The 68,001-nt window shown below is 47.6% G+C and overlaps 1 protein-coding gene across 7 annotated transcripts; it reads left to right on the forward strand.

Moving 5' to 3' along the window:
* Positions 1-13,616: 13,616 nt before the first annotated feature.
* LOC103647427 (ATP-dependent 6-phosphofructokinase 5, chloroplastic) lies at positions 13,617-23,101 on the forward strand. 7 transcript variants are annotated; one of them, XM_008671968.4, is made up of 15 exons: positions 13,718-13,947; positions 14,391-14,997; positions 15,137-15,455; positions 15,564-15,645; positions 15,783-15,856; positions 16,225-16,336; positions 16,714-16,809; positions 16,883-16,984; positions 17,064-17,138; positions 18,114-18,254; positions 18,366-18,482; positions 18,563-18,667; positions 18,750-18,857; positions 22,338-22,466; positions 22,557-23,101. In XM_008671968.4, the coding sequence occupies exons 3-15, from the start codon at positions 15,154-15,156 to the stop codon at positions 22,722-22,724; spliced, it is 1,611 nt and encodes a 536-aa protein (XP_008670190.1). In that variant the 5' UTR covers positions 13,718-13,947; positions 14,391-14,997; positions 15,137-15,153; the 3' UTR covers positions 22,725-23,101. The 7 variants fall into 7 exon arrangements, with proteins under 7 accessions (XP_008670192.1, XP_008670187.1, XP_008670190.1 ...); XM_020548501.3 differs by having other exon boundaries at positions 18,777-18,857; XM_008671967.4 differs by having other exon boundaries at positions 13,759-13,947; positions 14,216-14,997.
* The last annotated feature ends 44,900 nt before the right edge of the window (positions 23,102-68,001 follow it).

Below are 68,001 nucleotides of genomic sequence, written 5' to 3' on the forward strand. Positions count from 1 at the left end.
CCTCCCTACACTGACCACTCCCCTACTGCCCTTGCCCCTTTCGGGTAAGGTAGTCCTCCACTAGCTTTCCTAATTAGTCAGCCAAGGGCGTCCCATTAAACCCTTGTGGTGGCACGTGGTTCTCAAGTTAAGCTCTATGTTCCAATTAACATTTAATGATCTTGTCATGAACATAAATAGAATAACAACATAATTGGAACATAGATGTAATGAAATATTAACCCAAAACCATATAAAGCAGTAGCAGAACTACCCAAGTGATCCGGGGGTAAACAAGGTATTCAGGATGAACAAACTAGGGTGACCTATTGGGTCCCATTAAAATTAACCTATGCAGATCATTATGATTAATCCGAACATGAGTAGGTAAAAGAAGTGATCAAGGGCACAACTTGCCTGGGACTTGAGAAGGTACCAACTTGCTCTTCGGATGACACGTGTCCTCACTGCTAAACGTAGGAATACAGACAAACATGGTGCAGGCAAAATTAACATCACATCAAACATAAAAACAACTTGCGTAATAATAATCTATGTGTTGCTACGAGATCGTGGGTTCAAGAATTATTAAGATCGGAGTTACGGTTATAAAGTTATGATTTTCCGAAGATCCATGTGATTAAATATTAAACTATATTATACCTCCTATAGGAAAATATACTCTAAACAATTAATTTACTTTAATCCAGATTATAATTTGTTTTAGAAATCATATTATAGTCAAATTATAATTATAGGCATGTTAATATTGATTAGTAAAGTAAATCTACTACTAAAAAGGTGTAAACAATTACTTAATTATAAAAGTATGTGATATAGTATAAATAAAGTTTCTACTACATAGAAAATATTTTTATGAAGCTAACGCAATTCGAACGGATCAAATCAGAGTTAAGATGAATTAATTATGAATTTCTGAAGTCTATTTCTATTCTAGGGGTGTTTTTGTGAATACTCGGGGACTAATCTGTAATTTCTAGAATTCTAGAGTAAAGCTGTGTATGTGGCCGAGGACGGCGGGTTTATACAAAGAAAAGATAGGGTCTCTTTTGCATAAGTCACTCGGCGAAGGGGTACAAAGAGGTTTCAACCGTTGGATCGGCATTTGAGGGCTCAGATTATATCACCACCTTATGTGAACCGGTAACCCCCCCGATGCCGTTGGATCCTGTGTCAATGCCTCAGATTTAAACAATCGCGATCTCCTCCCATCCCTCCATCTATCGATCAACGGTTGACATTCAACGCTTGAATAGGTAGGCGGGTTTTAACCTCAGCCGTTGGCCCGGCATCCGACGGCCAATCCATCGTCTTCCCAGGAACTTGCTCAGAGGCGGCGCCATGGCCTGACCGGCGGCAAACACGCCGATGCACAGCCATCAAACCCAACCGGCGACTATCCCTAAATCCGAAACGTGCTACACAAAGCGGGGTAAGAGCTGAGTTCACCAGAGGAGCCCTTACCAGCAAGCGTGTAGCCGAGGCCCTGCTCTATTTTCTCCCTGAACGCCGCATGACAGCGCCAAGCCCCCTGGTAGGCGGCGCCCGCCGACGAGCTCGCTGCTGCAGGGCGCACCAGGCTCATACGCGCCCAATCCCTATCTAATAGATGCTACACGGAGAGTATTTCAAGGCTAATCGATCCTGCAAGTTCATACTAAGTTTCTCGGTACAGGGTACCACATCCACACGCAAAGGCGGCATGGTGGCCAGACGTCACGCCGGCGAGCAATCGGGGCAGTGCCCGACCCCAAACAATGCTCGATTCCGCTCTAACTTGAAACAGAGAAAGTCACGAGATAGATAAAGGAGTGCTTACAGGCGGGGGATCGGGACCGAGCACGACGCGCGTGGATTCCTGGCGATGAACCCGAGCTTGGGCGATTGGGCGAGAGCTTCAAGTGTTCTTCTGGTTGCTCGACGGGGAGAGGCCCGGGTCATATAGCCACCCGCGAAGCTGAATCCCAACAACCCCGCGAAAATAGCACTAATCCCCGGCCGATTTCCCCCCGGGATTTGTGGAGCTTCGGTTCAGCGCTCGCAACGGAGGAGAAGATATTGCAGGCGTTTGAGGATAGGAGACATGGCTGACGATCCGGGTCCACCGTCATTGACACATGCGGCAAAAGCGTGCTGGTGGCGCCAGTTGGGCCACGCGGCTTGGGTGGAGCAGGGTGGTGATTGGGCCGGCCAGGGATTCGGCCCAAGCATGGTTAGGAGCTCTTTTTTTTCCTATTTTCTTGTTTTATTTCCAAATTCAATTTGATTCCAACTTCAAATTTAATTTCTGTTCGAACGTAAGCTTCCCAAATATACAATAAAAATCCTAAGATGAAGTTAATGCCTATTATTTATATATATATATATATATATATATATATATATATATATATTCATTCTTATAGTGTATATTCTTTTCCTTTTCTTTTCTTTTCTATTTTCCATTCCTACTTTCCAAATTTAATCTTGCTTTCACAATTTTGAGTACAAATACAGAAATACAAGAACCTCAGCGTTAGATGCCTATTTCCGTATTTATTTATTTGTTATTTGACTACTTTAATTCCTATTAATTGAATATGCACAAAGAAATAAAACCTAATAAATATCCAAAGGTTCCACAACTCCAAAACACTTTTATATGCATTTATATATTTTTTTATTATGCCAATTTTAGGGCTTTACAAATCCTACCCCCCATACAAGAAATCTCGTCCTCGAGATTTGTAAGAAAGAGGATATAGGAAGAGTGGTTTGTAATTTAGCTTTTAGTTTCTAATTAGTTTAAAAATCAAGAGTCTCTCTTTTTTTTCATCAGTGAGTGATTAGGAGAGCATGGGTACATATATGTATGTCCACTTTATTATGTAGGATAGAAGATGTCTTTAGAGCATATATAGGTTTGGTTAAGAAAGAGTAGGGCTAGGAAAGATTCTATTCAAGATTGTGTATCTTGATTACTTTTGAAAATCTAGCTTGAATCTTATCCTTCCTTGATTGGATGAGGTCGATCATCTTCGATCTTCGTTCTTGAAGTCTTTATCTGAATTAGGGACATGTAGTTAGGATAACTTGTAGGTAAGGACAGATGGTTAACAGGTTGGTGGCATAAGATAAGTGTATTATGGCAACATCTAGGATGAGATGGATGGTCACCATGAATATGCTGGTAAGTTATTTGTTCATGGGTGGTTTGGTCTGATGTACTAATTTAAGTTAAAACATGGTCAGCAGGATCTAATCTATTTCACTAGTATTAACTAGTCCGTTAAGTAACTCACTTTAGATTGGATCTTATTAGATTAGATGGTATAACTAGATTAGACTAGATAATATCTAATTACTTTGGATTAGATCATGGTTGTTATTCTAGAGTGGGATAAATATGCTAATTAGGGCAAGATGAATCCATAAGGATAAGGTAGAATCTTTTGAGGTCAGTTAGATCTATTAGGATAAGATAAAATCTTTTCAAGATAAGATGAGTATCTTTTAAGATAAGATGGATCTATGAGTGTAAGATAGAATCTTTCAAGATTAGATGGATATTGTTAGGCTAGATACTTTAATGGGGGATAATCTAGTTTATGTAGTTATTTTTTTATAAGCATTTTTTTCTATATGTATATGCAGATGTAATTGTGGACATTACTCCACAACTCATCACACTCAATCAAAAATCCAAATCAGACATGTATCACAAGAACAAACATCCAAGCATACAAATATTGACAAAAATAGTTTTGATTTTGTTCCTAAGATTAGGTCTCCTATTCCTAAAGGTCACTTTAGGCACGGGATTTCAAAGTGTGAAATCCACTTTTGTCTTTAGAAGGAAAAGGTAAGAATAATCAGAGTAAAGCGGAAATAGATGAGAAAAGAATAAGAAAAGTTTAGAAAAGAATCAGAGTAGCAAAGGTAAGTAAGTATTGGTTGTCCAGTTCTATCTAGGTTTCGTCCTACAGTCAACATTCCTCTGATACCACTTCTGTAACACCCGGATTTTAGGGGTCCAAAACCCGGGCGCTAACATAATCACCAGGTGTGCTGGGACCAGGTCTCACACATATGATGAATCATGGCACAGGATCGAATGTCACATCTTCATATATAACAGGAGTTCTATACAAAATAAATAATTACATTATAAAGAGACAACGGTCCAGCAACCCAAAGTTGACTGGGAGACGACGACCTAGACCTCTCACGAACACATCACAGCATCCTCCAAGCGCCTCATCCTGTGGTACCTGTTCTTGACCTGTGGGGTGTGAGACAGCAAGAGTGAGCTCACATACGTTCATCGCTCAACAAGTTGTGGGGAATAATGTGCATGAACTCGCCAAAGGTGGGAGCTCACATGAAGTGTAAGGCTTACCAAAGAAGATGGTTAGAGCTGAGCATTGCTTTTAAAGTTGGTCAAAATTTTATTAGCAGTTACTAAGTATAAGTAAATACCAACCCAGTTAAATAGTAGAACAAAGGTAACAACTTCACCTGCGATGCAATGCATATGACAAATTGAGTTTAAGTTCCATAATTTAAACATCAGAGAGTCCTGAGCTGCTCATGACCGTGAGCTTGGCTAGTATACCAGTTTTACACTCTGCAGAGGTGGTACCCTTTACCCACAAGTCATGTTACCCATCTGCCAAGGGATCGCGACTTCCCATACACCTCTACCGAGGAGGCGAGGCAGGGTAACACTACGAGGCCTTTACAAAGTTCCACTAGCTTCAGAAAACCCGCTACAGTTTATAGGAAGCTCCAATGCAGGAATCCCTTGCAGGACCGCCATCGCAGCAAAATCCTCCCGAGGGCCTCCCTACACTGACCACTCCCCTACTGCCCTTGCCCCTTTCGGGTAAGGTAGTCCTCCACTAGCTTTCCTAATTAGTCAGCCAAGGGCGTCCCATTAAACCCTTGTGGTGGCACGTGGTTCTCAAGTTAAGCTCTATGTTCCAATTAACATTTAATGATCTTGTCATGAACATAAATAGAATAACAACATAATTGGAACATAGATGTAATGAAATATTAACCCAAAACCATATAAAGCAGTAGCAGAACTACCCAAGTGATCCGGGGGTAAACAAGGTATTCAGGATGAACAAACTAGGGTGACCTATTGGGTCCCATCAAAATTAACCTATGCAGATCATTATGATTAATCCGAACATGAGTAGGTAAAAGAAGTGATCAAGGGCACAACTTGCCTGGGACTTGAGAAGGTACCAACTTGCTCTTCGGATGACACGTGTCCTCACTGCTAAACGTAGGAATACAGACAAACATGGTGCAGGCAAAATTAACATCACATCAAACATAAAAACAACTTGCGTAATAATAATCTATGTGTTGCTACGAGATCGTGGGTTCAAGAATTATTAAGATCGGAGTTACGGTTATAAAGTTATGATTTTCCGAAGATCCATGTGATTAAATATTAAACTATATTATACCTCCTATAGGAAAATATACTCTAAACAATTAATTTACTTTAATCCAGATTATAATTTGTTTTAGAAATCATATTATAGTCAAATTATAATTATAGGCATGTTAATATTGATTAGTAAAGTAAATCTACTACTAAAAAGGTGTAAACAATTACTTAATTATAAAAGTATGTGATATAGTATAAATAAAGTTTCTACTACATAGAAAATATTTTTATGAAGCTAACGCAATTCGAACGGATCAAATCAGAGTTAAGATGAATTAATTATGAATTTCTGAAGTCTATTTCTATTCTAGGGGTGTTTTTGTGAATACTCGGGGACTAATCTGTAATTTCTAGAATTCTAGAGTAAAGCTGTGTATGTGGCCGAGGACGGCGGGTTTATACAAAGAAAAGATAGGGTCTCTTTTGCATAAGTCACTCGGCGAAGGGGTACAAAGAGGTTTCAACCGTTGGATCGGCATTTGAGGGCTCAGATTATATCACCACCTTATGTGAACCGGTAACCCCCCCGATGCCGTTGGATCCTGTGTCAATGCCTCAGATTTAAACAATCGCGATCTCCTCCCATCCCTCCATCTATCGATCAACGGTTGACATTCAACGCTTGAATAGGTAGGCGGGTTTTAACCTCAGCCGTTGGCCCGGCATCCGACGGCCAATCCATCGTCTTCCCAGGAACTTGCTCAGAGGCGGCGCCATGGCCTGACCGGCGGCAAACACGCCGATGCACAGCCATCAAACCCAACCGGCGACTATCCCTAAATCCGAAACGTGCTACACAAAGCGGGGTAAGAGCTGAGTTCACCAGAGGAGCCCTTACCAGCAAGCGTGTAGCCGAGGCCCTGCTCTATTTTCTCCCTGAACGCCGCATGACAGCGCCAAGCCCCCTGGTAGGCGGCGCCCGCCGGCGAGCTCGCTGCTGCAGGGCGCACCAGGCTCATACGCGCCCAATCCCTATCTAATAGATGCTACACGGAGAGTATTTCAAGGCTAATCGATCCTGCAAGTTCATACTAAGTTTCTCGGTACAGGGTACCACATCCACACGCAAAGGCGGCATGGTGGCCAGACGTCACGCCGGCGAGCAATCGGGGCAGTGCCCGACCCCAAACAATGCTCGATTCCGCTCTAACTTGAAACAGAGAAAGTCACGAGATAGATAAAGGAGTGCTTACAGGCGGGGGATCGGGACCGAGCACGACGCGCGTGGATTCCTGGCGATGAACCCGAGCTTGGGCGATTGGGCGAGAGCTTCAAGTGTTCTTCTGGTTGCTCGACGGGGAGAGGCCCGGGTCATATAGCCACCCGCGAAGCTGAATCCCAACAACCCCGCGAAAATAGCACTAATCCCCGGCCGATTTCCCCCCGGGATTTGTGGAGCTTCGGTTCAGCGCTCGCAACGGAGGAGAAGATATTGCAGGCGTTTGAGGATAGGAGACATGGCTGACGATCCGGGTCCACCGTCATTGACACATGCGGCAAAAGCGTGCTGGTGGCGCCAGTTGGGCCGCGCGGCTTGGGTGGAGCAGGGTGGTGATTGGGCCGGCCAGGGATTCGGCCCAAGCATGGTTAGGAGCTCTTTTTTTTCCTATTTTCTTGTTTTATTTCCAAATTCAATTTGATTCCAACTTCAAATTTAATTTCTGTTCGAACGTAAGCTTCCCAAATATACAATAAAAATCCTAAGATGAAGTTAATGCCTATTATTTATATATATATATATATATATATATATTCATTCTTATAGTGTATATTCTTTTCCTTTTCTTTTCTTTTCTATTTTCCATTCCTACTTTCCAAATTTAATCTTGCTTTCACAATTTTGAGTACAAATACAGAAATACAAGAACCTCAGCGTTAGATGCCTATTTCCGTATTTATTTATTTGTTATTTGACTACTTTAATTCCTATTAATTGAATATGCACAAAGAAATAAAACCTAATAAATATCCAAAGGTTCCACAACTCCAAAACACTTTTATATGCATTTATATTTTTTTTATTATGCCAATTTTAGGGCTTTACATGCACTAAGTTAAAAGGAGAATTCATGATACATTTATGCAATTTGTGATCCATTTGATATATGCTAACAATGACTTGGAAAATGATCACTAGTTGTAGAACTCTCTCTTGTGCAAAATATCTCTATACATTGTCTTGAATATAGGTCTTAAGCAACTAAGACTAAGGACAAAGCACAGTGAAGAGAGCATCTCTTTGTGAAGGTACAAAAGGGTAAAACTACTTCCTCTCATTTACACATGTACCTAGATCTTCCTTTTTCACTACTTTCTTTGCATATCTTGTATAAAAGGAAGAGAAAGCATGTCCATGCATTATCCCTGCTTCATACCTAGTTCAACCTCTCAAAAGTTTCATTCCTGCATTAATGCATTCTTTGTTAAAACTAGATGAAGTGATTTTATTATCAAAGAGCTTAAAGCTTAACCTTGTAACGAGGATAAGCTACCTTTGTTTCAAAGGTGGAGGGTCCTTAAGTCTCTTTGAAATCCTTAAGGGTAATTGCTTAAAATGTTTCCAACATGCTTTCATAAGTGCATAATCGGTCATGAGCATCACACTTATATTATGACATAATGCACTTCACATTCTCTATGATATATATATGTTCTCATTAACCTAATTATGTGCAATTGGCATTTAAGGCCAAAATATGTGTTCCTCTCAATGCACATATTTAAGGGGAGCAATCTATATTATATAGAACTATGATTTTGCTTAATTGACATATCCTTTTAATCATGTCTCTTTCCTTTGGTACATTTGCATATTTCCTATCTCTCTTGTGCCAAGGCTAAGACTAATATGCTTCCATGAGTATCTTGTGTATTAAGTCTTAGATTGAAAGGGAAATGGAGTATTCGGCAAAAACATCGCTTCCACTCTACACCATCGGTATTATCTATCCTTTTGCGGGTATTCCACCATCTCTCAAATTGGTATAATCTTTCACTTACATTTACTTGTACCAATGGGGAGAAAGTAAAAAGGGCTTATATTTCACTCACAAGTATCCGTTTTTAGCGATTCATGCCAAAAGGGGAGAAAGTATTAACCCAAAGCAAAAGGACCGCACCACCACCAACGAATTTTAAAAATGAAGTTTTCAAATTGGTATATCTTAATGTATTTTCAAAAGGGGGAGAATGTTCTAGTATCTTCAAAAAATTTTAAAACCCTCTTGAACACTAAGAGGAGAATTTCATTGAGGGGGAGTTTTGTTTAAGTCAAAGGAAAAGCATTTGAAACAGGGGGAGAAAATTTCAAAATCTTGAAAATGCTTCTTTCAATCTTATTCATATACCTTTGACTATTTGCAAAAAGATTTTGAAAAGAATTTTACAAATGATTTGCAAAAACAAAACTTGTGGTGCAAATGTGGTCCAAAATGTTAAATAAGAAGAAAACAATCCATGCATATCTAGTAGAAGTAATTATTGGTTTCACTCCAAGCAACCTTTACACTTACCTTATGCAAACTAGTTCAATTCTGCACTTATATATTTGCTTTGGTTTGTGTTGGCATCAATCACCAAAAAGGGGGAGATTGAAAGGGAAATAGGGTCAAACCTTTTCCTATATGATTTTGGTGGTTGAATTGCCCAATACAAATAATTGGACTAACTAGTTTGCTCTAGATTATATGTTCCACAGGTGCCAAAGGTTCACAACAAACCAATACAAAGTTAAAAGAAAGGGTTCAAAACAAAGGAGCAAAGGAAACCAAAGTGTGCCCTGGTCTGGCGCACCGGCCTGTCCGGTGTGCCACCGGACAGTGTCGGTGCACTAGGGACCGTACACTCCGAACTCTGCAGCTTCAGATTTCTCAGGCGCAACTCCGCTATAATTCATCGTACTGTTCGGTGTGCCAGCGGGGCAACGACTATCTGCGCAACGGTCGACTCTGCAAAAGTGCACAGTGCAACACAGATGTCAGAGCAGAAGGTCAGAGGGGCACCGGACTGTCCGGTGTTGCACCGGACTGTCCGATGTCGTATGAGGACAAAGCCTCTAACGGTCGACCAGCTCCAAGCCCTAACGGGAGGATGACGTGGAGGCACACCGGACGCTGTCCGATGGCGCACCGGACACTGTCCAGTGGCGCATCGGACACTGTCCGGTGGCGCACCGGACTGTCTGGTGCGCCCATCGCCAGTAGCTTTCTCCAACGGCTACAATTTGGTTGGTGGCTATAAATACCAGCCTAACCGGCCGCTTCAAGGTGTGGGAGCCTAAGCAACATTCCAAGTCATATAGTTGATATATCCAAGCCCTCCCAACCACCTCTATTCATTGATCCATCCTATACACAAGATTTAGACCACTACAACCAACACAAGTGCCACAAAAGAGAGAGTAAGCAAGAGAGAGCTACTCGTGTGAGTTTAGCACTAGTGCCTTGTGAGATTCATTGAGAGAAAGTGTGTGCTACATCTTGTGTTCATTTGTGCGTGGAGTTTTGACTCCCATTGAACTTCCTCCAAAGTTTTGGAGGCTTGTAAAGCTAGCAAGAGACACCAAAGAGTGTGGTGATCCTTGCGGGATCTTAAGTGATCCTTGAGAAGAAGAAGAGCTCGCCGGTCTTGGTGATCGGTGGAGAGAGGGAAAGGATTGAAAGAGACCTGTCCTTAGTGGACTCCTCAACAGGGACTAGGCCTTCGAGGGCCGAACCTCGGTAAAACAAATCACCCATGTCTCTTGTGTTCATTACTTGTGATTTGTTTGTTTTCCCTCACTCTAAGTTTTCTTGCACTATTCTTTGCTAACATTACTTGGTGTTGCTTCAAGTTAAATTCTCATTTAGTGAAGCAACACCCTGCAAGAAAGAACTTGTGTTATTGCTCTTCTTATCTAAGCCCTCTTGCTTTATTCTCATAGACCTAATAGTTGTATTGATTTATCAATTCCGCATTATTTGAAAGCAATACTCTTTACAAGCAAATGACTTAGTTTTTGTACTCCGATAATTGTGTATCTTGTTCTAACCACTAATCATGGGATCTAGTTGGGGTGTAAAGTTATAATTTTCAGGTTTCGCCTATCCACCCCCCTCTGGGCAACTTTCAAAAACACTGAGGGGGAGCTCGTTGAAGGCAAGTTGTGCCCTTGACCACTTTTATTTACCCAATAATGTTCTCTATAATCACTTTGGCATGTTTATGCTTAATTTTGATGGGACCCAATAGGTCACCCTAGGTTGGCCATCTTCATACCTTGTTTGCCAATGAACTTTTGGGTAGTCCTGCTATTGCTATATGTGGTTTTGGGTGTTAATATAAATTTGACACATGATTCTTTATTATTACTGTTGATTAATTATTGTTCATGATAAGATTACTATGTTAATTGGAACATGGAGAACCACCCGTAAAAACAGTGCTACCACAAGGGTGGAATGGAACACTCTTAGCCAAGTAATTAGGAAAGCTAGGGAGAGACTACCTTACCTAAAAGGGGCAAGCGGGGAGGCATCGCTGTAGAGTATAGGGAGGTTCTCGGGTCGAACTGTCTGTCTAGCTTTCCGGACAGGGGATTCCTATGCTTCCTTCTTCCCGAATCCGTAGCGGGTTTTCTCGAACTAGTGGAACTTTGGAAAGGCCTCGTAGTGCTATCCTGTCTCGTCTCCTCGGTAGAGATGAATGAGACTTCTAGACCCCTTGGCAAATGGGTAGCATGACTTGTGGGTAAAGATGTACAACCTCTGCATAGTGTAAAACTAGTATATCAGCCATGCTCACGGTCATGAGCGGCTCGGACACTCACATGATTAATTTATGGAAGTAAATTTAATTTGTCATTTGCATCGCATTATGGTTTTATTATTAATTTTGATCTACTATTACTTTGGGCTGGTATACACTTACATTTAGTAACTGCTAAGCAATGCTCAGCTTTAACCATTATTTGTTGATTAGCCTTACACTTCACATGAGCTCCCACCTTTGGCGAGTTCGTGCACATTATTTCCCACAACTTGTTTAGCTATGATCTTTTGTGAGCTCACCCTTGCGATATATAAAATCTCTCCCCACAGGAGAAGAACAGGTAGCCCAGGAGGAGGACTACTACGAGGAGTACGAGGAAGTCTAAGTGGTGTCTCCCAGTCAGCTTGATGACACCAAGGAATAATTATTAGTTCGCTTTATTGTTATCATTTATTTTTGTAAGACTCTTTCGCTATGTAATAATGATTGTGACATTTATCTCTATACATTTGGTCATTATATGTGTTGTTCTTCCATGACGCACATACGAGACGCACCTGACTTTATCCCTTAAATCTAGGTGTGACACTATGTGTAGGAAACATACCTTTTTGTCTTAGTTTCACCAAAGTTTTCAATATGGCTCGTTTCAAGTCCAAGAGGCACTTTTCTTGCAGAAATGAGTTAGTAGCCAAAACAAAGTGTTAGAAACATAGAGTGGGATATGTGCAACTTATTCAAACACTTAAACCTCATGATTATGTTGTTTTACCAAAAGTTGCACTTTTGTCCATCCAGATTAGCTCATTTGGACTTGATCTCTTCAACTTGCATTTAAGTAGACCCGTGCTCATACTCATGTAAAGATAGTTAGTTCAAGATGGTGTGTTGAGCACCTAATCATCAAAACAAGTAGAAATGTCCCTATGACACATCTCTTTCAAGGGTCAAAGTAAGAATCAAGGTAAACATATAGATATTGCAAGGGTTAAAGGCAATAACAGACAAGGGTGTAAGAGAAGAGGTAAAGGTGCTGAAGAACCAAGGTTATGAGTACAACAAAGAATGGAGTTAAGACAAGACTTGCATGTGATAAAGATGAGGTTACGACCAAGGGCGGGATAAGTGAAACACCACTCTCGAATTGATACGGTAGAGAGGAGATTTTAGATAGCAGGCATATGATAAGCATCAAGGTAAGATCAAGGGAAGACAAAACTAAAAGTGATAACACACAAAAGCACAGCAAAGGAAGACAAGGTGCACAAAGTGACAAAGTAAAGGGAACAATAAAAGGGTAAGATAGGTAAGATTCCAACAAAATAGTTGAAGTGAAAATTCATTATCGAGGGAAGTTATAAGGAAAAAAACGGGATCACCAAGGATATGCAAAATAAAATGATCACCCATGGATATCGAGAAACAAGGGCGGACATGTAAATTGAAAGGTTTTAAACGGACATTGGGGGTCTAAAGGTAAGCATATGAAAAAATATAAGAGTATGCAAGATTCCTAGGATACGAGCATACCAAAATCAAGATAATAGAAGTTGCCAAAAGATATAAACTTAACAACGGAATAGGAAAGGATCTCAAAAGACAAGAAGGTCATGGACCTATAAACTGAAATGTTTAAATATACATCAGAGTTTCAGAGATAAGTATTTGAATTAAGGGATAATGGTATTGAAGAATCCAAGGATACAAACATGTCAAGGTCAAGGGAATACAAATTTGCCAAAGGGTAGCAATTTAATGATGGAAGAGTGAAAATCCCAAAAGATAAGAAGGTTATGGTTAGGAAGCATCTACAAAGATGTCACAAGCACAAGGGTGAGAGCAGATCTAATAGAATAAGTAAGTAGAGCAAAGAACAAAATAATATGTCTTAGCGAGGTAATACATATAGGAGTATAACAGAATTAGTTAAGATGACTAATTGTTTGAAGCAACATCAAGTCTGGTGAAGTAATAGTCAGTAAGTCCTTAAAATGACCAATGCTACTCTAGGTCAGTGGTACTATATTTATCATGGCTTTGACACCACTTATGTCACACCCGGTTTTAGGAGGCAAACCGAATGTGAACCATGTATGTGTCAATATCAGAACATAAATCGTTGTGCGAACCATGTATACGATGATGAACTAAGACACAAGAGCCCCACTAATCATCAAGGGCACGAATTAATTGTATTATAGGAGCTAGAGTCCATATGAAAGCCCAACACTCCCCAAATCTACTTTAATTTTGTGGAGCTATTTTATGGTAAAATAAAAAAACCCGAAGCTATAATTGTTGAAAGCGGAGCTGTGTTTAGCAGTTCACTTATATAGTCATCAAAAATACTATTTTATACTAGACTATATTATTGGAAAAGTGAAGTTTGAATATAGATACGGAGACGAGTAAACTAACATTTGATACACCTTTGCTGTGAGCGAGACCTTTTTGAGTTTTGACCCTTTCGATGTATCTGAGCCGGGTAGACCGCACATCGCGACACCTGGAACCGGAAGGGAACCCCTTTTGGCCTTTTTTCTAAAAAAAAAGAAAACGGAAGAGAACACCTGGACTCCTCCGTCAATCCCCGCTCCACTGCCTCTGCTTCTCCGCCGCGTCAGGGTGTAAAACTACTCGAACCGATCACCGACGCGACGAACCCCGAACCCGAACCCTCCAAGCCGGCAGGCCGGAGCAGAGCGCGCTCCAAGCTGAATCCCCCCATCTCCTATCGCCGTCGAAAGCCGCAGGTAGGCTGCCTCCTCCCTTGCCTTCCCCAATCCATCCATCTCCTGCGCCGCGCGTCCGCGCGCGGGATATCTCTCTCCGGACTGCGGAGATCCAGCTACTCGAGCGGTTAGGGTCTCCCAGGGGCCAGGCCGCCAGGGCATGGACGCCGCAGGCGTGTACACTTTAGGGACGCAATGCCAATGTTTTTTTCACGCCGTGGCGGCGTGGATGCGGCGGTTCCCTCGCGATCGGTGCTCGTGTGATCGTGTCTGTTGGAAATGTTTGCAGATGACCGTGGGTTTCGGGTACCTGCGATTGGAGGAGCGTCCTTCAATAAGCCTTTCATTGCATAGTGCAAATTTTGGCTTGTTTCGGCCTACATGAGTTTGCGGATTTGGTGTATTTGCAAATAGCTTGAAATGGAGCTAGATCTTTTCTGCTATGATTATCGTATTTTTTTCAGCCGATGACATACGCGACGCTAGGAGTAGCGTCAATTGAAGAAAAGTTTATTCAACACCGGTTGAGATGGTTTGGGCATGTCCATCGGAGATCAGGCACCGGTGCATAGAGGCATCATAAGACAGGACACTAATGTGAAGAGAGAGGTAGAAGTTGACCAAATTTGACATGAGATGAGACAATCAAAAGAGACTTGAAAGAATGGAATATCTCAATGGAGTTGTATTTGGGTAGAAGTGCTTGGAAAGAAGCTATCCACGAGCCTGAACCATGATTTAGGCCTTTTTCCTTTTAGTGCTCTCAAATGCTTTTCTCCTTCCCTTTTTCTCTTTTTCTCCTTTTGGTGACATCTTGTTGGGTTTCAACTCTAGCGTACCACAACTTGCTTGGGACTAAAAGGCTATGTTGATGTTGATGTGAGACATCTAGCAGTTCATCTAACTATGTTATGTTGTTTTCAGTTTTATAAACTACCATTGCATTCGATAGTGGAGGTTTTGGACTGTACAGTGTGAACATACTGAACATGGCCGATTATTATGAAGTGAAAACTGAGCCAGTGTCAGGCTTTGCAGGATCCATCTGCAAGCTTCTTTAATATTTGTTAGGTAGAATGTGGCATGCTTCTAGCAATTTAGTTACACAATACGATACAATTTTAGTTACTATCCACCAACCGAATCCAAATTGGACTGTTCTTATAGGATATTAGCATTATCTTACTGAATTTCTGCTGCGGATTAGCAGGTCCATTATAACTTTTTATGACCTTGTCTGGGATGGCTGTTGCTTTCAAAGCAAGTACAAGTTCTGTCACACAGCAACATTGGTCAAGTCCAACAAAGGACCAGTGTCAATATGGTTTCACTCATTTAAGCAGGCAAAAGTGCAGAAAAAGAGCACTGTGTGTGACAGCTATATCAGGGAAGCTAGACCTAGATTTCACTGATCCTTCTTGGAACCAAAAGTACCAGGAAGACTGGAACAGGCGTTTTAGTTTGCCACATATTAATGATATATATGATTTGGAACCAAGAAGAACTACATTCTCTTTGAAGAAAAACAGGTTCATTCCTGTCTGCTATATCTTGCTTTGACTTGACTAGTTCTGATATCTAAACCGATGAACTGTAGCTGACTCCTTTGATTTCAAAATCCATTATTTTTATGACAGAATTCCCCTGGGTGATGGTGATGGCTCATCAACTGATATGTGGAACGGTTATGTAAATAAGAATGATAGAGCCCTTTTGAAGGTCGTTATTGAACACATATAACAAGCATAACTTGTTCAACACTTGCAGATGAATACATATAATGAGGCATGGTCTCAAGAAGAGGCTTTGTTTTTTCTTACTGGTGAATTATCACTTACTATAGTGTGTTTATTTAGGTGATAAAGTATGCATCTCCTACTTCTGCTGGAGCTGAGTGCATTGATCCTGATTGTAGCTGGGTGGAACACTGGTATGTGGTATGATCTCATGCAGCACATTAGTTATTTTTCTTTCTTCTGGAGAGGTGATTAAAGTATTAAACCTTTTTATGCTAAAAGTATGAATGTTTCCCCAGAATACTCCAAGTGTTGTTAACTTCTGTCAATATTCACCTTTCAGCATATCATGAGTAATACCTAATGGAGAACAATAAGTAGTGTCTATATTCTTATTATTTGGTCTGGCTAATCATACCATTTTATTTTCTTATTTCTTTGTTTTACAATCTTTTTCACCCTTACCTCCAAGTTTTTTTGTCACTGTTATTCTTATCACTTAAGAAGTCTGTTTAATTTTAAGAATGAGAAATGAATGAGAAAGTGTAGTTGCTTTCTATAGGGTTCATCGTGCAGGTCCTCGTAAGGAGATATATTACGAACCTGAAGAAGTAAAGGCTGCCATTGTTACCTGTGGAGGGCTCTGTCCTGGTCTAAATGATGTCATTAGGCAGGTATGATTGTTTTATAGTATTGTTCAAGTGATTTTGCACCAATTGCATTCTCAATATGTTCAGTTCTTGATGAAATACTGCACCAGACATTCATGGATCACATACACTTGTAAGGGTTACAGAAGTTTTGACCATGCTAGGAACAAGATATGTTTCATGGGTTATTGTAATTCTTTTGACCAGAGCTAGTGAGAAAAAAGGTGGCCAAATGCAAATGAACTTAGTGTGATTTAGTATGCTATGCCTTAATGCTTATATGTTGAACTTGTACTCTTGTAGATGATTTTTGAATTGTGAATCCCTCACTTTCAAGTAAACACTGAATAGAATAACCAGAGCTGTAGTTGGTATGTGACTACATGTATTAATATTTCCAGATAGTATTTACTTTGGAGACTTATGGGGTGAAGAATATTGTTGGAATCCCATTTGGTTATCGTGGATTTTTTGAGAAAGGCTTAAAAGAAATGCCGGTAAGGATGCTTTTCTATCCCAGGTACTAAATTGTTCATGGTGTTATTGAATCATTGTGTTGAGAATCTTCAGCTCTCGCGTGACGTGGTGGAAAACATAAATCTTTCTGGAGGAAGTTTCCTAGGAGTCTCTCGTGGAGGAGCTAAAACTAGTGAGATTGTAGATAGCATACAAGTAAGCAACCTGAAATTGAAGGCACCATATTCCTTGTTGCAGCTTCAATGTTGTATACATGATCGTCTTATGTTTGTAGGCCAGAAGAATTGACATGCTATTTGTAATTGGTGGAAATGGTAGCCATGCAGGAGCTAATGCTATTCATGAGGAGGTATAACTCTCTCTTCTATTTCACACTTCTAGGACTTCGGGCATGTTTGGATGTGGTAAATTTAGTCCATTTCACTATAACCACTAATCAAATTCATATATACCTCCCCCTCCATTCCGAATTATAAGATGTTTTGGCTTGTCTAGAGAAATAGCTTTCGCTATGCACTTAGATATACACTATGGGTCTGATTGGTCACTCGCATTAGTATTGTATTACATTAGAGGTTATGCGGCATACACTTAACCTGGACAAGGCAATGCAATTGATGTTGTTTGGTTTACCTGTATAGGAAGCTGTACAGTGTTATGTGTGTGATTGGTTTCCTGTGTAAGTGGCCAGATTCTGTCTTGGACTGCAGAGTGGGTGCAGGGAGGGAGGGTGCAGAGCTGGGTACGCAAGATTTAGCCGGTAGCGGGATGCAGGATGGGCTTGCTTTGAGGATAGGGCCTGCGCAGGTAACCAAACAGGGACAGACTGTACTCAGTGTACTGAAGGGGTCTAAATAAGAGGTTATGTAGGCAACCAAGCAGATCCTGTGTCTAGATACATAGCAAAAGCAATGTATGTCAAAAAGCCAAAACGTCTTATAATTTAGAACGGATGGAGTATTACCTAAGTGCTACCTATATATATGCAAATATCTGTCTGACTATGCACTGTCCACCCCTTTGGGACTTTTTGCTTTTCAAGTTAAAAGTAGCAATTTTATTGAATTTTAAATCTAAGAAATTAGTTTTGAACCCAATTCTATAGCTCAAATTATTGGTATTGAGTAAACCTGCCGTGAGAAGTGGATGTATTTTCACAACTTCCTGGTACTAAAACTATCTTCCATTCTGTGTGCTACGTTAGTTAGGATTCAGGAAGGTTGGAAATGAATCTACACTCGAAATACATATTTTGTGTTCCATGGAGTGTAAAGTGTTATTCTTCTTCTGTTGTTTATGTCTAATTTTTTTTTCTGGTTTGCAGTGTCGAAAGAGAAAACTGAAAGTTTCAGTTGTAGCAGTTCCAAAGACAATTGATAATGATATACTTTTTATGGATAAGACGTTTGGTTTTGATACAGCTGTAGAAGAAGCTCAGCGTGCTATCAATTCTGCCTATATAGAGGTAGGCTTTGTTTCTCAATGTTAGTGCATTTCAAAACGATAGTCAAATGAAGTTGAACTTTACATACAGTCTGTGCTTGCTTTACTTGATTTCTTCCATATTTGTTTATAGGCACGTAGTGCATACCACGGAATTGGGTTAGTAAAATTAATGGGAAGAAGTAGTGGATTCATAGCCATGCATGCTTCTCTTTCCAGTGGACAGATTGATGTTTGCCTGATACCTGAGGTCTGTAAACACAACGCTGAGATGATGGACTTAAATGGTCGCTTTACATGCACTGACAAAAGCTTACTGTATGAATGAAGGTATCCTTCACACTTGATGGAGAACATGGTGTCTTGCGACACCTTGAGCATTTACTTAATACAAAGGGATTTTGTGTGGTTTGTGTTGCTGAAGGTGCAGGGCAGGTAAGACAGTGCAGTAGCTAAACAGTTTATCCTTCTTGACTGCTTCTAATTTCATAGGTGAATACTGAATAGTGAAAATTAGAAATGTATTTTTGTACTCTTGGCACAGGATTTACTGCAAAAATCAAATGCAACTGACGCTTCAGGAAATGTGATACTTAGTGACTTTGGTGTCCACATGCAGCAGAAGGTATCTCTTGTTAAATCCCTTGTGAAATAGATTTTGTACATAGCATCTTTGAAGGTCTGTATAAGGGTATAAACTATATAGTACATATGAAATTATAGACGAAAACCCAACGACCACTTCCTTGCAGGGGTTTGGGGGTGGCCGTGTGCGGCTTTGGTTTTCTGTGAAACCAAATTGAGGTTTTACTTCCTGCCTGGTATACCTGCTAGAATCAAGAGCATTGATTTTTTTTCTCAAATGTGCAGAAGAACCGCACCTCATTATATTAAGATAGGAAAAAAGGTCTAACATAGACCAAATCATATACAAAGACCTCCTTATGGCTTGTTCGGTTCTACCCCAATCCATATGGATTGAGGGGGATTGAGGGGGTTTCAATCCCTATTAAGTCAAAATCTCTCCCAATCCGAATCAATCCCCTCCGATCCATATGGATTGAAAATAACCGAACAAGCCCTTACGGGGCCAAAAACAAGCATATAGGAAATGATCCATCTATAGACTAAGATCCCAAACCACTACCACTAAGAATCCGGTCGGGAGGCTGCCAGGTAGGAGAGGCATTTTGGTTCCTGCCATCTCCCACAAGCCTCTTTCCTCCCCTGCTAGTCTAAGGGCTGCTACTAAGCTGGGTGTCCTTCCTTCAAAAACACATTCAAAAACACATTTGTTTCGGTGGTTTCAAATTATCCAAGCTCCCAAAATGATGAGAGTTGAGGCCCTTATTGATAAGACTATTCACTGCTTCTGAAGCCTCTTGCCACCAATTCATGAATGATGAAGAGGCTATTATATTTGATGTTGAATTGTTGTTGTCAAGTCCCATTTTCATAACCTTGCAAAGAATGCCAAGTGTAGATCTGATACTAGATTTACAAAGTGGCACCATATTCAAGATTATACTATTAGAGCATCACTGGATCACCAGCTACAATACCCAAAACAAGTCCCCTACTTGCCTGTTTGGGTAGCCAGACATTTTGATACTACCCATTATTTTGCTTCCAACGCCAACAATACTATGTAAACCATGACTCAAATTCGTTTTTAGCGGTCAATGACATATGGAACCTATATGTCATCCTTCTTCCTCGTCGACATAGATGAAATCCGTGGTTTTCTCCTCTTCCTTGTCGACATAGACGAACTCGGCCATCTGTGTTCTGCTCCTCCATGGAGAGGTGAGTTGTCGGGAGAGGGGCACCAGTGGAATGGGCGCCCCATGCTACTGGGGAGGGTGCCAGGCTTTGTGGAGAGGGGAGTCGATGGGAGAGGGGCACCAGTGGGGTGGGCGCCTCCCTCCACGGAGAGAGTAGTCACTTAGCAGGAGCACTGGTGCGGATGGGAGGAGGGTGTCTAGCAGTGCGCCGTCGGTGTGGAGACGGGGAAGAAGGCCAACGATGGGGCATGCAAGAAGGCTGGTGGCATCGAACGGGACCTATCACATGGGTGGAAAGGAAAAAAATTGGGTAGCCACCTGTTTGCCGAACAAGAATGAGTAGCGGGAGGGGATTTTTTTTGGGGGGGGGGGAGGGCAACAAATTTGAGAGGCCTAGTAGCATGCTTATTAAGGCGTCTATGAAGCGTCGCCTTAGCGTCGCTTAGGCGCGCTTGGAGCCTAAGGCATCTAACTCGCTTTGACGTGGAGCCTAAGGCGTTCACCACGGCGTAGGGCGTCGGCGGGGCGATGCCTTGGGGGAGGATAGGGTTTTGAGGGGGTTAAGTGAAGCGTACCGCCCAGTGTGTGGGTCGTATCCGTGAGCTGGATTTCGCAGCGTTGGCGTTGGTTGAGAAAGAGGAGACATTGAGCGGCCGCGGTGACGTGCGGGCTACCTCGCCGGCGGTGCGCAAGGTGCGGCGGCGAGCAGGACACGTCCTCGGCCGCGCACGTTAGAGAAAGAGGAGCTATCGGGAGGGAGAGAGAAAGGGCATGTTTGGTTCGCGGCTAACTGCGTCACACTTTGCCTAAGGTTAGTCGTCCGAATTGAAGAATTAACCTTAGACAGAAAAAAGTTAGGTGAAGTGCAAGTTAGGCAGCAAACCAAACAGGCCCAAAGAGCTGTAGGGGAGGTTGAGCGGTGGCTGCTGCACGGGAGACAGGACTGTGTAGTTTTTAACCTAAAACTGTTGGACACTATTGTGCTGGGCTAGTTGGGCTGTGTGGGCTGACTTGTTGGCCCTTTTTTCTTTTTCTTTTTCCCTATTTTTTTTGAACTACTGCCTGTCATTTCATTAAGAGGAAGAACACAGAGGTAGAAGAAGAGGGCAAACACCTTCTCAAGCAAACCCACTCACACACACACAACACCACACCTACTGCCCACTATCTGCCATCTAAAGACCAGGAGCACATCTCAGCAAGAGCTCCTGAAGGCCTGAGGCACCAGCCATACACCACACCACAGCTGTCCCTCTGCAGCCACCGAGGCGAGGATAGATTGCATTTGAGGCCTAAAACCATCAAACACACAAGCATTTTTATGCTTCCAAATATCCCAAGTGACTAGGATGGCTAGAGAGTTGAAACCCTTCCGAAGATCCTTAGGGAGGCGATTGACAGCTTCAGACCACCAAGAACAAAAACGGCTTATAGAATTAGGTGGTAAGATGACATTTAAGTTCAGCCCCTGCAGAATCTGAGTCCACGCTTCCCTCACCAGCACATAGGAGGAGAGAATGTGGTTGATCGTTTCCTCATCTTGGTCACAAAAAAGACAGGCCGGCTAATGGGGCAGTCCCCGGTTGGTTAGGCGGTCAGAAGTCCAACACCGGTTATTAATTGCCAGCCATATAAAGAATTTGCAATTGGCTGGGGCTCAGCTCTTCCAAATTCTACTATGTTGAAATAAGTCTACTAGACCTTATAGTTGTCCTAGCTTACTTGTTAATTTCGAATTAGTGTTATATAAATAATATTTAGCCTAATATTTTATATTACTATATAATTAAGGCGCCGCCTCGCCTTACACTTTACTGCCTAAAAGGTAAAAAGGGGGTCGGTCGCCTTACATCGCCTTAATAACTATGCCTAGTAGGTAGTCTGCTGGAGTGTTTTTTTGCCTCCACTACCAAAAATAGGATATGTAGTGATAAGTAATGTTGAAGGAGATACTCTTAGGGCTAGTTTGGGAACCCCATTTTACCAAGGGATTTTCATTTTCTCAAGGGAAATTAGTTCATTTTCCCTTGGGAAAATTGGAATCCCTTGAGAAAATTGGAATCCCTTGGGAAAACGGTGTTTCCAAACTAGCCTTTAGTCATGTATTCCTGACGAGTACATACTTTATGTAACTCTGGTTACACATACCTAAAAAGGAACCTGTAAAAGAATTGCTTGATTTGCTATAGTGTGCCTTCTTTGAACTGGCACACTAATGTGAGTTGACCCTTTATGGTTCTCTAACTTTGCTCTTGTTGTAATTTGTGGACATTCTTTTTCCACTTTACATATTATTCAGTGGCATTTGTATCACCTTACAGATCAAGAAGCATTTCAAGGACATCGGTGTTCCCGCTGATCTAAAATACATTGATCCAACATATATGGTTCGGGCCTGCCGGGCAAATGCATCTGATGCTATTCTCTGCACCGTACTTGGGCAAAATGCTGTAAGTTGATTTCTTTTCATTTTGTGTTAGTATTCATTTCAATGCAAGAGTAGGATTTTTACAGAACAAAATTGTATGGATGTCCTTTAGGTCCATGGAGCATTTGCTGGGTTCAGTGGCATCACGTCAGGTGTTTGCAACACACATTATGTCTACCTTCCCATCACAGAGGTCATTACAACACCAAAGCACGTCAACCCCAACAGCAGAATGTGGCACCGCTGCCTCACATCCACTGGCCAGCCAGACTTCCATTGACTACTTCATTAACACCTGAGAGCAAGGCGCCAGGAGAATATTTAATCCCACAAGGGACTGCTAACAGGAAACTTGAATAAATCTGGCTAACCCAAAATTTTGTGAGGCTGGAGGAGCTCATAACGAAATTGCCAGAGCCACCCCCTGGTCATCCAGACGTTGTAAGCATGCATACCCTTTCTATTGGTTTGCAATCCCAAGTGAAATTAAAAGTTAGAAGTTGTTTGTGCTGCAAACAATTCACCATAATCCCACCAGTACAAAACTGGCTCCAGCCTTGTGAGATGTTTTATTGATGATGTACTATGCATAATAGGCAATTGGATATTCTTACTGGGAAGTGCAGTGATCAGAGATGAGCTTAGGTGCTGTTCCAATTTGGTTGCAGCGTTTTGATGTTTGTGGTGTTCGTCTCGGGAGGTCAAGTATTGTGAACTTGTAATTCTCTTCTTGAAGGTATGTTACAGCAAATAGTGCTCATGCCTATAGATTAGAAAAAAAAATCTGGCTTGGAAGTGTTGCTTGGCGCCAACATGTTTGAATTTGCAACGGTAGAGCGGAGCCGCAAGCAGCCGCTTTTCTTCAGGATCATTCAGGAGTACATAAATAGACCTGGGTTAACCAAAACATACCCTTGTATTTCTTGCTTACTCAAATCTACTCTACTTAGCACCCGTTTGCTTTCATTAGTCCTAGGACCAAAGTTTACTCCCTGGACTAAACTTTAGTCCATACCCTGTTTGGTTGTAGGGACTAATCATATTCTAAATATATTAAATGCAACACATAAAGACCAAAATACCTCTTTTCTTGTTTCATGCCAGTTTTCTAGGCAAGGGCAAATGGAGTAAATGTTGTCCATTAGTCCCTTTTAGCATCCATATGAGGGACTAGAGACTAAATCCAATTAGTCTCTACTTTAGTTCTTCCGTTTGACAAAATAGAGACTAAGCGAGACTAAAAATCAGGCACTAAAGATTAGTCATTCTAACCAAACGAGACCTTAATAAGTTACACCCAAATAGTAATAGGCCTCAAAGAAATTTTCTAAGATACAAGCTTTTGAAAAGAGTACACGACCAACGAAGACTTGGGGATATCTTTATTGGAGCCTGAACTGTCTGCTGTAGGTCATCGGAGTGAGCTCCATTCTGTGAAAGTAGAAACTGTTTGCGAGAATGAAATGAGAACCGTGTCTTTATTGAATAAAGCAATGTATTTATACATGTTCTCAACTGTACAGGAGGAGACACAGGCAAGGGTGATGACCCTTCGTCTAGGAGTCGAAAGGACAGAGAACGTGGGAACGTGCTCAACAGTCACGTCCCAAGAAGCCCTGTGGACCAGGAGCCGTAGACTAAAATGAGTGTACATAGTAACTGCTTATATCCTGTAACACATTCTTCTCTGCGGGCGCATGGAAGTGGTGCACTATTCGCGAGGATTCAGATGGCTTCGTGATCTTTCTAGGAGGGATCCCGTCGTGAATGAAAGATGTTACATTGGGATTATAGATTATGATGGGGTCTCGATCCATGATTCTCGGGAAACTCCTAAATTAGGGGATAGAAATGGAGCAATTTCTTCCCACGAGGATGTAAATGGGGATAGGGACGTGAAAGCATTCTCCATCCCCGTTTCCCGTGGGGACCCGTTAAACTTGCATGTGACGATGTTTCTATATAATAGTTAATGATAAGAATAAATAATTAACTTGTCAAGAGACCACACATTTCACAATTGTGTTTATTTTGATGTACACAATGATTTGTTATATCCAACAATGTGTACAAGTGATAATGTCTTGCATTAATAACAAAGGACATACGTTCTAATTATAATTTAAGTGGTGACGACGATCCTTGTTGGGATTTATCCCTGCGAGGAACGAGGACGGGAAGAAATGTCCCTCGCAAGCGTTCGATGGATCCCCATGGGGAAATTTATCATCACGGGGATGGGGATGGACAACTATTCTCTGACGGGGAATTTCCTGTTGCCATCTCTAATTAGGATCAACAAAGGTGAAGATTTAGGTCGAGGAATACTAAAATTAAGGCTAAATTACACATACTCCTAATGCATAAGGTAAAGTTGGATTGATAGATCGATTGTTGTGTTTATCAACGGTACCCCTTCATATATGTATATATATAGTTTATATATTATAATCCCTAGATTTTCAATAGCTAGAGGAAGCCCAGGCTAGATGTGCCATCCGGTTGAGCCAGACTAGGTCTAGGCGTCTATAAAAACACCTGAGACCCCTAGAGATTAGGGTTTCAGGGCCTAGAGGCGGCTGCAACCGTGTGAGGTGCGAGCGGTGGCGAGTGTCGGTCCTACGCGACATTGGCGAGCGGTGGCCCTAGGTGATGTCGGCGAGTGGCAGCCCGAGACGCGAGTGTCGCAGCGACCGTGACTGCCTAGGCGCGAGCAACGGTGGCCACGTCTACCCGAGGCGCGAGTGGTGGCGGTGACTGCGACCTCTCGAGGCGTGATCGATGGCGGTGGCAGCAACTGTGACCTTCCAAGGCACAATCGATGGCAGTGGCGACGACCTTCCAAGGCGCGAGCTGTGATGGCAGCGGTGACCGTCCGTGGTGGCATCTGAAGACAATGATCTCCGATACGGCGCATCAGAGCGCGTCTTCCTCCGACGACCACCTTCGATCCAATGGTCTTTGAGGCATCCTTTGATCTGGCGGCCTCGAGATCGTCCTCCGGCGACGAACTATTCGATCCATGTTTATGCCATCGATGATTATGTTTTATGTCTGCTACTTACACTATTTATGCATTCTAGTGATGATTTTTACGATAATAAATACGATTTTTACGTCTGCCATAAAATTATCCCTAATTTCCATGGGGCTATTAGTTGAACCGATATTAGATTTTTTTTATCAATTATCGGGCCTCGTGGGGTGGTCGGGGGGCCGTCGCTTGGCTGACGGGGAGCCTAAATGTCCACCGGTAGAAGGCGGCGTGGTGCGCCGTGCGTTGACGAGGGGCCGACGGTGGATAGCACGAGCGCCCCCATCTCCGCCAGCGACGAGGACACACCGGCGTTAGCGCCGGCTCATCGTCGTCAAAGGCGTAGGGACCGTTTGGGCCCCACGTGCGGAGGTCGCTGGGTGGCGCTAGGCGTTGAGGCTTGGCCATGGGCGCGACGAGATAGGGGCGAAGAACTTGGGGAAGAAAAAAAAGGAATGAGACGGGGGCGAGAACGAAACCGAGGAGGAGCTAGAGGCACCCAGAGCTGGGGCTCTACGGCCGCCCAAACAAAGATGGCGACACGGCGACCCAGATGCTCCTTCGCCTTCCACTTCGGCGTCTCGCCGAGTGGACGACATTCGGGCGAGGGGACGACGCGCGCGGCGGTGGGGACGAGCCAGGATGAGGATGTCCTCGACTTGTGGCCGAGCTCAAGCGTGAGCTGGAAGATCCGCGCGGCGTAGAGCACGAGCATCCAGAGGTGGCGGCGGGCATCACGACCAAGTGGGGGAGCGGGGGCGCAGCATCGCGGACGGGAGCAGGTAGGGGCACGGTGGGTGTGGACTGTTGTGGATGCCCTCTTTACGTTCTTAATTGGAGTAGAGTGATTGACGGGCACTTTGGGCCCTGCGCTTGGTCTTCCAGTTGTTGTAGCAGGGGCACTCGGCCGTAGTAGCCCGACGACACGCATAGGCAGGTGTTGCAGCAGTTGTTAGGCTATCCGCACTCATGAAACCCTAAATTTCTACTCTAAAAGAAATATTTCATCCTGGTCAGCGAGATTCTCTACTCTATTCAACAATTCTCCGCGGTCACAATTACTCTATATATCTACCCTATACCCCACACTATTCTATCCCCTCCCAACCCCCACCGCGCCTGCCACTGTGCCCGGGCCCACCTCCACCGCGCCTGCCTACCACTGTGTACGTTGTGCCATGCAAAGAAGATGAGAGAGACTATAGAGTTAGGCGGAAGAGTGTGCTAGATTTAGAGTTTTCCCAGCTACTGTTGCATTTAGCGTCAGGCTGAAGTTTCCCCGCTGCAGCACATTTGTTGACTCTATACCTTTAGAGTTGTGTTTACCGTCCGTGGCTGCGGACAGCCTTAGGCACGGCTTCTTGTACGGCATGTTGAAGCACCGTCGGGAGCACTGCGGCGCGCACTCTGCATGGCATGCAGACACAACACGTACTAATTAATTAAGATTTGCATCATCTGTACCTTCTGAAGAAGTGGTTTCCAATTATAGATGGCAACGAGAAATTCCTCGTCAGGTTTTAGTTCCCTATACCCGTTCCCATGACAAAAAAAAAGTTCCCCGCAGGGTTCCCCGCGAACTCTTGCGGGGGTATTTTTTCCCATCTCTGTTCCCCGTGGGGATAAATCTCCGTCCTCTCTTAAATTATAATCATGACATACTTTCTTTGTTATTAATATAAAACAATGTCGCTTATACACATTGTCAGATGTTAGAAATCATTATGTGTACATCAAAATAAATATATTTATACAACGAGTTATATCTTAGCAATGTAATTATTTATTTTTATCGTTGTATATTACATGAAAAGATCATCATATAAGTTTAACGGGTCCCCACAGGGAACGGGGACGTGGAGTGTTTCTCTATTCCCGTCCCTGTTTACCCGTCGGAGGAGTATTTTTTCTCCTTTACATTCCCGCGGGGGAGAACCTTTCCCTTCCCCATACCCTAATGGAGGAAGTCTCCACGGAGAATCGGGGATCGGGACCCATTGCCATCTCTATTTCTGACTAGTATATGCAAACACAACACTAATTAATCACAGGGATTATTATTCAGACGTACGGGTGATTGACGACTTACGGTAGCTTTAGAGGCTGCCCTGTCGTCTCCCCCGCTGCATGCAGAACGATCGATCGAGGAACAGACATCAGTGGTAGATTATTCTTCCAATCTGTGAGCGATTATGGCTACGTACGTACGTACTGCGCAAGAGCCACGCACGCGGTGGTCACAAGGACAAGCAGGGGAAAAGGTGACAGACCGACCTTGCTCACTCGGTAGACATTGTCGTCGTGCTCCTCAGTTCCCTGCTTGGCCAGCACCTGGTGTGTCCAAATGAAAAAAAAAACAAGAATCGCATGAGCTACGCGACACGCAACGCAAGCAACGAACTCGAGCAGCACCTGATCTCACCTCGTGCTCGGCTATGTAGAATATAATGCTCTATTTTACATACTTCCTGTACGTACGTACCTTGAAAAAGGGAACCGTGCGTCGAAAAAGGCTCCCGGTCTGCACAGTGAGTGCTAGCAGTTGCACCGACAGAATATAATGCAGTGCTTTGACGTTTGTCTTCGGGCGCGGTCTCAGATCGCAACTCCGCTTCTTCTTCTTCTTCTTCTACCTCACCGCTGGGATGGGATGGCACGCGCATACGGACGGTGCTGGCGCGTGCAAGCTGCTTTGACGACGTTGCCATGGCAGTTTGGCAGCAGATTGAAGTTGGGAGGCCGTTTCGTTCCGTGGGCTGACAGGCCCTTCCGGCCCAGATTGAAGTTGGGAGGCCGACGGGCCACTCGACAACAAGCCCGTCTTTGGATTCCTGTATGTACGAGTACGACTCGGCATTGGAATATTGCAGTAGCTCACGTCGGCGTGCGTCACCCACCACCACCGCTCACGCTCTGTCACTGAACGTCAGGAAAACATCAGCACGGCACGGCTGGGGAAAAAGCAGCAGCATCAGGCTGTCTCCAGCAACGTCCCCTAAATTCTATCCTCTAAAGAAATATTTTCTATTATTTACAGAACCCTCTAAAAAATTTCGTCCTCTATATCTTCGCCAACTCCAGCAACGTTCTCTAAATTCGGTACTCTATATCTAACAGAATTCATATACTTATTTTAATACTCATTTTTTTGATATTAATACAATTTGAACTTATGTGCGTAATGAAAAAATGAAGTTATTTATTTCTAGAAATTTTATAAAAATGAATTAGGAGCTAATTATAATAATTACATTTTGCAACCGACATTACTAATCGTTTTTCTCATAACGCCGTCTACGTACATATCTATATATGTATTGGACATAAACTGATAATACTAATCTAATAATCCCAATTAGCAAAAGTGCTGCTACTATTAGATTTACACGCAAAAAAAAAGACTAGAATTAATCGGCCAGCGGAGGTAGCAGAGGTAGCTACAGACGGATGACCACATTGAAGAGCGGGCCCAGGGCTGAGCAGACGGATAGCGTGCGTAGACTCCTCTACGTTTAGAGTTCGCCGTACGTTCTCTATATTTTAGAGTTCCATTTAGAGTTCCTTGTTGGACGGCGTAGAGAATGTTTCGTACTCTAAATTTAGAGTACAGAACCATTTAGCGTGTATTGCTGGAGGCAGTTGACGTGCGGCCGCTGCCTTGTCAATCGGTAACAAAAACAAAAAAACAGTAAAATTCATTTCCTGCGGACCTCTGCAAACGGATCTGGCAGCACTCCACCATGCGTCCAATCAGCCCCCATGCCTTAACACTCCACCACAGGACAGGGCACATTAACCCCGGTCACGTTGCGCTTGCACACGGGACAGCGTGGCGTGGCGTGCGTGCTGTCAGCCGCGATAACTAGCCCCGGTGCTGTGATGGCATGGCAGTCAGGCTAGGCCAGCTCGAGGCGCCGGTGTCAACCTGACAAAAAACCGTGGCCCGGTCGGCGCCCCGCGTCTGGTACCGCACACGTCCTGATTCCCCTGGCATTTGCAAATCTAAACCGCAAAAAGGGGGCAGGAACCTCCTGCATCTTTTTTACACTACATACATGTACTACGCTCGAATAAATAAAATCGTGGAGCATTCGATCAGATATTCAAAATTAAATAGCAAAATACTTTGTTCTTCATGAATCTCCTCTGGTCACCATTTCTTCACACGGGGTCGTGGTTTCCTTGCCACGGCCCTACCGCCAACCCGACAGATCGTCACCGCTGCTGTCCATGTCATGCGCGGCCGGTCCCAACCACAATAACCACACGGCAAAACAAACCACCCTTCCAGTTCTGAAGTAACCTCCCCATCCGCCGCCAGGGAGCCCCCCCATGGGTGGCGGCTTGCAGAGCGCAGAAGCAGCCCGCAGCAGGCACTCAGGCAGCCGGGCGCTAGGCCTGCTCCCCGCCTCGCCGGCTCGTGCCCACTGCCCATTTCCGACTGCGGCGCTGCCCCCGCGCGCGCAACAGCCTCCGCTGTGCGCGTGTTGGGTTGTTGGCAACTGGCAAGCAACGTCAGTCCAGGAGAACGGCCGTGATCTGCACCACCGACTGCCACCGTCCCGGTGGTGCCTGTGCCTCCCTCCTCCGGTTGTTGCATGCGTACTGGACCAGAACATTCTGAGCCCGTCCTATCCTGTCCCACGCCTCAAACGGACACGGAGGAGGTCTACTACTTGCTCCTTGTATTGTATATTCAAGTTCCTCTACAAAAGGATACACTGTAAATAGCTCCTGAGAACCGCCCCGTGTACCGTAGGTGCGCATGGTGTGCCACCGGCCGCTAGCTTGTCCGGCCATCACGTCATGCAAAAACAAAGCGCTCGTAACTACAGATCGTTCGCACTGTTCTTTCGATCCCCACCTGTGCGCACCACAAAGGCAGCACTTGCCAAACGGTGCTGCCCTCCTAATAACATTTGCTCATTTACTTCACCCAGCGCCATCAGGAAGGGGCCGCGTCCGACGGCCGGGGTATGTTCATGGGGATCAGTGTCACCGCATGCACCTAAACCGCTTGTCCTCTCTGCCATCCAACGACCGCACCATCAGGGAGTAAGTGGCCATCACCGGCGGCGGCGGCGGCGGCTGACCTCTTTCGCGCGGAGCGGAGGCCGGGAGCTACCTTCTATGTATACCCCTATTATATATAACCAATCAGTTAAAATATCACTAAGTATACACAACAAATTACCACTAACTAAATCCCACCATTAAAACCAACACTCCAGACCGCTTCATTCGCTTCATCCCTCTTAATACATCGTATCCAACGTCACTGTTTTTTTTGTCATCCCTCACCCGCCTCTAGCCTCCCTAGCCTCACCAACGTTCCAGCCCCCGCGATTAACCTCACACACAATCAACGCCGCCAACCCCCCACCCTGTGATCTCCGTCAACGGCATTAATACTAGTAGCTGCATTGTAGCTTCGCGGCCTGAGACGAGCCTACACCAGATCCACAATGTGTGTCCAGGGTAGCGACACAGGGGAGCTCCGTGGCCCGTGTGGAGCCGGCATGAGCCCCACAACCGCGACATGGTGTCGGGTGGCCAAGCGGGAGTAGACGAGCCGAGTGGCCTACTAGGGTACCTGTGGCGCAACAGCTAGCGTGGCTCGCCTGCTGCGCTCCCCCGATCATCCATCTTCAAGCGCGATGGATAGCGAGAGGCTGTTGATCTGTGATGGAGCGGCCCAGCATCAGCGTGGAAAACAGGGCTAGACGGGGAGGTGGTGGAGAGGGCACCACCATCATGAAGTGATCGTTGGTCGAGAGGATGGACGAGATGCACACACATAGGATGGTGTGAGAGTGGGCAAAAACGATGTTTAAATCCTTGATGCAATAAATTGTTTCTTCGACATTGAGGATGGTGCGTGGACGGTAGCACGACGAGCACCTTCCCCAGGTGGGGGGGATGCGATAGCTCTCCGTTGGAATGCGTGAGGACATCGTCACAACGAACACCTACCTCAGCGGCCATTTTACTAGTAGGAAGGTTATTAATATAGTCTAAAGGGGACTTTATGATGTTACCATGTAATATATAGCCAATTAAAGCTATTCCCAATGGGTAGTATCATACTTATTAATGAGTTACCATATAAGATTTTTTTTGTTGATGTGGCAAGGTATTTAATAGGAGGGAGAGAAAAGGGTTTTATCATAAGATAGTGCTTTGACGCGATATCTTAGTTTATGACACAAAAAGATGCTCAGGTCCATTCACATAGACATAACATCACACCTGTTAAATAGTTACAATATATAAGTATGATACTATACATTGTGGATGGTGTATCTTGTAGCAGTACCATATTTTTTTATCCTATGTGGCATATTTAAATATTGGAGTATGATACTTTGGGATGAGAATGGTCTAAGGGCATGTACAATCCTAAGTCCCTTGCAAAACAAAAGTAAAACATAATGTGATACAACATTATGCGTCTAAAACCTATATCTTACTATATTCATTGCACCAATCAAAATATTCAATGAAATCAATGTACCAATTATGTATGTCTTATACCTCGATCATAGAGCCAAGAGACATGTCTTCATCAAGAGACGTGTCTGGGCACCACAGGTCTAAAACACCACCATGCAATGTGGCATGCGCTAGGCTACACTTGTATGCCAATCCGATGTGATTGCATCACCAACACCACGCTCTCGATGGAAGCTACACAATTTGGCAAGCACACTCCTAGAATCGAATCTATCTTGTGCTCAATGCCTCTCATTGATGGCAATACAAGGGTATCTCCTATAAAGCAACCACATGTAGCAAAAGCAATAGACTAATTCTCCATGGAATAAAAAACTTGTTGGCATAATAAAGCATAACATTTCCATTTTTTATCCATGTAAACTCATCAAGATTAGATTTAGTACCAAGCAAAATAGAAGTTTTGAACTCAATCACTTGCTAGATTTCAGATTCTAAAACACCCTTATGCTTAGCATCACACATCTTCTTTTCTTGTTCATATTTGACAATTTCAGCAGGAGTCATTGGAAGTAAAGCGGTTTTCTTTCCTTTATGCATGATAGTGTACTTATTAGCTCTACCATGACAAATAACATTTGTATCAAACTCCCATGGATGTCCCAACAAAATACAACAAACATACATAAAGACCACATTAAAATCAGTAAAATCATGATAAGCTTGGTTTGAGTTACTGTAACATTTCCGTTGTTGTTGAACCACTGAATATGCTAAGGATGGGGGATGTTCCATCGTGGTCAAACCAAGCTTCTTGACCACTTTAGTGTTTACTGGATTGTTGCAACTACCATCATCGATGATGGCATGTACATTGCAGTCCTCAACGATGAGAAAAAGATTATGTTATTATATCTTATTGTCCTATATGGTTGTGATACTCAAAGCTCGTTGCACAACAAAAAACTATAGTGCTTGGTCGCATCAGTGCCAAGAACCTCCTCCTCAGTACTTTTGTCATTGTTCCTTGTAATGTTATCCTAAACAATATCTGCATTCTTAATATGAAAAACACTAAAACCCACCATCACTGATTGCAATGTACACATGTTTGTTGGGGCAATCCTACTGTACGTGACCAAGTCCCTAGCAGCAGTGACACTTAATGCCAGAAGTGTGACTAGTAGAAAAAAGTCTTGGTGAGTGCACCCTAGGGCACGGTGGACTTACTATTGTCCAAAACATGTAATGTAGAAGGTACAGTTTTTTGTGTGACAGTGGTGGATGGAGGCGTGGGCATAGGTATGCTTGGGGAAGATGTTCATTTTGTCGGTGCCATAGGTTATCGTGTTGTGAAAGTGTAGCTCTTCTTTGTTGTTGGTGAGCCTACAATTCTTTTTTCTATCAACATAGAAAGATGAAACAAGTGTTGTATAGAATGATATTCTTTGTAATCAACAAGGTCCTAAACCTCATGCCTCAACCCCACATAAAACCTAATAATTTGATCCTTCTAGTCCTCCACTACCCCATAACATAACATATCCTTTTCAACTCTTGGTAACCCTTGCACTGATATGCCCCCTGATCAAAGTGTTGTAGTTTCTTAAGTAGGTCACATCAGAAAGAAGGGAGAACAAACCTAGTATTCATAAGTTCTCTTTTAACGATAGCAAAATCCTTGAACTCACTAGTAGCTTGTATTCATAAGTTCTCTTTTAACGATAGGGTATATATCACTATGGGTTCATACCAGGAGGGGCTTGGGGCAAGCTTTGTATGTTGGTGACAATGGCATAATAATGGTCTATAAATTCATACTTCCTCCGGTGTCTTATTAGTTGTCGTTTAGGACAATGACATGGTCTCCAAAATATAACTTTGACTAATGTTTTTATTAAAATAAAATAAACTATCAATACATTTATATTTTTATACAAGTACTTTTTAAGACAAATCGGTGCATATAAATATTAGGTTTCAAAACTAAGTAACAAAACAATTATTTATAGTCAAAATTTTAAAAGTTTGACTCGAACCTTATCCAAACGACAACTAATAGGACTTCAGAGGGAGTACATATTTTAACTTGAAAATGACTACTACCTGAATCAACAGTCAAACAAATACAAACAACCATGATTCTCAATTTATTCGGTGATGACGGAAACTCTGATCCTTAGCCACACATATCTGGAAACAATTATCAATTCAACTATGGTTCAGAGGTAGTCTATGCTTTGATTAACCATATTCAAGGAAATCGTGTATTTTATTTAATCCATGTAATCATGTATGATATTGAGTTGCTACAGTTGGTGATAATTATTGGCCTATTCCAAATTACATTTTAATTTAACTACATTAAGCCAAACATCTCTAATTTTGATCAAGTTTTTTAAAAATATAATAATACCTATAAATTCAAATAAATGCTCTAACATAACATTTTTATGAGGAATTATCTAGTGCTCTAGATGTTGATGTATTTCCTATAAATTTGATCAAATCTGAAGAAGTTTGATTTAAGATAAAACTAGAGTAAGCTATAATTCAAAATAGCAGGGGTAGCATGTAGGTGTAGCGACTACTTGCTGAAAGGGAAATGTGCCCTTGGGCTATTTCTAAGTGTTTTGGTGATTTAGTGTCCAACACAAGTGCCTAAGTGCCAAATGGTGGACAAAGTACAAATCAAGTATAAAGGTATGTTTTCAGACTTAGTACATTGTTTTAGAGACTAATGTATTGTGTCTAAGTGCTGAAAACAGGAGAGATCGAATTGAAGAAGAGATGGCCTTGTTCAGCTAAAACCAGCTCTGTCTGGGTGCACCGGACTGTCCGGTGGTGCACCGGACAGTGTCCGGTGCGCCAGACTGGCTCAGGCGAACTTGCTGCTCTCGGGAAGAAATTAACGGCGTACGACTATAATTCACCGGACTGTTCGGTGTGCACCGGACAGTGTCCGGTGAGCCAACGGTCGCCGGGCCAACGGTCGGCTGCTTAATCCGGGCGCGACGCGTGGCCGAGCCAACGGCTAGAAGGGGGCACCGGACTGTCCGATGTGCACCGGACAGTGTCCGGTGCGCCAACGGCTCCAAGGCGCCAACGGTCGGCTTCGCCAAATAAGGAAGGAGATCCGCACCGGACAGTGTCCGGTGGTGCACCGGACTGTCCGGTGCGCCAGGCGACAGAAGGCAAGAATTGCCTTCCCGAATTGCTCTCAACGGCTCCTAGCTGCCTTGGGGCTATAAAAGGGACCCCTAGGCGCATGGAGGAGTACAACCAAGCATTCCTTGAGCACTCTTGATCACTCACACTCCATTCTTGCGCACTTGTTCGACATTCTAGTGATTTGAGCTCCGTTCTAGTGTGCTAGTCTTTTGAGCTTAAGTCTGGGTCTTGTGTGTGCGTATTTGCTGTGATCTTTGTGTCTTGTGTGAGTTGCTAATCCCTCCCTTACTCCGTGCTTCTTTGTGAACATCTTTGTAAGGGCGAGAGACTCCAAGTTGTGGAGATTCCTCGCAAACGGGATATAGAAAAGAAAAGCAAACAATGTGGTAGTCAAGTAGGTCTTTGGACCGCTTGAGAGGGGTTGATTGCAACCCTCGTCCGTTGGGACGCCACAACGTGGAAGTAGGCAAGTGTTGTACTTGGCCGAACCACGGGATAAACCACTGTGTCTACCTGTGTTGATTCTCTTGTGGTTATTGTGTTTTGCTAAGACTCTTCTCTAGCCACTTGGCAATACTGTGCTAACGCTTAACCAAGTTTTTGTGGCATTAAGTTCAAGTTTTACAGGATCCCCTATTCACCCCCCTCTAGGTGCTCTCAATTGGTATCAGAGCCGCTCTCTTCAAGAAAGGGACTAACCGCCCGAAGAGATGGATCCTAAGGGGAAGGGAATCGTGATCAATGATAAGGAGAAGGAGTCCTTCGTCAACGAGCCGAAGGATGACAAGCCTACCGACTCGGGCTCGGGCCACAAACAAAAGGATGGGAAGAAGAAGAAGACAAGGCGCATCAAGGAGATCGTCTACTACGATGACAGCGACGCGTCCACTTCTTCCCAAAAGGACAACGACGACAACGACTACGAGAGAAGGAAACCGGTTAATTCGAACTTTTCTTTTTGACTACTCTCGTATTCCGCAAAGTACAAATGCTCATTTGCTCTCCATTCCACTTGGCAAACCTCCTCACTTTGATGGAGAGGACTACGGATTTTGGAGCCACAAAATGCGTAGTCACCTGTTCTCTCTCCATCCGAGCATATGGGAGATTGTGGAAAGTGGAATGAAATTTGATAGCTCGGATAGTCCTATGTTTATCAATGAACAGATTCATAGAAATGCACAAGCTACTACTGTGTTGTTAGCCTCTTTGTGCAGGGACGAGTATCATAAGGTGAGCGGCTTGGACAATGCCAAGTAGATCTCGGACACCCTCAGGATCTCACATGAGGGGAACGACGTCACCTTACTCACCAAAATGGAGTTGGTGGAGGGCGAGCTTGGAAGATTCGCAATGATCAGGGGAGAGGAGCCAACCCGAACATACAACTGGCTCAAGACCCTCATCAACAAGATAAGGAGCTACAGAAGCACACGATGGACGAACCACGATGTCGTTTGTCTAATGCTAAGGTCCTTTACTGTACTTGATCCACATTTGGTGAACAATATCCGTGAAAATCCTAGGTACACCAAGATGTCGCCCGAAGAAGTTCTTGGGAAATTTGTAAGCGGGCGAATGATGATCAAGGAGGCGAGATATGTCGACGACGCGTTGAACGGTCCAATCCATGAGCCTCAACCCATTGCTCTCAAAGCAACGAGGAGCAAGGAGGCGCTACCTAGCAAGGTGGCGCAAGTTGAGGCGGCCGGGCTCAATGATGAAGAGATGGCCCTCATCATCAAGCGCTTCAAGACGACGCTAAAGGGTCGCAAGGGGCAGCCAAGCAAGCCCAAGACAAAGGGGAAGCGCTCATGTTTCAAATGTGGTAAGGTTGGTCATTTTATTGCTAATTGTCCCGACAATGATAGTGACCAGGAACAAGGGAACAAGAGGGAGAAGAAAAGAACTATAAGAAGGCAAAAGGCGAGGCACATCTTGGCAAGGAGTGGGACTCGGATTGTTCGTCGTCCGACTCCGACAACGAAGGACTCGCCGCCACTGCCTTCAACAAGTCATCCCTCTTCCCCAACGAGCATCACACTTGCCTCATGTCAAGGGAAAAGAAGGTAAGCGCTCGTAACACTAGTACTTATGCTTCTTCAAGTGAGGATGAGTCTAGTGATGATGATGAAATAGATTATTCATGTTTATTCAAGGGTCTAGATAGAACCAAGATGGATAAAATAAATGAATTGATTGATGCTTTGAATGATAATAATAGATTGCTAGAAAAGCAAGAGGATCTCTTATATGATGAACATGATAAGTTTGTAGAAGCTCAAAAATCCCTTGCTTTAGAAATAAAGAGGAATGAAATGCTTTCTTGTGAATTGTCTACATGCCATGACTCTATTTCTAGTTTAAAAAGCATAAACGATGACTTGAATGCTAAGTTAGAAATAGCTAATAAATCAACATCTTGTGTAGAACATGTTGTGATTTGCACTAGGTGTAAAGATTTTAATGTTGATGCTTGTAGTGAACACCTAGTTTCAATTTCTAAATTGAATGATGAAGTGGCTAGTCTTAATGCCCAACTTAAGACTAGCAAAAGTGAATTTGATAAGTTAAAATTTGCAAGGGATGCCTACACGATTGGTAGACACCCCTCAATTAAGGATGGACTTGGTTTCAAGAGGGAAACCAAGAACTTAACAAGCCATAAGGCTCCCATCCCCGCCAAGGAGAAAGGGAAGGCCCCTATGGCTAGTAGTGCTAAAAAGAACCATGCTTTTATGTATCATGATAGGAGACACGCTAGAAATGCAAATAGAAGTTATGATGCTTTTGATTCACATGTTCATGATTCATATGCTATGTTTGCTTCTAGTTCTTCCTGTATGCATGATAGAAATGTGCCTAGGAGAAATGGTGTTAATGTTCCTAGGAAAATTAATGAACCTTCCACCATATATCATGCTTTAAATGCTTCCTTTGCCATTTGTAGAAAGGATAGGAAGATAGTTGCTAGAAAATTAGGGGCAAAATGCAAGGGAGACAAAACTTGCATTTGGGTCCCTAAGACAATTGTGACTAACCTTGTAGGACCCAACAAGAGTTGGGTACCTAAGACCCAAGCCTAAATTTGCCTTGCAGGTTTATGCATCCGGGGGATCAAGCTGGATTATCGACAGCGGATGCACAAACCATATGACGGGGGAGAAGAAGATGTTCACCTCCTACGTCAAAAACAAGGATTCCCAAGATTCAATAATATTCGGTGATGGGAATCAAGGCAAGGTAAAAGGGTTAGGTAAAATTGCTATTTCATCAGAGCACTCTATATCTAATGTGTTTTTAGTTGAGTCTCTTGGATATAATTTGTTATCTGTGAGTCAATTATGCAATATGGGATATAATTGTCTATTCACAAATGTAGATGTGTCTGTCATTAGAAGAAGTGATGGTTCATTAGCCTTTAAGGGTGTATTAGACGACAAACTTTACTTAGTTGATTTTGCAAAAGAGGAGGTCGGTCTAGATGCATGCTTAATTGCTAAGACTAGCATGGGCTGGCTGTGGCATCGCCGCTTAGCACATGTGGGGATGAAGAACCTTCACAAGCTTCTAAAGGGAGAACACGTGATAGGTTTAACTAATGTTACCTTCGAAAAAGATAGACCTTGTGCAGCTTGTCAAGCAGGTAAACAAGTGGGAGGAGCGCATCACAGCAAGAATGTGATGACAACATCAAGACCCCTGGAGCTGCTACATATGGACCTCTTCGGACCCGTCGCCTATCTAAGCATAGGAGGAAGTAAGTATGGTTTAGTTATTGTTGATGACTTTTCCCGCTTCACTTGGGTGTTCTTTTTGCAGGATAAGTCTGAAACCCAAGGGACCCTCAAGTGCTTCCTAAGGAGAGCTCAAAACGAGTTTGAGCTCAAGGTGAAAAAGATAAGGAGCGACAATGGGTCCGAATTCAAGAACCTTCAAGTGGAGGAGTATCTTGAGGAGGAAGGGATCAAGCACGAGTCTCCGCTCCCTACACACCACAACAAAATGGTGTAGTAGAGAGGAAGAACAGGACGCTAATTGATATGGCGAGGACGATGCTTGGAGAGTTCAAGACTCCCGAGCGCTTTTGGCCGGAAGCCATGAACACGGCTTGCCACGCCATCAACCGGGTCTACCTTCACCGCCTCCTCAAGAAGACGTCGTATGAGCTACTAACCGGTAACAAACCCAATGTTTCGTATTTTCGAGTTTTTGGAAGTAAATGCTACATTCTAGTGAAGAAGGGTAGGAATTCCAAATTTGCTCCCAAAGCCGTAGAAGGGTTTTTGTTAGGTTATGACTCAAATACAAAGGCGTATAGAGTCTTCAACAAATCATCGGGTTTGGTTGAAGTCTCTAGCGACGTTGTATTTGATGAGACTAATGGCTCTCTGAGAGCACCTAGAGGGGGGGGTGAATAGGTGATCCTGTGAAACTTTAAAAACTTAAGCCACAAAACTTGGTTAATCGTTAGCACAATAATTGCCAAGTGGCTAGAGAGGAATCCTCAACAAAACACAATAACCAACAAAGATCAATCACAGAGATGGCACGGTGGTTATCCCGTGGTTCGGCCAAGACCAACGCTTGCCTACTCCACGTTGTGGCGTCCCAACGGACGAGGGTTGCAATCAACCCCTCTCAAGCGGTCCAAGGACCCACTTGAATACCACGGTATTTTGCTTGCTTTTTCTCAATCCCGGTTGCGAGGAATCTCCACAACTTGGAGTCTCTCGCCCTTACACTTGAAGTTCACAAAGAAACACGGAGTAAGGGAGGGAAGCAACACACACAAATCCACAGCAAAATGTGCACACACACGGCCAAGAATCGAGCTCAAAATACTATCTCAAAGTTCTCACTAGAACGGAGCTCGAATCACTGAGAATGACAAACGAATGCGCAAAGACTGAGTGTGGATGATCAAGAATGCTCTAAGGTTGCTTCGTATACTCCTCCATGCGCCTAGGGGACCCTTTTATAGCCCCAAGGCAGCTAGGAGCCGTTGAGAGCAAATCTGGAAGGCCATTCTTGCCTTCTGTCGTCTGGCGCACCGGACAGTCCGGTGCACACCGGACAGTGTCCGGTGCCCGATTTCTTTCCTTCTACGGCGAAGTCGACTGTTGGCAGCCAGAGAGCCGTTGGCGCACCGGACATGTCCGGTGCACACCGGACAGTCCGGTGCCCCCTTCCGACTGTTGGCTCGACCACGTGTCGCGCGCGGATTTCGCGGACGACCGTTTGCCCGGTCGACCGTTGGCTCACCGGACAGTCCGGTGCACACTGGACAGTCCGGTGAATTATAGCCGTACGTCGCCGGTGAATTCCCGAGAGCAGCCACTTCGTTCGAGCCAGCCTGGCGCACCGGACACTGTCCGGTGCACCACCGGACAGTCCGGTGCTCCCAGACTCAGCAAAGTCTTGGCTGCTCGAGCCAAGGCATTTCTAGTTGGTCTTTTCCTGTTTCCAGCACTTAGACACAATACATTAGTCTCCAAAACAATGTACTAAGTCAGAGAAACATACCTTTATCCTTGATTTGTACTTTGTCCACCTTTTTACATTTTAGGCACTTGTGTTGGACACTAAACCACCAAAATACTTAGAAATGGCCCAAGGGCACATTTCCCTTTCAATCTCCCCCTTTTTGGTGATTTATGCCAACACAACATAAAGCAACTAGAACAAGTGCAATATCACTTCAAATAAAACTCAAATTTATTTTGATTCAATTTTGGCATATATGGATCATCCTTTGCCACCACTTGGTTTGTTTTTGCAAATCAAACTCAAATCTCTATCTCTAAGTCAAACACACATGTTGAAGCATAAAGAGAGTCATTCCAAAAGAGATTGATCAAAGATTTCAAAAACTCCCCCTTAGATTTCAAATAATCAACACTTCTCCCCACAAGAGGCCCACTTTTGACAAAAGAGACAATGCAAGAGTTTTGCCAAACCAAAAGCTCTATTCTACTATTTTCAAAGTTTCTCAAGTGGTAGCTGATCCATCTATTGCTTTGGCCTTTATTTTCTCCCCCTTTGGCATCAAGCACCAAAACGGGATCAATCTTGGCCCTTTAATCCCATTGCCTCACCAAAATCTTCAATTAAGAGCAGATAGGCAATAAGAGTTTAAAGATGAACTTGGAAAAGTTACTCTTTTCATCGGAGTGCAGTGGAAGTCTTGCATGGTCCAAGTCCACCTTTTCCCTTTCAATTCTCCTTCGAGACTAAATCAAGCAAACTCAAGCATATGGTTAGTCTCAAAGGGTCAAGTTGTAACACATCTCCCCCTAAATATGTGCATTACTGGCACAAGGACTTGTGAGGTCCGGGTAGTGCTTGTACAACTTGAGCACCATAATAAGCAGCATAATGCAGAATGAACATGATCAAAGGCATAAACACATGTATGCTACAATTCAATCCAAGTTCCGCGAATCTAAGACATTTAGCTCACTATGCAGCCTGCAAAAGGTCTTCTCATCTAGAGGCTTGGTAAAGATATCGGCTAGCTGGTTCTCGGTGCTAACATGAAACACTTCGATATCTCCCTTTTGCTGGTGGTCTCTCAAAAAGTGATGCCGGATGTCAATGTGCTTTGTGCGGCTGTGCTCAACAGGATTTTCCGCTATTCGGATAGCACTCTCATTATCACATAGGAGTGGGACTTTGCTCAGATTGTAGCCAAAGTCCCGGAGGGTTTGCCTCATCCAAAGTAGTTGCGCGCAACACTGTCCTGCGGCAACGTACTCGGCCTCAGCGGTGGATAGGGCAACGGAAGTTTGTTTCTTAGAATTCCATGACACCAGGGACCTTCCTAAGAATTGGCACGTCCCCGATGTACTCTTCCTATCGACCTTACATCCAGCATAGTCGGAATCTGAGTACCCAATCAAGTCAAAGTTAGACCCCTTTGGATACCAGATCCCGAAGCAAGGCGTAGCGACTAAATATCTAAGAATTCGCTTCACAGCCACTAAGTGACACTCCTTAGGATCGGATTGAAATCTAGCACACATGCATACGCTAAGCATAATATCCGGTCTACTAGCACATAAATAAAGCAATGAACCTATCATGGACCGGTATGCTTTTTGATCAACGGACTTACCACCTTTGTTGAGGTCGGTGTGTCCGTCAGTTCCCATCGGCGTCTTTGTGGGCTTGGCGTCCTTCATCCCAAACCGCTTCAGCAAATCTTGCGTGTACTTCGTTTGGGAGATGAAGGTGCCGTCCTTGAGTTGCTTCACTTGGAACCCAAGGAAGTAGTTCAACTCGCCCATCATCGACATCTCGAATTTCTGCGTCATCACCCTGCTAAACTCTTCACAAGACTTTTGGTTAGTAGAACCAAATATTATGTCATCAACATAAATTTGGCATACAAAAAGATCACCATCACAAGTCTTAGTAAAAAGAGTTGGATCAGCTTTCCCAACCTTGAAAGCATTAGCAATTAAAAAGTCTCTAAGGCATTCATACCATGCTCTTGGGGCTTGCTTAAGTCCATAGAGCGCCTTAGAGAGCTTACACACGTGGTCGGGGTACCGTTCATCCTCGAAGCTAGGGGTTGCTCCACGTACACTTCCTCCTTGATCGACATGTTGAGGAAAGCGCTCTTCACATCCATTTGGTACAACTTGAAAGAATGGTGAGCAGCATATGCTAGCAAAATACGAATTGATTCTAGCCTAGCCACAGGAGCAAACGTCTCCTCAAAGTCCAAACCTGCGACTTGGGCATAGCCTTTTGCCACAAGTCGAGCCTTGTTCCTCGTCACCACCCCGTGCTCGTCCTGTTTGTTGCGGAACACCCACTTGGTTCCCACAACATTTTGCTTGGGACGAGGCACCAGTGTCCAAACTTCATTGCGCTTGAAGTTGTTGAGTTCCTCCTGCATGGCCAACACCCAGTCTGGATCTAGCAAGGCCTCTTCTACCCTGAAAGGCTCAATAGAAGAGACAAAGGAGTAATGTTCACAAAAATTAACTAATCTTGAGCGAGTAGTTACTCCCTTGCTAATATCACCCAATATCTGGTCGACGGGATGATCCCTTTGGATCGTTGCTCGAACTTGGGTTGGAGGTGCCTGAGGTGCATCTTCCTCCTCAACTTGAACATCCTGTGCTCCCCCTTGATCATGCGCCTCCACTTGAGGTACTTGTGCGTCATCTTGGGTTGGGGGATGCACCATAGTTGAGGAAGACTGTTGATCTTGCTCCAATTGTTCCTGAGGCCGTACATCTCCAATCACCATGGTGCGTATCGCGGCTGTTGGAACGTCTTCTTCATCTATATCATCAAGATCAACAACTTGCTCTCTTGGAGAGCCATTAGTCTCATCAAATACAACGTCGCTAGAGACTTCAACCAAACCCGATGATTTGTTGAAGACCCTATACGCCTTTGTATTTGAATCATAACCTAATAAAAACCCTTCTACAGCTTTGGGAGCAAATTTGGAATTCCTACCCTTCTTTACTAGAATGTAGCATTTACTCCCAAATACACGAAAGTACGATACATTGGGTTTGTTACCAGTTAGCAGCTCGTATGAGGTCTTCTTGAGGAGGCGATGAAGGTAGACCCTATTGATGGCGTGGCAAGCCGTGTTCACGGCTTCCGACCAAAAGCACTCGGGGGTCTTGAACTCTCCAAGCATAGTCCTCGCCATATCTATGAGCGTCCTGTTCTTCCTCTCTACCACACCATTTTGCTGAGGTGTGTAGGGAGCGGAGAACTCGTGCTTGATCCCCTCCTCCTCAAGGAACTCCTCCACTTGAAGATTCTTGAATTCGGGCCCGTTGTCGCTCCTTATCTTCTTCACCTTGAGCTCAAACTCATTTTGAGCTCTCCTGAGGAAGCGCTTGAGGGTCCCTTGGGTTTCAGACTTATCCTGCAAAAAGAACACCCAAGTGAAGCGGGAAAAGTCATCAACAATAACTAGACCATACTTACTTCCTCCTATGCTCAGATAGGCGACGGGTCCGAAGAGGTCCATATGCAGCAGCTCCAGAGGTCTTGACGTGGTCATCACAATCTTGCTGTGATGTGCTCCTCCCACTTGTTTACCTGCTTGACAAGCTGCACAAGGTCTATCTTTTTCGAAATAAACATTGGTTAGACCTATCACGTGTTCTCCCTTTAGGAGCTTGTGGAGGTTCTTCATCCCCACATGTGCTAAGCAGCGATGCCACAACCAGCCCATGCAAGTCTTAGCCATTAAGCATGCATCTAGACCGGCCTCTTCTTTTGCAAAATCAACCAAATAAAGTTTGCCGTCTAGTACACCCTTAAAAGCTAGTGAACCACCACATCTTCTAAAGACAGACACATCTACATTTGTAAATAGACAATTATATCCCATATTACATAATTGACTAACAGATAGTAAATTATATCCAAGAGACTCAACTAAAAACACATTAGAGATAGAGTGCTCATTAGATATTGCAATCTTGCCTAAACCTTTCACCTTGCCTTGGTTCCCATCACCGAATATGATTGAATCTTGGGAATCCTTATTCTTGACGTAGGAGGTGAACATCTTCTTCTCCCCCATCATATGGTTTGTGCATCCGCTGTCGATAATCTAGCTTGAGCCCCCGGATGCATAAACCTTCTTCTCCCTTGCCATAAGGCATGTGTGACGTTCGTTGGGGAAGAGGGATGAATTGTTGAAGGCGGTGGCGGCGAGTCCTTCATTGTCGGAGTCGGACGAGGAGCAATCCGAATCCCACTCCTTGCCAAGATGAGCCTCGCCCTTTGCCTTCTTATAGTTTTTCTTCTTCTCCCTCTTGTTCCCTTGATCCTGATCACTATCATTATCGGGACAGTTAGCAATAAAATGACCAAGCTTACCGCATTTGAAGCATGAGCGTTTCCCCTTGGCTTTGGTCTTGCTTGGCTGTCCCTTGCGACCTTTAAGAGCTGTCTTGAATCTCTTGATGAGCCATCTCTTCATCATTAAGTCCAGCCGCCTCGATTTGTGCCACCTTGCTAGGTAGCGCCTCCTTGCTTCTTGTTGCCTTGAGAGCAAGGGGTTGCGGCTCGTTGATCGGACCATTCAAGGCGTCGTCCACGTACCTCGCCTCCTTGATCATCATTCGCCCGTTAACGAATTTTCTAAGGACTTCTTCGGGCGACATTTTGGTGTACCTAGAATTCTCACGAATATTATTCACCAAATGAGGATCAAGAACGGTAAAGGACCTTAGCATCAGTCGGACGACGTCGTGGTCCGTCCATCGCGTGCTTCCGTAGCTCCTTATTTTGTTGATAAGGGTCTTGAGCCGGTTGTATGTTTGAGTTGGCTCCTCGCCCCTTATCATCGCGAACCGCCCAAGCTCGCCCTCCACCAACTCCATCTTGGTGAGCAAGGTGACGTCGTTCCCCTCATGAGAAATCTTGAGGGTGTCCCAGATCTGCTTGGCGTTATCCAAGCCGCTCACTTTGTGGTATTCATCCCTGCACAATGAAGCTAGAAGAACAGTAGTAGCTTGTGCATTCTTATGAATTTGTTCATTAATGAACATGGGACTATCCGAACTATCAAAGTGCATTCCACTCTCAACAATCTCCCATATACTAGGATGGAGAGAGAATAGGTGACTACGCATTTTGTGGCTCCAAAATCCGTAGTCCTCCCCATCAAAGTGTGGGGGCTTGCCGAGTGGAATGGAGAGCAAATGTGAATTTGAACTTTGCGGAATACGAGAGTAGTCAAAAGAAAAGTTCGAATTAACCGGTTTCCTTCTCTCGTAGTCGTTGTGGTCGTCGTCCTTTTGGGAAGAAGTAGACTCATCGCTGTCGTCGTAATAGACGATCTCCTTGATGCGCCTCGTCTTCTTCTTTTTCCCTTCCTTCCGTCTATGGCCCGAGCCAGAGTCGGTAGGCTTGTCGTCCTTCGGCTCATTGACGAAGGATTCCTTCTCTTTGTCGTTGATCACGATTCCCTTCCCCTTAGGATCCATCTCTTCGGGAGGTTAGTCCCTTTGTGAAGAGAACGGCTCTGATACCAATTGAGAGCACCTAGAGGGGGGGGGTGAATAGGTGATCCTATGAAACTTTAAAAACTTAAGCCACAAAACTTGGTTAATCGTTAGCTCAATAATTGCCAAGTGGCTAGAGAGGAATCCTCAACAAAACACAATAACCAACAAAGATCAATCACAGAGATGGCACGGTGGTTATCCCGTGGTTCGGCCAAGACCAACGCTTGCCTACTCCACGTTGTGGCGTCCCAACGGACGAGGGTTGCAATCAACCCCTCTCAAGCGGTCCAAGGACCCACTTGAATACCACGGTATTTTGCTTGCTTTTTCTCAATCCTGGTTGCGAGGAATCTCCACAACTTGGAGTCTCTCGCCCTTACACTTGAAGTTCACAAAGAAACACGGAGTAAGGGAGGGAAGCAACACACACAAATCCACAGCAAAATGTGCACACACACGGCCAAGAATCGAGCTCAAAATACTATCTCAAAGTTCTCACTAGAACGGAGCTCGAATCTCTGAGAATGACAAACGAATGCGCAAAGACTGAGTGTGGATGATCAAGAATGCTCTAAGGTTGCTTCGTATACTCCTCCATGCGCCTAGGGGACCCTTTTATAGCCCCAAGGCAGCTAGGAGCCGTTGAGAGCAAATCTGGAATGCCATTCTTGCCTTCTGTCGTCTGGCGCACCGGACAGTCCGGTGCACACCGGACAGTGTCCGGTGCCCGATTTCTTTTCTTCTACGGCGAAGTCGACCGTTGGCAGCCAGAGAGCCGTTGGCGCACCGGACATGTCCGGTGCCCCCTTCCGACCGTTGGCTCAACCACGTGTCGCGCGCGGATTTCGCGGACGACCGTTTGCCCGGTCGACCGTTGGCTCACCGGACAGTCCGGTGCACACCAGACAGTCCGGTGAATTATAGCCGTACGTCGCCGGTGAATTCCCGAGAGCAGCCACTTCGTTCGAGCCAGCCTGGCGCACCGGACACTGTCCGGTGCACCACCGGACAGTCCGGTGCTCCCAGACTCAACAAAGTCTTGGCTGCTCGAGCCAAGGCATTTCTAGTTGGTCTTTTCCTGTTTCCAGCACTTAGACACAATACATTAGTCTCCAAAACAATGTACTAAGTCAGAGAAACATACCTTTATCCTTGATTTGTACTTTGTCCACCTTTTTACATTTTAGGCACTTGTGTTGGACACTAAACCACCAAAATACTTAGAAATGGCCCAAGGGCACATTTCCCTTTCACTCTCCAAGAGAGCAAGTTGTTGATTTTGATGATGTAGATGAAGAAGAAGTTCCAACGGCTGCAATACGCAACATGGCGATTGGAGATGTGCGGCCACAAGAACAAGATGAACGAGATCAACCTTCTTCCTCAACAATGGTGCATCCCCCAACTCAAGATGATGAACATGAGACGTGTGATCAAGGGGGAGCACAAGATGATCATGTAATGGAGGAAGAAGCGCAACCGGCACCTCCAACTCAAGTTCGAGCGATGATTCAAAGGGATCATCCCGTCGACCAAATTTTGGGTGATATTAGCAAGGGAGTAACTACTCGATCTCGATTAGTTAATTTTTGTGAGCATTACTCCTTTGTCTCTTCTATTGAGCCTTTCAGGGTAGAAGAGGCCTTGCTAGATCCGGACTGGGTGTTGGCCGTGCAGGAGGAGCTCAACAACTTCAAAAGAAATGAAGTTTGGACACTGGTGCCTCGTCCCAAGCAAAATGTTGTGGGAACCAAGTGGGTGTTCCGCAACAAACAAGGCGAGCACGGGGTGGTGACAAGGAACAAGGCACGACTTGTGGCAAAAGGTTATGCCCAAGTCGCAGGTTTGGACTTTGAGGAGACTTTTGCCCCTGTGGCTAGGCTAGAGTCCTTCGTATTTTGCTAGCATATGCCGCTCACCATTCTTTCAGGTTGTTCCAAATGGATGTGAAGAGTGCCTTCCTCAACGGGCCAATCAAGGAGGAGGTGTACGTGGAGCAACCCCCTGGCTTCGAGGATGAACGGTACCCCGACCACGTGTGTAAGCTCTCTAAGGCGCTCTATGGACTTAAGCAAGCCCCAAGAGCATGGTATGAATGCCTTAGAGACTTTTTAATTGCTAATGCTTTCAAGGTTGGGAAAGCCGATCCAACTCTTTTTACTAAGACTTGTGATGGTGATCTTTTTGTGTGCCAAATTTATGTCGATGACATAATATTTGGTTCTACTAATCAAAAGTCTTGTGAAGAGTTTAGCAGGGTGATGACTCAAAAGTTCGAGATGTCGATGATGGGCGAGTTAAACTACTTCCTTGGGTTCCAAGTGAAGCAACTCAAGGATGAGACCTTCATCTCCCAAACAAAGTACACACGAGATTTGATCAAGAGGTTTGGGATCAAGGACGCCAAGCCCGCAAAGACTCCAATGGGAACCGACGGACACATTGACCTCAACAAAGGAGGTAAGTCCATTGATCAAAAGGCATACTGGTCTATGATAGGGTCTCTACTTTATTTATATGCTAGTAGACCGGGTATTATGCTTAGCGTATGCATGTGTGCTAGATTTCAATCCGATCCTAAGGAGTGTCACTTAGTGGCGGTGAAGCGAATTCTTAGATATTTAGTCGCTACGCCTTGCTTCGGGATCTGGTATCCAAAGGGGTCTACCTTTGACTTAATTGGATATTCAGACTCTGATTATGCTGGATGTAAGGTCGATAGGAAGAGCACATCGGGGACGTGCCAATTCTTAGGAAGGTCCCTGGTGTCATGGAGTTCTAAGAAACAAACCTCTGTTGCCCTATCCACCGCTGAGGCTGAGTACGTTGCCGCAGGACAGTGTTGTGCGCAACTACTTTGGATGAGGCAAACCCTCAGGGACTTTGGCTACAATCTGAGCAAAGTCCCACTCCTATGTGATAATGAGAGTGCTATCCGCATGACGAATAATCCTGTTGACCACAGCCGCACAAAGCACATTGACATCCGGCATCACTTTTTGAGAGACCACCAGCAAAAGGGAGATATCGAAGTGTTTCATGTTAGCTCCGAGAACCAGCTAGCCGATATCTTTACCAAGCCTTTAGATGAGCAGACCTTTTGCAAGTTACGTAGTGAGCTCAATGTCTTAGATTCGCGGAACTTGGATTGATTTATAGCATACATGTGTTTATGCCTTTGATCATGTTCCTTTTGCATTGTGTTATTTATTTATGGTGCTCAAGTTGTACATGCACTCCCCGGACCTCACAAGTCCTTTGCAAGTGATGCACAGATTTAGGGGGAGATGTGCTACAACTTGACCCTTTGAGACTAACTGTGTGCTTGAGTTTGCCTGATTTAGTCTCGAAGGTGGATTGAAAGGGAAAAGGTGGACTTGGACCATGCAAGACTTCCACTGCACTCCGATGAAAGAGTAACTTCTTCCAAGTTCATCTTAGTACTCTTATTGCCTTTTTACTCTCAGTTGAAGATTTTGGTGAGGCAATGGGGTTAAAGGGCCAAAATTGATCCCGTTTTGGTGTTTGATGCCAAAGGGGGAGAAAATAAGGCCAAAGCAATAAATGGATCAGCTACCACTTGAGAATTTTGAAAAAGTAGAGTTAGAGTTTTTGTTTGTCAAAATACTCTTGTTTGCTTCTTATTATCAAAAGTTAGTCTCTTGTGGGGAGAATGGTGGATTATGGGAAATAGGGGGAGTTTTTGATACTGTGATCAATTTCTATTGGAACAACTCTCTTTATGTGTCTACAAGTGTGTTTGACTTAGAGATAGGAAATTGAGTTTGATTTGCAAAAACAAACCAAGTGGTGGCAAAGAATGATCCATATATGCCAAATTTGATTCAAAACAAATTTGAGTTCTTATTTGAATTGATTTTGTACTTGTTCTACTTGCTTTATGTTGTGTTGGCATAAATCACCAAAAAGGGGGAGATTGAAAGGGAAATGTGCCCTTGGGCCATTTTCTAAGTGTTTTGGTGATTTAGTGTCCAACACAAGTGCCTAAGTGTCAAATGGTGGACAAAGTACAAATCAAGTATAAAGGTATGTTTTCAGACTTAGTACATTGTTTTAGAGACTAATGTATTGTGTCTAAGTGCTGAAAACAGGAGAGATCGAATTGGAGAAGAGATGGCCTTGTTCAGCTAAAGCCAGCTCTGTCTGGGTGCACCGGACTGTCCGGTGGTGCACCGGACAGTGTCCGGTGCGCCAGACTGGCTCAGGCGAACTTGCTGCTCTCGGGAAGAAATTAACGGCGTACGGCTATAATTCACCGGACTGTCCGGTGAGCCAACGGTCGCCGGGCCAACGGTCGGCCGCTTAATCCGGGCGCGACGCGTGGCCGAGCCAACAGCTAGAAGGGGCACCGGACTGTCCGGTGTGCACCGGACAGTGTCCGGTGCGCCAACGGCTCCAAGGCGCCAACGGTCGGCTTCGCCAAATAAGGAAGGAGATCCGCACCGGACAGTGTCCGGTGGTGCACCGGACTGTCCGGTGCGCCAGGCGACAGAAGGCAAGAATTGCCTTCCCGAATTGCTCTCAACGGCTCCTAGCTGCCTTGGGGCTATAAAAGGGACCCCTAGGCGCATGGAGGAGTACAACCAAGCATTCCTTGAGCACTCTTGATCACTCACACTCCATTCTTGCGCACTTGTTCGACATTCTAGTGATTTGAGCTCCGTTCTAGTGTGCTAGTCTTTTGAGCTTAAGTCTGGGTCTTGTGTGTGCGTATTTGCTGTGATCTTTGTGTCTTGTGTGAGTTGCTAATCCCTCCCTTACTCCGTGCTTCTTTGTGAACATCTTTGTAAGGGCGAGAGACTCCAAGTTGTGGAGATTCCTCGCGAACGAGATATAGAAAAGAAAAGCAAACATCGTGGTATTCAAGTAGGTCTTTGGACCGCTTGAGAGGGGTTGATTGCAACCCTCGTCCGTTGGGACGCCACAACGTGGAAGTAGGCAAGTGTTGTACTTGGCCGAACCACGGGATAAACCACTGTGTCTACCTGTGTTGATTCTCTTGTGGTTATTGTGTTTCGCTAAGACTCTTCTCTAGCCACTTGGCAATACTGTGCTAACGCTTAACCAAGTTTTTGTGGCATTAACTTCAAGTTTTACAGGATCACCTATTCACCCCCCCTCTAGGTGCTCTCACTTGCGTATGCTATTTTTAGATAGTGTAAATTGTACCTTGAACCATCGTTCCAAAGTATAATCATGCCACAAATTGGCAAGGATTGACAAGAACTAAGGGGGACATTTTTTAAAAAGAAAAATCCTGCTAGATTTGATTGTTTGTATACTTAAAATAGTTTGTTTGGAATCCCTAAAGCTAATAGTTAGCCAACTAACAAATTATTAGCTGGATTGAACTAGTTAATAAAATAATTGTTTGTTGTGTGATACCCAACAATTAGCTAGGATATTATCCAGACATGTTTAGATCATCACAACCAACTTTAGAGCATGTTTGTATCTATGGTGATAAAGCCTCTAGCACTACACTTTTAGCTAAACTTTATCACTTAGAGATCCAAACAAGAGTGCTAAAAGGTAATAAAACTGAAGTGCTAAACTTAGCACCCATTAGTAGTTTAGCTTCTTTAAATTGTGCTAAAGTGAGCTAAAAGTGGTTTAGGGTGAGAAAGAGACATCTCCTATCCTCCTCAGGCTACTCTCTCTCCTCACCCCACATGAATTAGGGGTATGGATGCTTTTTTATCCATGTGCTAAACTTTAGCACTTACATTCAAATGCTACCCATATGTGCCAAACTTTAACTCTCTATTTGAGAGGGTTGCTAAAATTTAGCACATATGATCCAAACAAACCTTTACTAGCTAACTATTAGATCTATATGTTCCAAACATGACCTAACTAGTAGTACTCTATTGGAAATGCAAAGAAGATGGTGAGGTGTTACATGTGGCGAATATTTTGTATCATAAAAAAACAGACGTCAGAGGGAGTTAGAGGGTTTCCCTCTATGGTCATGGTCACACTTGCGCTGACTGTTGACCCTAGAGGTCTGCATGAACTGTCTAGACAATCCAAGTATTTCATTAAATTTTATCTGACTATCTCTAAGATAACATGTATTTCATTAGATTCTTGTAGTTGTGAAATGGTATTCAATTTTCTATACTTGGTGCCAACTATATAACAACCGCTTACATATGCCATACCATGACATCATTACGACTATAGTTCACACATAGGGGTGGGCATTCCGCATTCGGTTTAAACCATCGATGGCAAGGTGTCAGTGGGGCATATGTCGAGCGCTTTGACGAGGAGGCGGAGGGAGAAGGGGACGGGGACGCGTCAGCCGTTGATTGGCGCTTGCCGGTGCACCGCAAGCTCGCCCGCTCGGGTCGTTTCGATCCGTCGTCCGGCGGCTGCGAAATTACGCGTTTTCTACAGCGTAGGGAACTGGGAAGGCATCGCGTGGGTTCTGGAATAATCAAGAACGAAGTCGGTCGTCCGCTGATGGAAGGAAACACCAAGCGTGATGTCGTCGGTATCTGATCGGACGGTCGAGAAAAAAAGAACTACGTGGATGCTGTCTCTGTGGCCGTTTTGAACCGCCTTTCGTATATAGGAAAAGTTTGGTTCGTTTTTTTGGTTTTATAAACTTCGATTTTCAAAAACTCCGAGCCCATCAGTGTGTTGTAGAAAAAAAAATAGAGTAGTTCAGTTTTCGTTTTTTTGGTTTAAAATGAAAAAACCATCTGGCCAGCCACATATAGAATGTTCTATGTAGTCAAGAAACAAATGAAAAGCAGTTCCACTAGTCCAACATAAGTACATTACAATTCATAACATGATATAATTATTGAGTTCAAACATAATATCATGTTAATATTCATAGTTGATAAACCTAAAACAAAGTTCGATTTGATTTTTCGATAGTTCGGTTCGGTCTCCAGATAAAACCGAAGCCGACACCGTACATCGAAGATAACAAAAATTAAAATTGAAACCGAACATCAAAACACCAAAACTTCGGTTCAGTTTTCTGAAGTTTGGTTTGGTCTTTGGGTTTTGAAAAATGCCCAACCCTGTTCACACATTCAGTGTCCAACCTACCTTCAAAGAAAAAAAAGAATGTGTCATGAGAAAACATTTTTCTTTAAAAATACACTGGTACCATACCAGCAAAATTCCCACGGTCTCGAGCTCATGTCGTCTGATATATCTCTATACGATAGAGCATCATTCAAAAAGATTGTATTTTTCCTCGCTCGCTAATTTAAATCAAAACCCTATATGTTCGAGCTTTTGGCCAGTCAAAATTAGCTTCTATCAACCAAACGTTTTGGTTCAACCCGTTTTTACGAGAATTGCTTCAATGAAAACCATCTATATCAATGTGAATACAGAATATATCGAGTCACCATAACTGGAGAAATCTACTGCACTGTAAACTTAAAACCATGTAGATCTCTTCATCTTCCTTCGTATGTAACCTCGCGATATATAGATTCTTGTGACAGTTAAATCCAGAAATCTAGATTTGTCGGGGACCATAATTAGGGGTACCCTTAAGACTCCTAATTCTCAGCTGGTAACCCCCATCAGTACAAAGCTGCAAAGGCCTGATGGGTGCGACTAAGTCAGGGATCGGTCCATTCGAGGGACTCGATCACGCCTCACCCGAGCCCAGCCTTGGGCAAGGGCAGCCGACCCCGAAGGATCTCTGTCTCGCTTGAGGCCCCCCTCCAGCGACGAACATACTTCCGGCTCGCCCGAGGCCCAGTCTTTGCCAAGAAGCAACCCTAGCCAAATCGCCACGCCAACCGACCAAATCGCAGGGGCATTTAATGCAAAGGTGGCCTGACACCTTTATCCTGACGCGCGTCCTCCAGTCGACAGAGCCGAAGTGACCACAGTCACTTCACCGCTCCACTGACCGGCCTGACAGAAGGACAGCGTCGCCTGCGCCGCTCCGACTGCTGTGCCGCTCGACAGAGTGAGGCTGACAGGCAGTCAGGCCCGGCCTCAGGCACCATAGGAAACTACGCTTCGCCCGACCCAGGGCTCGGACTCGGGCTCGGCCCCGGAAGACGGCGAACTCCGCTCCGCTCGACCCAGGGCTCGGACTCGGGCTCAGCCCCGGAAGACGGCGAACTCCGCTCCGCCCGACCCAGGGCTCGGACTCGGGCTGAGTCCCGGAAGACGGCGAACTCTGCTCCGCCCGACCCAAGGCTCGGACTCGGGCTCAGTCCCGGAAGATGGCGAACTCCGCTCCGCCCGACCCAGGGCTCGGACTCGGGCTCAGTCCCGGAAGACGGCGAACTCCGCTCCGCCCGACCCAGGGCTCGGACTCGGGCTCAGTCCCGGAAGACGGCGAACTCCGCTCCGCCCGACCCAGGGCTCGGACTCGGGCTCAGCCCCGGAAGACGATGAACTCCGTTTCGCCCGACCCCAGGGCTCGGACTCAGCCCTGGCCTCAGCCGACGGTCTCCGCCTCGCCCGACCCAGGGACTCGGACTCGACCTTGGCCTCGGAAGACAGACTCGACCTCGACCTCGGAGGAGCCTCCACATCGCCCAACCTAGGGCACGGACCGACCACGTCAACAGGAGGCGCCATCATTACCCTACCCCAAGCTGGCTCAGGCTACGGGAAACAAGACCGGCGTCCCATCTGGCTCGCTCCGCCAGACAAGCAATGATGGCGCCCCGCACGCTCCATGACGACGGCGGCTCTCAGCCCCCTTACGGAAGCAAGAGGACGTCAGCAAGGACTCGACAGCTCCGACAGCTGTCCTTCTGCCAGGCTCCAGCGCTCCTCCGACGGCCACGACACCACACGAACCGGGTGCCAAAACCTCTCCGGCTGCCATGATGGCATGTACATAGGGCGCTAGCTCTCCTCCGCTAGACACGTTAGCACTCTGCTACACCCCCCATTGTACACCTGGATCCTCTCCTTGCGCCTATAAAAGGAAGGACCAGGGCCCTCTTACAGAAGGTTGGCCGGGCGGGGAAGAGGACGGGGCAGGCGCTCGCGTGAGGCCGCTCGCTCCCCCTCCCGCGTGGACGCTTGTAACCCCCTACTGCAAGCGCACCCGACCTGGGCGCGGGACAAAACACGAAGGCCGCGGGATTTCCACCTCTCCCTCTCGCTCTGGCTGCCTGTTTTTCCCCCTTCGCGCTCCGTCTCGCGCCGACCCATCTGGGCTGGGGCACGCGGCGACATCTTCACTCGTCGGCCTAGGGACCCCCCGGTCTCGAAACGCCGACAGTTGGCGCGCCAGGTAGGGGCCTGCTGCGTGTTGACGAACAGCTTCCCGTCAAGCTCCAGATGGGCAGTCTCCAGCAACCTTTCCAGCCCGGGACGGTGCTCCGTTTCGGGAGTCTTGAGTTCATGTCCCTCGACAGCAGCTACGACATGGTACTCCTTCCCCCGCCGTGCGACGGCGACAATGGCGATCGACAGCCCGCCCGTCGGCGGCGGAATCGACGACGTCTTCCCCGCGTGGTGGAAGAACAACATTCGAGCTCACCCCGCCCTCTCCCCCGCCGACGAAGGAGGAGGCGGGGCAACCAAGGCCAAGCAGGAGGCGGCACCTCTTCGGCTGTCGAGCGAGTCGACGGCGCCGGCGCCCCAACGGGGGGCGCGTCAGGCATCGACCTCGCGTTTGAGACGAAGACGAGCGCCGTCTCCCCGCAACATGCCAATTCCGAGCAAACGGACGACGCCAGCACGCTCGCGAAAGGCTTGCTGGGCGTCACCCTCGTACCTGAGACGACGGTGCAGTCAGTCCCTGACGTGACTTCGTCACCGCCCGTCGACCAAGAGGTACCCACCGGTTCCCATCTCACGCCCTTTGGATTCAGCCTCGACCCGCCAAGCGACTTCGCTTTGGCGGACGCTCTCGTAGAGGCGAGTCCAAACCCTCTGGGGTTTCGTATGCGGTCACCCTGGGACCGGCTCGCGGACGTCTCGACCTACGGGCCCTCGGGGTCCGAGGAAGATGACGAGCCCGACTTCTGTTGAGATTTCTCTGGACTTGGTAACCCCAGTGCCATGCGGGACTTCATGACCGCATGCGACTACTGCCTTTCCGACTGTTCCGACGGTAGCCGCAGCCTCGGCGACGAGGACTGCGGCCCAAGTCGTGAATGTTTCCACGTCGATCTAGGGGTCCCTCCGAAGGCAACCATCTTGGTATGCCGGAGAACGGTGATCCCCCTAGGCCTGTGCCTCGCGTTGACATCCTACGGGAGCTAGCTGTGGTCCCCGTTCTGGCGGGGGGTCATGACCCACAGCTCGAGCAAATCCGCGGAGTGCCGGCCAGGCTCGACGAGGGAGCAGGAGCACTTGAGCCGATCCGCCGGGACGTCGGGCAGGAATGGGCGGGCCAACCTCCGGCCGGAGAAGTGCACCATCTACCCCAGGGTATCCAGCATCGCATCGCCGACGACGTTAGGGTAAGGCCGCCGCCCGCTTCCAGTGGAGTCGGCCAGAACCTGGCTGCAGCAGCAATGCTTCTCCGCGCGATGCCAGAGCCATCAACCACCGAGGGGCGGCGAATCCAGGGAGAGCTCAAGAATCTCCTAGAGGGCGCCGCGGTCCGACGGGCCGAAAGCTCCGCCTCCCGAAGGCAGGGGTACCCCTCGGAACATCGCGCCACGACTTCCCGATTCATGCCGGAAGCCTCGGTCCACACCGGGCGCACGCGCAACACAGCGCCTGCGGCCCCGGGTCGCCTCGGCAACGAACACCATCATCGCGACCGGCGGGCCCACCTCGACGAGAGGGTGCGCCGAGGCTACCACCCCAGGCGTGGGGGACGCTACGACAGCGGGGAGGATCGGAGTCCCTCGCCCGAACCACCCGGTCCATAGGCTTTCAGCCGCGCCATACGACGAGCGCCGTTCCCGACCCGGTTCCGACCCCCCGACTACTATCACAAAGTACTCGGGGGAGACGAGACCGGAACTGTGGCTCGTGGACTACCGGCTAGCCTGCCAACTGGGTGGAACGGACGATGATAACATCATCATCCGCAACCTCCCCCTGTTCCTCTCCGACACCGCTCGCGCCTGGTTGGAGCACCTGCCTCCGGGGCAGATCTCCAACTGGGACGACCTGGTCCAAGCCTTCGCCGGCAATTTCCAGGGCACGTACGTGCACCCTGGAAACTCCTGGGACCTCCGAAGCTGCCGACAGCAGCCGGGAGAGTCTCTCTAGGACTACATCCGGCGATTCTCGAAGCAGCGCACCGAGCTGCCCAACATCACCGATTCGGATGTCATCGGCGCGTTCCTCGCCGGCACCACCTATCGCGACCTGGTGAGCAAGCTGGGTCGCAAGACCCCCACCAGGGCGAGCGAGCTGATGGACATCGCCACCGAGTTCGCCTCTGGCCAGGAGGCGGTTGAGGCTATCTTCCGGAAGGACAAGCAGCCCCAGGGCCGCCCACCGGAAGATGCCCCCGAGGCGTCAACTCAGCGCGGCGCCAAGAAGAAGGGCAAGAAGAAGTCGCAAGCGAAACGCGACGCCGCCGAGTCGTGCCCCTATCATCAGGGGCCCGTCAAGCACACCCTTGAGGAGTGCGTTATGCTTCAACGCCACTTCCATAGGGCCGGGCCACCCGCGGAGGGTGGCAAGGCTCGTGACGACGACAAGAAGGAGGATCACCAGGCAGGAGAGTTCCCCGAGGTCCGCGACTGCTTCATGATCTACGGTGGGCAAGCGGAAAACGCCTCGGCTCGGCACCGCAAGCAAGAGCGTCGGGAGGTCTGTTCGGTGAAGGTGGCGGCACCAGTCTACCTAGACTGGTCCGATAAGCCCATCACCTTCGACCAAGCCGACCACCCCGACCATGTGCCGAGCCCGGGGAAATACCCGCTCGTTGTCGACCCTGTCATCGGCGACGTCGGGCTCACCAAGGTCCTCATGGACAGAGGCAGCAGCCTCAACATCATCTACGCCGAGACCCTCGAGCTCCTGCGTGTTGATCTGTCCTCGGTCCGGGCAGGCGCTGCACCTTTCCACAGGATCATCCCCGGGAAGCGCGTCCAGCCCCTCGGAAAACTCGACCTTCCCGTCTGCTTTGGAACACCCTCCAACTTCCGAAGGGAGACCCTCACGTTCGAGGTGGTCGGGTTCCGAGGAACCTACCACGCAGTATTGGGGAGGCCATGCTACGCGAAGTTCATGGCCGTCCCCAACTACACCTACCTCAAGCTCAAGATGTCGGGCCCCAACGGGGTCATCACCGTCGGCCCCATGTACAAACACGCGTTCGAATGCGACGTGGAGTGCGTGGAGTACGCCGAGGCCCTCGCCGAATCCGAGGCCCTCATCGCCGACCTGGAGAGCCTCTCTAAGGAGGTGCCAGACGTGAAGCGTCACGCCGGCAACTTCGAGCCAGCGGAGACGGTTAAGTCCGTCCCCATCGACCCCAGCAGCGACGCCTTCAAGCAGATCCGGATCGGCTCCGAGCTCGATCCCAAATAGGAAGCAGTGCTCGTCGACTTTCTCCGCGCGAACGCCGACATTTTCGCGTGGAGTCCCTCGGACATGCCCGGCATACCGAGGGATGTCGCCGAGCACTCGCTGGATATCCGAGCCGGAGCCCGACCCGTCAAGCAGCCTCTGCGCCGGTTCGACGAAGAAAAGCGCAGAGCCATAGGCGAGGAGATTCACAAGCTAATGGCGGCAGGGTTCATCAAAGAGGTATTCCATCCCGAATGGCTTGCCAACCCTGTGCTTGTGAGAAAGAAAGGGGGGAAATGGCGGATGTGTGTAGACTACACTGGTCTAAACAAAGCATGTCCGAAGGTTCCCTACCCTCTGCCTCGCATCTATCAAATAGTGGATTCCACTGCTGGGTGCGAAACCCTATCTTTCCTCGATGCCTACTCAGGGTATCACCAAATTAGGATGAAGGAGTCCGACCAGCTCGCGACTTCTTTTATCACACCCTTCGGCATGTACTGTTATGTCACCATGTCGTTCGACTTGAGGAATGCGGGTGCGACGTACCAGCGGTGCATGAACCAGGTGTTCGACGAACACATTGGCCGAACGGTCAAGGCCTACGTCGATGACATCGTAGTCAAGACGAGGAAAGCCTCCGACCTCCTTTCCGACCTTGAAGTGACATTCCGATGTCTCAAGGCGAAAGGAGTGAAGCTTAATCCCGAGAAGTGTGTCTTTGGGGTTCCCCGAGGCATGCTCTTGGGGTTCATCGTCTCCGAGCGGGGCATCGAAGCCAACCCGGAGAAGATCGCAGCCATCACCAGCATGGGGCCCATCAAGGACTTGAAAGGCGTATAGAGAGTCATGGGATGCCTTGCGGCTCTGAGCCACTTCATCTCACGCCTCGGCGAAAGAGGTCTGCCTCTGTACCGCCTCTTAAGGAAGGCCGAGTGCTTCGCTTGGACCCCTGAGGCCGAGGAAGCCCTCGGGAACCTGAAGGCGCTCCTCACGAATGCGCCCATCTTGGTGCCCCCCGCTGCCGGAGAAGCCCTCTTGATCTACGTCACCGCGACCACTCAGGTGGTTAGCGCCGCGATTGTGGTTGAGAGACGAGAAGAGGGGCTTGCATTGCCCGTCCAGAGGCCAGTCTACTTCATCAGCGAGGTACTGTCCGAGACCAAGATCCGCTACCCACAAATTCAGAAGCTGCTGTACGCGGTGATCCTGACGCGACGGAAGTTGCGACACTACTTCGAGTCTCATCCGGTGACTGTGGTGTCATCCTTCCCCCTGGGGGAGATCATCCAGTGCCGAGAGGCCTCGGGTAGAATCGCGAAGTGGGCAGTGGAAATCATGGGCGAAACAATCTCGTTCGCCCCTCGGAAGGCCATCAAGTCCCAGGTCTTGGCGGACTTCGTGGCTGAAAGGGTCGACACCCAGCTCCCAACAGTTTCGATCCAGCCGGAACTCTGGACCATGTTCTTCGACGGGTCGCTGATGAAGACAGGAGCGGGCGCAGGCCTGCTCTTCATCTCGCCCCTCGGAAAGCGTCTACGCTACGTGCTACGCCTCCACTTCCTGGCGTCCAACAATGTGGCTGAGTACGAGGCTCTGGTCAACGGGTTGCGCATCGCCATCGAGCTAGGGGTCCGATGCCTCGACGCTCGCGGTGACTCGCAGCTCGTCATCGATCAAGTCATGAAGAACTCCCACTGCCGTGACCCGAAGATGGAAGCCTACTGCGATGAGGTTCGGCGCCTGGAAGACAAGTTCTACGGGCTCGAGCTCAACCACATCGCCAGGCGCTACAACGAGACTGCGGACGAGCTGGATAAAATAGCCTCGGGGCGAACAACGGTTCCCCCGGACGTCTTCTCCCGAGACCTGCATCAACCCTCCATCAAGATCGACGACACGCCCGAGCCCGAGGCACCCTCTGCCAAACCCGAGGCACCCTCGGCCCAGCCCGGGGTACCCTCGGCTCAGTCCGAGGCACCCTCAGCTCGGCCCGAGGCACCCTCGGTTCAGCCCGAGGTACCCTCGGCCCCCGAGGGTGAGGCACTGCGCGTCGAGGAGGAGCAAAGCGGGGTCACGCCTAATCGAAACTGGCAGACCCCGTACCTGCAATATCTCCATCGAGGAGAGCTACCCCTCGACTGAGCCGAGGCTCGGCGGTTGGCGCGACGCGCCAAGTCGTTCGTCTTGCTGGGAGATGGGAAGGAGCTCTACCACCGTAGCCCCTCAGGCATCCTCCAGCAATACATTTCCATCACCGAAGGTCAGGAACTCCTACGAGAGATACACTCGGGGGTTTGCGGCCACCACGCAGCACCTCGAGCCCTTGTCGGGAACGCCTTCCGACAAAGTTTCTACTGGCCGACGGCGGTGGCCGACGCCACTAGAATTGTCCGCACCTGCGAAGGGTGTCAGTTCTACGCGAGGCAGACCCACCTACCCGCTCAGGCTCTGCAGACGATACCCATCACCTAGCCTTTTGCTGTGTGGGGTCTGGACCTCGTCGGCCCCTTGCAGAAGGCACCCGAGGGCTACACGCACCTGTTGGTCGCCATCGACAAATTCTCCAAGTGGATCGAGGTCCGACCCCTAAACAGCATCAGGTCCGAACAGGCGGTGGTGTTCTTCACCAACATCATCCATCGCTTTGGGGTCTCGAACTCCATCATCACCGACAACGGCACCCAGTTCACCGGCAGAAAGTTCCTGGACTTCTGCGAGGATCACCACATCTGGGTGGACTAGGCCGCCGTGGCTCACCCCATGACGAATGGGCAAGTAGAGCGTGCCAACGACATGATTCTACAAGGACTCAAGCCTCGGATCTACAACGACCTCAACAAGTTCGGCAAGCGATGGATGAAGGAACTCCCTTTGGTGGTCTGGAGTCTGAGGACAACGCCGAGCCGAGCCACGGGCTTCACGCCGTTCTTTCTAGTCTATGGGGCCGAGGCCATCTTGCCCACAGACTTAGAATACGGTTCCCCGAGGACGAGGGCCTACGCCGACCAAAGCAACCAAGCTAGTCGAGAAGACTCGCTGGACCAGCTGGAAGAGGCTCGGGACCTGGCCTTACTACACTCGGCGCGGTACCAGCAGTCCCTGCGACGCTACCATGCCCGAGGGTCCCGAGACCTCCAGGTGGGCGACCTGGTGCTTCGCCTGTGACAGGACGCCCGAGGGCGGCACAAGCTCACGCCTCCCTGGGAAGGGACGTTCGCCATCGCTAAAGTTCTGAAGCCCGGAACGTACAAGCTGGCCAACAGTCAAGGCGAGGTCTACAGCAACGCTTGGAACATCCAACAGCTACGTCGCTTCTACCCTTAAGATGCTTTCAAGTTGTTCATATACCTCGCTCCCACGCAAAGTTTAGTCATCAAGGAAGGGTCAGCCTTGCCTCGGCAAAGCCCGACCCTCCCTCGGGGGCTAAAAGGGGGGAACCCCCTCTGCGTCGAAATTTTCCTCGAAAAAAGATCCTTTCTGCCAGAATGTCTTTCGTGCTTTTCGACTACTTCGAAAGTGGATCCTGAAAACGACGGAGTACACGTAAGAAGCCAAGGCTGATCGAGCCGAGGGACTCCTACGCCTCCGGGATACGGATACCTCACTCATCACCTTCTGCGATAAGTAACTCCCGTTCGGATAGGTGATTCCGCGGACCGAACAAGTCTTCACGCTCGAAAGCTCCTCTGCCGAAGCGATTCTTCGGGCCTTCTCGACTGCGTCGGTGGCAGAACCCTATGGACGGGCAAGGGTGCGCGTAAGCGGCAAGGCCGACCGAGCCGAGGGATTCCTACGCCTCTGGGATACGGATACCTCACTCATCACCTTCCGTGAGAAGCAACTCTCGCTCGCACAGACAATTCTGTTACCAACGGAAAAGTCCAGATACTCGAAACAAGAGGAAAAGAAGCGCAGCTTTACAACACGGCGAGGGTGTGTTTAGGCCTCGGCGGCCACAGAAAACACACGCTACAAGATAATCCGATCCTGCAGGCTCGGATCTTGACGGTTGAAGGGAGCAGCAGCACCCTCGGCATCAACTACACCTTCGGCGAGGTCCGACCTAGCCTCGGACGGCGACGCGGTCCGAGGATCTCCACTCTGAAGGACGACTTCATCATCAAGCCCGGGCCATCGCCGCCAGGGTTTTCTCCAAGAATCCGGCTCGAGCAGGCGGCTCGGTCGATCACCCCGAGGCCTCGGCCAGCTGTCCCCCAAAGACATCAGCCCGGCCCGAGGCCTCGGTAGATCAACTCCGGCGTCGGTCCTACTAACGGACGACCCGGCCAGGCTCCGGCCGACCAAGTCTTCTTTTCGAGCCAACTCTGCCTCTGTCCGTGCTGACAGCGCTACCACTGGCTTCGGCTCGTCGAAGAGCGGCCGAGGGGTCCCTTTAACTAAGCAAGAGAAGCCTCAGACAGCAAGGCCGACCGAGCCGAGGGACTCCTACGCCTCCGGGATACGGATACCTCACTCGTCACCTTTGTACGGGGCGACTCATGCTTGGTGAAGCGGTTCAGACAACCAACAGGCGAGTCTTAGTGCTCGAAAATGAGGAAAAAACATGGCTCCGCGCCAAAAATACATACATGTTCAGGCCTCGACAACCACAATGAACAAAAAGACTGGCATTCAAGGTGCCATCACAAACGGAACTCCGGTCCCGTCCCCGCGGGTATGAACAACCTCCACACCGGGGAGCCTGCGGGGCGACAAGTTCCGGGCGACTCGCCGGCGACCTCTGTAGCAGCGGCCATGGTCCAAGGACGGACGCGGCCACCGGAAGGCTCTCGTTCACGTCCCCGCTCAAGGGATGCGAACCAGCCATCAAAGCCAAAGAGCGGGCCGCTCCGAAGCGCACCGGCAGGTCCTCGCTCCCGCCCTCGCCACGAAAGCGAGGAAGAGGGCGAAATGTTGCATCCTAGCTGGGCAGCAACAGTTCGCCTAGGACATCTCCTCCGCAGAGCTAGAGGATGGTTTCCACCACCAGAAGCTGGAAGAAGAGGTGGCCAGCCGACCCGCGCGAGAGGTAGAGCCCTGGCTCGCCTCGCTCTCCGCCCCAGCAAGGATGATGAACATCCTTGAAGCTGAGGGCGGGACCAAGATCGCAGCCCGGCTTGCTTCTCCCCATCCAGGGGCTGGTGGTCACCATCTCGGGTGACCACCGGCGAGGGGATGCAGTCGGGCCGCGTGATGAAAATCCTTGAAGCCGAACGATGGCTGAAAGGTACCAACTCCCACGGAGTTGCGTTCCTCCAACGACAAGGCGGAAGGACTGCGGGTGTCCTCCATCCGGGGGCTCGGAAGGTGGAAAGACACGATGCATAAGGGAGCGCAAAGACATGGTCGCCTTTCAAGGGGGTCACCCTCCTTTTAAAGGCGACTCTCCCTACCTACGTCCCCAGCCGTCGTGGGCTGAGTCTTCTCCAACACGCTCCAAGGTCCTCCCCCTACGGCGCGGGGGCTGGGTCCCACACGTCATGCAAACTGGCCCAGAGCAGAAGAAGCCAAACCGCCGCGCGCGATGCATGCAACCGCCCAGCGGTTACAAGCATTCCTCCACTTTCGCCCAGACCAGCGGGCGAAAGGGCGGGCAGCCATGCAGGCGGCATGCAACCGCGCCAAGTGGGCGCGCCCCTCCGACTTCCAACGCACCCAGCATGGGGGCCCACGCCCACGCGTCATGCAACCGGCGCACCGGTCGCTACGTGCAAGCAACTGCACCGCCACTCGCACCACTGCCACGCCTCCTCGACTGCGGAACCAGTACCGCGACTCGAGGCAACCCTGCGTACGACCCAGCAGTGCCAGCCAGGCGCGACGGTCAATGCGACCAAAAATGGGCCGGCAGTAATGGCGGTGGCAGGCGGGCGGGAGCAGCGGTCACGTCGTCAGCCAAGCTTACGTCCCATCCTGGGGCAGTGAGAGAACCCTCTCTCACGGCGTGAAGACGGCGCGCCCGTGTTCCGTTCCTCCAACGGCTCGCGCACGCGCAACGGCCGCCCCGCGAACCACTCGCCGCGTCGCATTAACTCCGCGGCAGGCGGCGCCTCTGGCAGGGCAAGCGAGCGACGCTTCGCCTTCGCCATAATGACCGCGTCAAAAAAGGTACGCCACGTCATTTGATTTCGTGTCCTTTTCCTTTTCCTCTTTCTCTGTCTTACAACAGGGACCGGGAAAGGGGGATACCCCGAAAAGGACCCTTTTCCGTGAAGGAAACAGGCTACGAGCCTCCCTACTGATCAGAGGTTCGAAGGCTGGCCCCTCGGAGGGGTTCAACAGCCGCCCAGAGCGCGTGGGCTCCACACCCACTACTGGTCAGAGGTTCGAAGGCCGGCCCCTCGGAAGGGTTCAACGGCTGCCTCAGGCCACTCGGGCTCCGCGCCCACTACTGATCAGGGGTTCGTAGGTTGGCCCTCGAAGGGTTCACAGCCGCCTCAGACACAGAGCGAGGGATGACCCTGGGTACGTTCGATACATAACCGAGGCTCGGGCTACGCTCCCGAGGTACCCTAGGACATTCCCGAGACCAGCGGGAACGATCTTGTAACAGAATCCCATCAGAGGGAGGCATCGAGCCCTCGGACCCCGTCGACAGGGGACCGGGTCCGGCAGATCACCCGCAGGTACTTTTGGGCGCGCCTCTGGGCCTCTAGCCGACCCGTAACAAATGGGGCACGGACGTCCGCTCGGATTACCCACCAGCAGCTCACCGGAGACACCATGTTCGGCGCCCTCCGAGGGCAACATGGCGCTTTCCCCCCTCCTCCTTACGGAAAGGCGACGCAGGGGCGTATGTAAAAAAGTTGAGTCTGTCCCTAACCGTCCTCTCGCCCTGTGCAGAGGCTCGGGGGCTGCTCTCGCAAACCCGGCTCCGGCCAAACCGTTGACAGCGTCAACATACCAGCCCGAGAACTTGGGACCCGACCGTGCACCCGGGCTACGGCCAGCTCGCATGAGGGAACAACCAGACCAGCCGAAGCGTTGCGCGAGGCATTAAGACCTCGGAGGAGTCAAACCACTCCTCCAAGGCCTCGGGGGCTACACCCGGCGGGTGCGCTCGCACGCACCCACCGGAACAAAACGCAACCGAGAAAGGCTGGTCCCCTTGCAAAAAAGTGCGACAAAAGCCTCCAAGCGAGTGTTAACACTCCCTTCGAGGCTCGGGGGCTACTGTCGAGGACCATAATTAGGGGTACCCTCAAGACTCCTAATTCTCAGCTGGTAACCCCCATCAGCACAAAGCTGCAAAGGCCTGATGGGTGCGACTAAGTCAGGGATCGGTCCATTCGAGGGACTCGATCACGCCTCGCCCGAGCCCAGCCTCGGGCAAGGGCAGCCGACCCCGGAGGATCTCCGTCTCACCCGAGGCCCCCCTCCAGCGACGAACATACTTCCGGCTCGCCCGAGGCCCAGTCTTCGCCAAGAAGCAGCCCTGGCCAAATCGCCACGCCAACCGACCAAATCGCAGGGGCATTTAATGCAAAGGTGGCCTGACACCTTTATCCTGACGTGCGTCCTCCAGTCGACAGAGCCGAAGTGACCGCAGTCACTTCGCCGCTCCACTGACTGGCCTGACAGAAGGACAGCGCCGCCTGCACCGCTCCGACTGCTGTGCCGCTCGACAGAGTGAGGCTGACATGCAGTCAGGCCCGGCCTCAGGCACCATAGGAAACTCCGCTTCGCCCGACCCAGGGCTCGGACTCGGGCTCGGCCCCGGAAGACGGTGAACTCCGCTCCGCCCGACCCAAGGCTCGGACTCGGGCTCAGCCCCGGAAGACGGTGAACTCCACTCCGCCCGACCCAGGGCTCGGACTCGGGCTCAGTCCCGGAAGACGGTGAACTCCGCTCCGCCCGACCCAGGGCTCGGACTCGGGCTCAGTCCCGGAAGATGGCGAACTCCGCTCCGCCCGACCCAGGGCTCGGACTCGGGCTCAGTCCCGGAAGACGGCGAACTCCGCTCTGCCCGACCCAGGGCTCGGACTCGGGCTCAGCCCCGGAAGACGACGAACTCCGTTTCGCCCGACCCCAGTGCTCGGACTCAGCCCTGGCCTCAGCCGACGGTCTCCGCCTCGCCCGACCCAGGGACTCGGACTCGACCTCGGCCTCGGAAGACAGACTCGACCTCGACCTCGGAGGAGCCTCCACATCGCCCAACCTAGGGCACGGACCGACCACGTCAACAGGAGGCGCCATCATTACCCTACCCCAAGCTGGCTCAGGCTACGGGAAACAAGACCGACGTCCCATTTGGCTCGCTCCGCTAGACAAGCAATGATGGCGCCCCGCACGCTCCATGACGACGGCGGCTCTCAGCCCCCTTACGGAAGCAAGAGGACGTCAGCAAGGACTCGACAGCTCTGACAGCTGTCCTTCTGCCAGGCTCCAGCGCTCCTCCGACGGCCACGACACCACACGAACCGGGTGCCAAAACCTCTCCGGCTGCCATGATGGCATGTACATAGGGCGCTAGCTCTCCTCCGCTAGACACGTTAGCACTCTGCTACACCCCCCATTGTACACCTGGATCCTCTCCTTGTGCCTATAAAAGGAAGGACCAGGGCCCTCTTACAGAAGGTTGGCCGCGCAGGGAAGAGGACGGGGCAGGCACTCGCGTGAGGCCGCTCGCTCCCCCTCCCGCGTGGACGCTTGTAACCCCCTACTGCAAGCGCACCCGACCTGGGCGCGGGACAAAACACGAAGGCCGCGGGATTTTCACCTCTCCCTCTCGCTCCGGCTGCCTGTTTTTCCCCCTTCGCGCTCCGTCTCGCGCCGACCCATCTGGGCTGGGGCACACGGCGACATCTTCACTCGTGGGCTGGGGCTTTGGACCCCTAAAACCCGGGTGTGACAGAAGTGGTATCAGAGGAATGTTGACTGTAGGACGAAACCTAGATAGAACTGGACAACCAATACTTACTTACCTTTGCTACTCTGATTCTTTTCTAAACTTCTCTTAATCTTTCTCATCTATTTCCGCTTACTCTGATTATTCTTACCTTTTCTTTCAAAAGACAAATGTGGATTTCACACTTTGAAATCCTGTACCTAAAGTGACTTTTATGAATAGAAAACCTACTCTTAGGAACAAAAACAAAACTATTTTTACAAGAATCTATTAACTTGAATGTTTGTTCTTATGATACATGTTTGATTTGGTTCTTTGATTGAGTGTGATGAGTTGTGGAGTAACGTCCACAATTACGCCTACATATACGTATAGATATCAATAAATAAGATAACTAAACAACTTAGATTATCCTCCATTAAAGTGTACCTATTCTATATAGATCTCTCTTATCTTAAAAAAAATCTTTCTTATCTTAACAGATCCATCTTATCTTAAAAGATTCTTTCTTATCTTAATAGATTCATCTTATCTTGAAAATATGTTAACTAATCCTAATAGATTTAACTAATCTCAAAAGATTCTACCATGATCT

Source organism: Zea mays, chromosome 2 (assembly GCF_902167145.1).
Source record: "Zea mays cultivar B73 chromosome 2, Zm-B73-REFERENCE-NAM-5.0, whole genome shotgun sequence".
In the NCBI taxonomy this organism is placed as follows: domain Eukaryota; kingdom Viridiplantae; phylum Streptophyta; class Magnoliopsida; order Poales; family Poaceae; genus Zea; species Zea mays.

What these genes read in the sequence shown, in the direction of transcription:
- LOC103647427 (XM_008671965.4), top strand. Translation starts at nt 15,154, where the DNA reads ATGACCTTGTCTGGGATGGCTGTTGCTTTCAAAGCAAGTACAAGTTCT. An exon ending in TGTAGCTGGGTGGAACACTG is followed by an intron (nt 15,857 to 16,224) that starts GTATGTGGTATG and finishes TGCTTTCTATAG; the next exon opens with GGTTCATCGTGCAGGTCCTC. An exon ending in TAAATGATGTCATTAGGCAG is followed by an intron (nt 16,337 to 16,713) that starts GTATGATTGTTT and finishes TAATATTTCCAG; the next exon opens with ATAGTATTTACTTTGGAGAC.